General features: G+C 38.2%; 1 protein-coding gene across 1 annotated transcript; it reads right to left on the bottom strand.

Moving 5' to 3' along the window:
* Positions 1–12898: 12898 nt before the first annotated feature.
* On the bottom strand, positions 12899–70754 carry B4galt6 (beta-1,4-galactosyltransferase 6). The gene is made up of 9 exons (XM_027935702.2): positions 69840–70754; positions 54343–54459; positions 46630–46743; positions 34444–34568; positions 28631–28747; positions 19553–19740; positions 17350–17472; positions 16990–17091; positions 12899–16488 (listed from the first exon to the last, which is right to left on the bottom strand). The coding sequence occupies exons 1-9, from the start codon at positions 69952–69954 to the stop codon at positions 16341–16343; spliced, it is 1149 nt and encodes a 382-aa protein (XP_027791503.1). The 5' UTR covers positions 69955–70754; the 3' UTR covers positions 12899–16340.
* Between the last annotated feature and the right edge of the window lie 1335 nt (positions 70755–72089).

Below are 72089 nucleotides of genomic sequence, written 5' to 3'. Positions count from 1 at the left end.
TACTAAATTGAGGGGAAAACAGAAACAGACTGGATTTTGAAGGAGAATCTGATAGATTCAGCTTCATTAAAGTGAGTTTTTGGTTTTCTATCAATAGATGGGAATGAACAATAGATGGATAGTATGAGACAAGAGATAGGAACTATGAGCTGGGAATCTGGACTTGGGAGTTTCCTTGGTAGGGAGTCCATGAAGTTAATGCTTTGGAAGTACAAGAAATCACCTGCTGCATTTTGCTCTTTTAATTTAGTTAAAATTCAACGAGATCCTAAATCCAATCTTCAGTCCTGCTACTTACATTTCAAACACTTAAGAACCACATGTGGCCAGTGAACATTCCATCAGACAGCACAGATGTTGAATTTTCATCATCAGAGAACATTCTACTGGACACTGTTAGAAAGTGAGTATTGAACAACAGAGGCAGCGGGAAGAATGGAAGAACTTCCTTGGTGGCAATTATGTACACCAGAGATAAACTATTCCCACCACTTTGGAGGAAATTCTAGCCATAGTTTTCCAGGAAAACTCAGGAGAAATGAAAAAAAAAAAAACAAAAAAAAACCCCAAAACCAAGATAGGAAGGAGAAAGCAGGTGCTCAGATGCACAGGGACATTTAACTTCTTCAGTTTTGAGCTGAGAGAAACTTCAAGTTATTGGATGCCTCCCAGGTGCTACATACCAAAATAGGTGTTTCCCATGTTGCCCTTAATTCCACCAATCTCTGAAAAACACAGAGTCTGGAAGCCAGTATCACATTCATACCAAACTCAGATAAAGACATATCAAGGAAAGAAAACTATAAACCAACATCCTTGATGAACGTACGTGCAAAAAAATACTTAATAAAAATATTAGCAAATTGTGTTAAACAACATATTGAGAAAACTGTATACCCCAACCAACTTGGTTTTATTCCAGAGATGCAAAAATGGTTTACCATAAGCAAAACAACAAATGTCTAATTCATCACATAAATAGAATTAAAAACCACTTCATCATCTCAACAGATTCAGAGAAGTGACAAAAGTGAACACCCATCCATCATAAAAACACTGAAGAAATTAGAGACAGAAGGAACCAACCTCAACATCATAAAAACTATATGTGAAAAACCCAAAGCCAACATCATAGTAAATGGGGAAAAACAGAAGCGTTTCTTTTAAAATCTTGGACAAGAATGTCCATTCTCACCACTCCTACATAATATGGTGCTAGAAATTCTAGCCATAGCAATTAAGCAAGAGAAGAAAATAAAAGGGATGAAAATAGAAAAGGAGGGGGATCCAAGATGGCAGACCAGAGGGGGGCAGCATTCTGTGTTGTTCCATGACCTGGATTCAAGTAGCAGGAATATTGCTTCTCTGAGAGATAAAGGACTCCCCCACATCTGCTCCCATGCAGGAATCACAGGCTGCCATGCCTGTGAAGGATCCAGGCCTCAGTATCAGAGCAGCACCCTGACTACCCTGACTGCTCACACAGGACTCCTGAGTGCCCAAGTGGGACCACTGGCATCAGCACCTGTGCAGGACTCCTGGCCATCCACCTGAGCAGGAATCCCAGACATGGATCCCATACAGGACACCCAGCCACTACCCATGCTCAGGAACTCTGGTTGCCACTCCCGTGTAGACCCCCATCTCCCAATGTGTCCCCTATCCCATTCACCACCATCTTGGGACCCTGCAGCCACTGCCATAGTCCCCTATGCATGGTAGCCTGCCTGTACCTGGGGCCATCGCACAGGCTCTGAAGACAGCTTACAGCCACAATACTGCACGCCACAGAGCTGCATCTCTGAATACATTGCCCAGTGCCATAGTCCGGTCCCCCTACCCCACCCTACACCCCATCGATGAAATCAGCCGCCTCCATCTTAGGTCAACTTCGTCAACATCTTTAGGTAGGGCATCTCCCAGTTTGGAACACCAGCTGGCAGGTACCATAGTTGCCAACTCCTCCCCACCTCCCCACCCCTGCAGTCACTAACCCAGCACAGTGACTGCCCAATACAAACAGCTCTCCAAGTTAGGTGTGAAGTCCCCAGAGTACAACCCACAAGACCTTGGAAGAGAAAGGTTCCTAATTAGGAGGTAGAAAGGGAGAGGGTGAGTGAGATACAGTCTAGAGACTAATTTAGAAACCAGGAACTGTGAGGTCTACAGGCAATATAATCTGTGCCCACATCAAACAAGTGGGCCCCAAAGGAGATCCTTGGGGTACAGTCTCCCATTGGGGACCAGCGGGCATCATACCCCACTTCCAGGTGCCCTCCACCCAATACCAATCCTCCAACCCTGGTAATAATCACCATCCTGAGAGAGGAGATACAGTTAACAACAGACAACCCCACACACTGGATAAGAAGGAAAGCAGGAAAGATACTGATCTCCAACCCAAACAATCCTTGTTTCTTCCTTCAAGATTTTTTTTTTTCTTTTCTCTCTCTCTATGCTTGCTCCCTTATATCCCCAACATATGTGAAACCAAGTACTTTGCACGAATTAGGATACTGAGGACTGGGATGTCTGAATAGTATATTACAGTTGTATATTCTTTTTTCCCTATTTTTACATTTTTAAATTTTTCTTAATATTTATGTGTGTTTGTTTTAAGTATTCTACTGTCTTCCCACTTACTTGTCTACCCCAAATCATTTCCTCTCTTTTCCTGCTACTCACCATCATGTTTAGATTCCTCTTTCACACTTCCTAAGATATAATAACTCTATATCCTCCCCTCTTACCCCCTCAGCATCTCATCCTACACCTCACCCCTGGTTCTTTGTCCATCATCAGAAAAGGTAAACCCTTTTGCAAACCTACTGTTTAGATTGTAGATAATAATTGAACTCATCATTTCTATATATCGTGACCAAACTGTAAACATCTTAATAGCAACTATTTGGTTTAAGGTTGTATATTGTTTGCATTGGGATCTGTTAACATAGTTCTTCCCCCAAAGAAGAGGTATTGGAACCCTGCAGGGGCACTATAAGCCTATAGGGTAAAAACAGTAATGCAGTGCTAGAAGGGAAGACACACGAACAACATGAAAAAACAAGGGAAGAAAGTGCCCCAAACAAAGCAAGATACTACATTATTAGAATACTGACCAGCACAACAGAAGAAATGACAGAGGAATTCAGGATATACATAATTAAAGTGTTCTGTGAACTAAAGAATAATATAAGAGAGAAAATACAGGGCTGGGGTTGTGCCTAGCATGTGTGAGGCACTGGGTTTGATTCTCAGCACCGCGTAAAAATAAAATAAGGATATTGTGTCCACCCACAACTAAAAAATAAATGTTTTTTTAAAAAGCAAATACAAGCAACAAAAGAATACTTTGATAGGGAAATAGTGGTTTTGAAAACATACCAAACAGAAATCTTTGAAATGGAAGAAACAATAAACCAAATTAATAAACGACAGAAAGCATCACCAACAGATGAGACCATTTGGAAGACAGGACCTCAGAAAATGAAGACAAAATATACAATCTTGAAAAGAATGTAGACCACACAGTGAAGATGGTAAGAAACCATGAACAGAACATTCAAGAAATACGGGATACCATAAAAAGACCAAATTTAACGGTTATTGGGATAGAGGAAGGCATAGAGTTCTAAACCAAAGGAATGAACAATCTATTCAATGAAATAATATTAGAAAAATTTCCAAACATGAAGAATAAATTTGAAAACCAAATACAAGAGGCTTACAGGATGCCAAATGTACAAAATCACAACAGATCCACACCAAGACACATTATAATGAAAATGCCTAGCATACAGAATAAGGAAAGAATTTTAAAAGCCACAAGAGAAGGAATGGGATTACATATAGGGAGAAACCAATTAGGATCTCTGCAGATTTTTCCCATACCCTGAAAGCCAGAAGATCCTGGAACAACATATATGAAGCTCTGAAAGAAAATGGATGTCAACCAAGAATCTTATATCCAGCAGAATTAAGCTTTAGATTTAGAATATTTCATCCATCAATGAGCAAATACACTTTCTTCTCAGTAGCACATGGATCCTTCACTAAGATAGACCATATATTATAAAAAAAAACTTTTTTGATAAACAAAAGTTAAAAGAATTTACAACTAGAAAACCTATACTACAAAATATCCTTGGCAAAATATTCCATGAGGAGGAATGAAAAACAACAATGAAAATCAGCAGAGGGAGGGATTATACTAAAGAAAAAAGGAATCAAAGGAGAAACAAAGTTAAGTTAAATAACAAAAATGGCTAAGAACACAAATCATGTCTCAATAACAACCCTGAATATTAATGGCCTAAACTCACCATTCAAAAGACATAGACAGATTGGATTTAAAAAACAGACCCAAGAATATGCTGCCTCTAAGAGACTCATCTCATAGAAAAGACATCCACAGACAAGGTGAAAGGTTGGGAAAAATCATACCACTCACCTGGACTGAAGAAACAAGCAGGGGTTTCCATACTCATACTCATATCAAATAAAGTAGACTTCAAGCTAAAGTTAATCAAAAGGGATAAAGGACATTTCATACTGCCTAAGGGAATCATACACCAACAAGACATAATGATTATAAATATATATGCCCAAACAATGGAGCATCTACATTCATCAAACAAACTCTTCTCAAGTTCAAGAGTCAAACAGACCACAACACAATGATTCTGGTGACTTTTACACATCTCTTTCACCACTGGATAGAGCTTCCAAACAAAAACTGAACAAAGAAAACTATATAATTTGATAATACAATCTATAACTTGGACTTAACTGACATATAGAATTTTTCACCCATCAATGTGCAAACACACTTTCTTCTCAGCAGCACATGGATCCTTCTCTAAGACAGACCACATATTATGCCATAAAGAAACTCTTAGCAAATACAAAAAAGTACAGATACTACCCTGCATTCTATCAGATCATAATGGAATGAAATTAGAAATCAATGATAAAATGAAAAATAAAAGCTACTCCAACATCTGCAGACTAAATAATATGCTATTGAATGAACAATGGGTTGCAAAAGACATCAAAGAGGAGGTTAAAAATTCTTAGAGGTAAATGAGAACACTGATACAACACATCTAAATCTCTGGGACATGATGAAGGCAGTACTAAACGGAAAATTCACTGCATGGAGTTCATTCCTTGAAAGAAGAAAAAGTCAACAAATAAATGACCTAACACTACATCTCAAAGCCCTAGGCAAAGAAGAACAAATCAACACCAAAAGCAGTAGAAGAGAGGAAATAATTAAAATCAGAGCTGATATCAATGAAATTGAAACAAAAGAAACAATTGAAAAAAGTGACAAAACAAAAAGTTGGTTCTTTGGAAAAAAAAAAATTGACAAAACTTTAGCCAAGCTAATGAAAAGAAGGAGAGAGAAATTCAAATCATTAACATCTGTGATGGAAAAGGAAATATCATGACAGAAATAAGAAGATAATTAGAAATTATTTTGAAAATTTATACTTCAATAAAATAGAAAATATCGAAGGCATTGACAAATTTCTAGAGTCTTATGATTTGTCCAAATTGAATCGAGATGATATACACAATTTAAACATATCAATTTCAAGCAATGAAATTGAAGATGCTATCAGAAGCCTACCAACCAAGAAAAGCCCAGGACCTGATGGATACACAGCCAAGTTCTATAAGACCTATAAAGAACTAATACCAATTCTCTTCTAATTACTTTGTGAAATAGAAAAAATGGGAGCACTTCCAAACTCATTCTATGAGGCCAATATCACCCTGATTCCAAAACCAGGTAAAGACACATCAAAGAAAGAAAACTTCAGACCAAAAAAAATATATATATCTCTAATGAACATAGATACAAAAATTCTCAATAAAATTCTGGCAAGTCAAATACAAAAACATATCAAAGAGATAGTGCACCCCAATCAAGTGGAGTTTATCCCAGGGATGCAAGGTTGATGTAATTCATCACATCAATAGACTTAAAGATAAGAATCATATGATCATCTCAATAGATATAGAAAAAGCATTCAACACAATATAGCACCCCCTTCATGTTCAAAACACTAGAAAACTAGGGATAACAGATACTTATCTCAACATTGTAAAAGTTATCTATGCTAAGCCTCAGGCCAACATCATTCTGAATGGAATCAAATTGAAAGCATTCCCTCTAAACACTGGAACAAGACAGGAATGCCTTCTTTCACCACTTCTATTTAACAAAGTTCTTGAAACACTGGCTAGAGCAATTAGACAGATGAAATAATTTAAAGAGATACAGATAGGAAAAGAAGAACTCAAATTAGCACTATTTACTGATGATATGATTCTATACAGAGAAGACACAAAAAAAATTTCACCAGAAAACTTCTAGAACTAATAAATGAATTCAGCAAAGTAATAGGACATAAAATCAACACCCATAAATCAAAAGCACTTCTGTATATCAGTGACAAATCCTCTGAAAGGGAAATAAGGAAAACTACCCCATTTATAATAGCCTCAAAAAAAATATTTGGGAATCAACTTAACAAAATAGGTGAAAGACTTCTACAATGAAAACTATAGAATGCTAAAGATAGAAATTAAAGAAGACCTTAGAAGATGGGAAAGATCTCCCTTGTTCTTGGATAGGCAGAATTAATATTGTCAAAATGACCACACTACCAAAAGCACTACACAGATTTAATGCAATTCCAATCAAAATCCCAATGACATTCCTCATAGAAATAGAAAAAGCAGTCATGAAATTCATCTGGAAAAATAAGAGACTCAGAATAGCTAAAGCAATCCTTAGCAAGAGTGAAACAGGTGGCATCACTATACCGGGCCTTAAACTATACTACAGAGCAACAGTAACAAAAACGGCATGATATTGGCACCAAAACAGACTTGTAGACCAATTGTACAGAATAGAGGACACAGAGACAAACCCACATAATTACAGTTATATTAGACAAAGGCGCCAAAAACATACATTGGAGAAAGGATAGCCTCTTCAACAAATGGTGCTGGGAAAACTGGAAATCCATATGCAACAAAATGAAATTAAACCCCTATCTCACACCATGCACAAAACTCAACCCAAAGTGGATCAAGGACCTAGAAATTAAACCGGAGACCCTGAGCCTAATAGAAGGAAAAAAGGCTCAAATCTCCATCGTGTCATATTAGGCCCCAAATTGCTTAAAAAGACTCCTAAGAATTAAAATCAAGAATCAATAAATGGGATAGATTCAAACTCAAAAGATTCTTCTCAGCAAAAGAAACCATCAGTAAAGTGAATAGAGAGCCTACACAATGGGAGCAAATTTTTACCACACATACATCAGGTAGAGCACTAATCTCTAGGATATATAAAGAACTCAAAAATCTTAACATCAAAAAACCAAATAACCCAATCAATAAATGGGTCAATAAACTGAACAGATACTTCTCAGAAGATGATATACAATCAATCAACAAATATATGAAAAAATGTTCAACATCTCTAGTGACCCGAGAATTGGAAGTAAGATTTCATCTCACTCCAGTCAGAATGGCAGCTATTAAGAATACAAACAACAGTAAGTGTTGGGGAGAAAGTCACACTCACATATTGCTGGTGGAACTGCAAATCGGTGCAACCAATATGGAAAGCAGCATGAAGATTCCTTAGAAAACCTGGAATGGAACCCAGCTATCCCACTCCTCGGTTTATACCCAAAGGACTTAAAAACAGCATACTACAGTGATTCAGCCACATCAATGTTTATAGGAGCACAATTCACAATAGCTAACTTGTGAATCCAACGTAGATGCTCTTCAGTAGATGAACAGATAAAGAAAATGTAGTATATATACACAATGGAATATTACTCAGCATTAAAAGAGAGTAAAAATCACGGCATTTGCAGGTAAAGAGATGGAGATGGATAATATTATGCTAAGTGAAGTAAGTCAATCCCCCCCCAAAAAACAAATTCCCAATTTTCTCTGATGTAAGGATGTTGATTCATAATGGGAATGGGGCTGGGGGAGCATGGGTGGAATACACGAACTCTAGATAAGGCAAAGAGAAGGAAAGGTAAGGGAGGGGGCATGGGGGTAGGAAAGACAGTGGAATGAGATGAACATCATTACCCTAAGTACACGTATGAAGACAAGAATGGTGTGACTCTACATTATGTACAACCAGAGATATGAAAAATTGTGCTCTATATGTGTAATATGAATTGAAATGCATTCTGCTGTCATATATAACAAATTAGAATAAAAAAATAGGAAAGGAAGAAGTAAAATCATAACTATTTGTAGATGATATGATCCTATACCTAGAAGATCCAAAAAAACTCCATTAAAAGGCTGTCAGAGCTAATAAACAAATTTGGCAAAGCAGAAGGTTACAAAATCAACATACAAAAATCAATAGCTTTCCTATATACCAACAATGAATCTGCCAAGGAAGAAATGAGGAAAACAATTGCATTCACAATAGCCTTTAAAAAAAATTACCTAAGAATAAATCTAACCAAGGAGGTGAAAGACCCCTACAATGAAAACTATAGACACTGAAGAAAGAAATTGAAGGAGACCTCAGAATACAGAAAGACTTCCTGTGGATAGGCAGAATTATATTGTTAAAATAGCTAAACTACTAATAGTAATATACAGACTCAATGCCATCCCCATCAAAATACCAATGACATTCTCACAGTCCTAAAATTCATTTGGAAAAATAAAAGGCCCAGAGTAGCCAAGTCAATTCTAATTAAAAAAAAGAAAAAAAAGAAGCAGCAGCAGCAGCAGCAGCAGCAATGCTGACTTCAAACTATACTACAGAGCTATAGAAACAAAATCTTCATGGTATTGGCGTAAAAACTGACATGTAGATCAATGGCACAGAATAGAAGACACAGAGATAAACCCACCAAGAGTCATCTATGTGAAAAGGTGCCAAAAACATACACTGGAGAAATAACAACCTTTTAAACAAATGGTGCTAGGAAAACTGGTTATTCTTATGTAAAAGAATGAGATTAGACTCTTATCTCTTACCCTGCACAAGAATCAACTCTAAATGGATCAAAGATCTAGAAATTACACCAGAAACTATGCAATTCCTAGAAGAAAATGTAGAGGGAACAGTCTAGCATAGAGGCACAAACAATGACTTTCTCAACAGAATCCCTAAAGCTTAGGAAATAATGCCAAAGAGTTATTATTCAATGGAATGGCATAAAATTAAAAAGCTTCTTGGGCTGGGGATGTGGCTCAAGTGGTAGCGCGCTCGCCTGGCATGCGTGCAGCCTGGGTTTGATCCTCAGCACCACATACAAAGATGTTGTGTCCACCGAAAACTAAAAAATAAATATTAAAAGATTCTCTCTCTCTCTCTCTCTCTTTAAAAAAAAAAAAAAAAGTTTCTGCACAACAAGAGATACAATTAGGAATGCGAAGAAAGAACCCACAGAATGGGGAAAAATCTTTGCTAGGTACTCTTCTGACACAGGATTAATATATAAAGAAGTCAAAACACCAAACCACCAAGTTAATAAATGAACAAATGAACTAAGCAGACACTTCTCAACAAATGGACAACAAATGCATGAAAAATGTTCAATATCATTGGAAATTAGAGAAATACAAATCAAAACTATAGTGAAATTTCATCTTACACCAGCCAGAAGAGCAGTCATCAAGAATACAAACAATAAAAGCTGAAGAGGATGTGGAGAAAAAGGAACCCTTTCACAAAGTTGGTGAGATTGTAAATTTGTAAAACCACTAAAGAAATCAGTACAGAGGCTCCTCAAAAGAGTAGGCATGGAACCACCATATGACACCCCCACCCCAATACCACTCCTGGGTACTTATCCTAAAGAGTTAGTTATGCATATTCATACTTACAGCAATACGATTCACAATAGCAAAACTATGGAACCAACCCAGATACCTATCAACAAATGAATGGATAAAGAAAATGTGGTATATATGCACAATAGAGTTTTACTCAGCCATTTATTTATGTAAAAATGGATGGAACTTGAGAGTATTATGTTAACCAAAATAAGTCTAACTCAGAGGGTCAAGGGTCATCGTTTTCTCTCATACACAAAAGCTAGAGAATAAAGAGAAAAAGAAAAATGTGTATATGGAGGGGTCCTCATGAAAATCAAGGGAAGATCAGTAGAGGAAAGAGACCAGAGGTGGGAGGTTTAGAAGGAGGGGGAAGTTCTGGGCTGGGGAAGTGCTCAAGCGGTAGCGTGCTCGCCTGGCATGCGTGCGGCCCGGGTTCGATCCTCAGCACCACATACAAACAAAGATGTTGTGTCCGCCAAAAAAAAAAACTAAATAAATATTTTTTTAAAAAATTCTCTCTCTAAAAAAAAAAAAAAAAAGTTGCTTTAAAAAAAAAAAGGAGGGGGAAGTTCTGGGGAGTGATATTGGCCAAATTATATTGTTATCTTGTGTGCATATACAAATGTACAACAACAAATCTTCTTATGTACAACTATAACACACCAATAAAACAATGTGGGCAATAATGTCAACTTTGGGATTACAAATGTATCTGCAAGTCACACAATAAAACTTAACAGGTGAAAATATAAAGAGGGCTGGGGTTGTAGCTCGGTGGTAGAGCACTTGCCCGGCATGTGTGAGACACTGGGTTCAATTCTCAGCACCACATATAAATAAATAAATATATATAAAAATGTATTACATCAGGGGCTGGGGTGGTGGCTCAGTGGTACAGCACTTGCCTAACATATGTGAGGCACTGGGTTCAATTCTCAGCAAAGCATATAAATAAATAAAAATAAAGGTCCATTGACAACTAAAAAATATTAAGAATATATGTGTGTGTGTATGTGTGTGTGTTTATATACATAAAATTAAAGTATCACTGTAGTGACACTTGTATATTCATACTTACAGCAATACAATTCACAATAGCCAAATTATGGAACCAATCCAGATGTCTATCAACAAATGAATGGATAAAGAAAATGTGGTATATATGCACAACAGAGTTTTATTCAGCCATAAAGAAAACCAAAATTATGTTATTTATATAAAAATGGATGGAACTTGAGAGCATATGTATATATGCATATACATATATGTATGATATATATATATATACACACACATATATACATATATATATATATCATTAAAAAAGAAACAAAAGACTCTGATTAATATTTGCCACATTTTTTCTCATTACTGACAAATTTTAACTGTGTACCTTTGCCAGATTTATTAATTGTTTACATAATTTCATATCATCATCACTGACTCAATTTCCTAGAATTCGAGAATGCAGTGTCATTCTTTAAATATTATCCAGAACAATTTTCACAAAAGAAAAGGTGGAAACTAAAGGTGGAAACTGACTTAATATGAACCATGTTTTTGTTCAATGTGAGGCACTGTGCTAAGTGTTCGATTAGGGTTACCTTGTTGAATAATTTCAATGATCTTCCAGTTGTTCCTATCAACCTAGACTGAGAGAGCAGGAAACAGAACTATAAAGCTTTCAATTTTTACTAATTTCTCACAGATAATGACAGGGGAATCCCCGAATTCAATTCAGATCAGTCCAACTCCTAAGTCTTAACTTACTATTCCAACCTCACCTTCCACGGTCCTCCTCAAAGTTTACTGCGAGTTGTTAAGGCCCATTGCCAAAGAACATTTCAACTACTTTTCTGAAACATATACCCTTCAGCTATACAGTTATAGCTGAGAAATATTACATGCCTGGAGAAAAGCTGTTCAATAAACACTGCATTAGTGAAATACAAAACCTATGTTTTATATGGGACACAAACCAGCACCTCATTAGATGGCATGCAGTTTCCACTCCATAGGTTCTGAACAAACAAAGTGGTAAATACCTGTAGATAGGAGTGTTTGATACTGCTTAAGGTCCTCCAAAGCACAGAATCTCATTGATGAAACTGGGAAGATTAAATTAGCAATGGATTTCAAGTCTATCAAAATGTTACAGGAATCTGTTAAGAAAGATTCAAGTTTTATTTTTCAAACCATATATCTTTCTTTTAATTGCATAACAGATGAGTGATCACTTTTTTTTCTGACGTCACTTACATCAAGAAGAATAGCTATGGTCCTTAAGAGCCTTCTCCAAAACACATTTTTGTCTAGAATATGCTCACAAACTTTAATACATGTGTTTAAAGAATATATGTAAGTATGTGTGTGTGTGTATACATGGTTATTATATTGAGTTAGCCTGTTCCATCAGAGGACATATTAGTACCATATACAGGAATCTAGGGCAGACTAACCTAATTGAATTTTATGATTTTAAATGATTAAGTGACTGAACTATTATAATTTAACAACTGGCTTTATGTGTGATATATGTGGTCATATCCTTATAGATCATGCTATGCAAAAAAAAATTAATAGTACTTAGAAATAGTAAGTTGATAAAAGTCATGATCTCACAATCTAGCCCAAGTACTCGTCTCTTAAATCTAGTCTCTTAAGTATTTTCAAGATTTGCCTTAAAGATCTTCTTGACTACTGATAGCTGAAAAATGAACTGTCCATAGTTAATGTCAGCTTAGTTTTCTGAAATTTTGCAGGGAGAAGAAAATTTATGTTTAAAGTGAAGTCTTAAATATTTGCCTTGATATAACAGATTACCAAATGTACTAATGAAAATATTAGTCTTTTTTGAAGTACAAGCTATGATGTGATCGCTAAGTGTATTTAACTATGGCTGCTTTATACTCATGTTGCAACCCTAAAGTCAACCAAGACTGTCATCAATAACTCACTGGATATTCAGGAAAACAAACAAAAATCACCAGCTAAGCCGGGGGAAGGGGGAGTTCCTGAGAGAAAATAATTACATCATCACACAAAGTCTGTAGAACATTATATTTCATAAAAGACAATAATAAAAAAGTACAAACATTTCCATGAGAAGCAAAAAAAAGAGTACAAGAAATTAATAGCATTTATTTCAGTGCATTTATGTAGAAGCCTTTTATATCTTAATAAATAAAATAATTTTAAGTACACTTCCTCTTTCTGATAAATACCACGGTCACTTGTTCTCTTAGTTGGCATACTTGCAAATCCAAGGCAATAATTCTCTAGAATACTATTTATTTGAAAAGTACATACAGGAATATAACAGAGACAAGCAAAGGCCAAATAATATGACATTAAATCTGCTTTCACTTGTAGGGATCCTCCAAAAGGAGTATATTGCATTGGATACTTTTCCATTTTGTTTTAAAGTGGATATCAATATTTTGGCTTGGACACAAGTATAAGTTTTTAACACACAAATTTTGTACTTATATAATATTGTTAGTAAGGTTTTCTGAGAGAACATCTTTCACAAAATACAAACAAAAATTTAAATTTAGACTTTAAAAAATACTTATCATACCCTAGTTTGGGCAAAGAATTAAATAACTATCTTCACTGTGAATTAGACATAACATCACCACTGTGTACACTTTTCCCTTTTCTCTTCTACTGACAAGCCCATTAATTATGATTCCTCCTCTAGTAAAAGACACTATATAGTTATACAGTAGTGCCATGGGAACTCTTAATATGTCTATGTCCACAGATAAAGGAAATATAACAGATAAGTTATCAGATGATGTCTTCATAATTTCAGAAATGTTTCAATTTGCTTGACTTGATTTGTTTAGAAATGACATAATACTTTCAAACAGACATACCTAGCATTGCACCCAATACAGAATAGGCAATCAATACATATTCATTAATAAGTCTGCCAAACATACCATATAGAAGAGAGTTTGCATTCACAATTATTTGTTAATCTTTAGGAAATAAATTCATTGTCATACAATGAAGACAACTGGGCAAATCTCTTTCATTCTTTTCATTTATATGGAAAACATATAAGGTCACTGTTTATAGCCAAAAATAATTTTAGGTCTGTACTTAATATTTACATCCCACTCCTAAACCAATATTAATGTTACAAGAAAATAAGGCAGATAGTATAGAACTGAGTTCTCTAAAAACTGTAAAATAGGCATCAAAATGAAAAGATGTTTTTGGACAGTCACATTAAAATGAGAAAAATGTTTCCCTAATAAGACTCAGAAATTATCTTGATTTTTGCCAACCTTTAAAATATTTGAGTATTACTGGGTTATTTATGCTCCTATATCCCTACTATCTTGTTAGTGGTCAGCAAACATTTGTTATCATTACCATTCTGCTTTCATTTCATCCAATTTAAAAAATTATGTTGGCTTGTGGGAAGCAAAATGACCAGATACACAAATTAAATACAAATATCTTAATTTGCAGAACGTTTGATTTTCACTATTTTGAGTACCACAAAAAACTAAAAGATAAATATCTTGAAAATATTTCTAAGAAAGCAATATGGGAAATCTGTTTGGTATCATACTAGGCTATCAGTTTTCTCAAAGTATAACAATTCTTATTATTTTATGATTTGGCTTGTGATCATTTGTATTACCAAAACTGCCACAGAAAATGACATTTGAAAATTAACTTGCAACCCAAGATAAACAATCATATTTCTGTTTTAGGTGAACAACCCACAAAACTAATATGACCCAAACATTTCTCAAGTGTAGAATTCTATCATTCTTCATTGTTATTGAAGATTCACTTTATAATAGGTACACAACTTTTTGTCTTAAATTTGTGAAAATACGCAGGCCTGGTGGCACGTGTCTCTAATCCGGGGAACTCTGGAGACAGAAGGAACCAAAGTTTGAGGCCAGCCTCAGCAATTTAGTGAGACCCTCAGCAACTTAGTGAGATCCTGTCTCAAAAATCAAAAAATAAAAAGGACAGGGGATACAGTCCAATGGTAAAGTTTGACTGGGTTTAATCCAGTAACCCCCCAAATATTGTAGGATATTTTAAAGAATCTACATAACTGATAAGTTTCAAAGTAAAAATATTGTTTGTTTTTTGCCATGGAAAACTCTGCCCAATTTTAAGATAAATATACTTGGTATCAGGTAGTTGGAGCTGTCTTCAGAAGTGTCATATTACAAATAACTGATAATGCATTTTAAGATAACTCTATTAACTTTTACTTTTAACAAGAAAATTTTAGTAATTAACACTCAATTTTTTGAAAATGAAAAAAACAGTTTGAATGAAACCAGCTGACATTAAAAGGGTCCTTTTCAAAAGTGAAATTCTACAAGTCTGAGAATTAAAATTTGTTTTTTATCTAGTAAGCATTTATCTTCATAAAAATAGAACATTTAATTTCTTATCTAATAGTATAACTCATTTATATAAGTACTACTGGGTTTTCCGTAGCTCATTCTTGAAAAAGAAAACTAATTTTTTAAAAATGAAGATACTGGGGTTTTTTTGGCTCTTCTGAACTAGAAATAATAAAACTGCTATTCATTATGAATTAAAAAAAAATGCAGTGTATAAACAACCTTGGAAACATTTTTTGAGGCACAAAATCCCTGACACACCAGAGGTACATGAAAGACATTTAACAAAGAGGTCCTTTATATCATGTCACATCACAACTTTTAAGATTTTCTTGGTAATACTCATGCAATATGCATAAACAATATGGTTGTGATTTAGCAAAATCTGATGAGATTGCAAGCAAGGAAAAAAACAGGTAATCCTGGCAGGAAGAAAAGCTGTTTAAGTCCTTTCTTCTTTCCCTTTAAAGCCCTACAAAAGCTGTGACTTCTTCCATATGAGAGGCTGGAGATCTAAAGCTGAAAACTAGTATAATAGTTTACTGTATTAATTTACTGTCAATTATTGACAGTTCCTTCATTTCACACAGGGGTTAACCTTTGTTTAGTGACATCAATTTACAGTGTTTTATTTTTTTTTCCATGCAAATAAAAAATGTCTATAAAAGTCCAAGGAAAGCATAACCAATTACATGCAAAACTGTAACACATCTTATTTCTCAACAATTTGAACACATTAATTTACATCACATATGTACAAAGTATGTTTAAACGGAAATAAAAGCATTCTCTTGAATTAAATTATAGATTTCAGTATAAAAAAAAAAAAAACTTTCTCTTTGTGGGGAGCTCTCTCAACTTCCAATCTCAAGCAACGGCTCTGGTTTCTGCAGTGCTCGCCATGGGGTGTGTCTTGAAGTAGAGAGGAGGGGTGTAAGAAGGATGAATGTATGTAATCCCACACTGTAAACATTGAGGACTGCTGGCTCTTCTCAGAGATCAGGGCACTGAGACATCCAATTGCTGACCTCCAATAAGAGTGCACTCCAAGTTTATGATCCAGTACTGTGGTCTACCCTGCCATGACAGCTACTTCTTTTAATAGTCTTCGATTGGAGCTAACTCTGGCATGAGGTTCACAGATATATTTGTATACAACCTATCAACCAGTATTTTTGGCATGTATAATAAATTGTTCAACCCATCGATGTATTGACGCTCCTTAGAATACCTTAGTAATTTATACCTACAGTGTGAAAGGAGAAAAAGAAATAACAGAAATATGTTCAAAAATGGAAAGCTGATGTAAAATATAATTCTAGATTAACTTACAATTAAAGCTCTTTATAATTTCAAGTTTTCATGAATAATTAAAAATCTCTAAAACATTATTCTAAATTAGTATTTTTACTGGACAAAAAAAAAAAAAAAAAGCCACCTAAAAAAATTATTTTGCACTCTTACAACTTAGACATCCCTGAAATAAAATGTGTTGTTTTATGAAATGGAAACATTTTAAAAACAAATAGTTAACTTAATTCCTAAATATAACATATATCTGGGTTCTTTAATATAATGTAAAAATATGTGTGTGTGTGTAATTTCTTTTCAAAACAAGCACAAAAAGTGCTTTCCTTCCATAGAGAATATTCTCTTTGGCAAATTTTTAACCTGCCAAATGTTAATGTTAACTTCATACATTAAATACCTTTAAAATGTTGATATCCAAAGATGACAGTTAACTTACCGTCCTAAAAACTGGACTTCCCCTCGATGGTGATGAGGAATAGACTTGTATTTTCCTAGGTCTCCCTCTGGTCTGGTTACATTATATCCAGCATAATGAACTCTATAGTACAATATAAAAATGCATAAAAATACATTTTGTGAGTTCAATTTCAAAATAAAAAATATGCTATAATGTGTACACTACCATAATTTCAGAAGGTACTCTTAATGGAATAAGGGAAGAAATGCAAAATATGATTTAAGAACTTCAAAATTTTTCCATCCCCAAAAATTCTTTCTTGAAGCAAACAAATATGACTTACCTAATAAAAATGAAATTTAGAAATTCTATTATCAAGGAATTTGTACCTCAACATACCTGTTCCAAAGGTCATCATCTTCTCCTCCCCATCCCCAGAAGGCATTAGGAAAACCATTGATCTTTCTAAACTGTTCCACTGTCAGTCCACTTACACCACCAAAAAACTCTTTATATGGCAGACTAAAAAAGAAAACAGGACACAGCATTCTATAAATGAAATCATAAGAGTTTACCACATGAGATCAAATTTTCAGTCTTTCATGTGTTTCACAAAATGTACCTGTATCTTCCAAATAAACAAATAGGCAGATGAAATTGTATTCTGGAAAATGTAAAATAATGAAATAAGAACATGTGTTATGTTAAACACCAAATAAAACATTTGTGACAACTGAAATTCAACATTTAGTATCATTACTTTATATGATTCAAAACTGTGTTCAAAAAATGTATGATATTTTCACAAAAGCAAACTTGATTAAATACATTCATAACTGTCAAGGCAATGTTACATCTTTCTAAACTAGTAACACTTTAAAAGTTAGCTGAATTTATTAAAAATACATTATAAGTAAATAATTTATCATATAGAACAGCATAAATATAAATTTAAAAAACCTCTTCCAGAGATACCCCAAGACAGTAAGAACAACACTAACCCTAAAGACACCACCTCAGAAGACCCTACAAGACCCACACAAGAGTTCAGGGTGTCTTGAAATAATGCTGGTGGGAGTTCCACAGAGCCAATGTCCAAGCAGTGCTGTCTTCTCCATACCACTTGGACTGTTCTTGCCCAGCTAGTGGTTTGGAGAAAGCCAAAATCATTGAATCTAATATGTGTATGCTTACTGACATGTATAAATCAACAAGCGTATTAATTCTATTAGCTGTTCTGCTGGAGTGGAAATACGCAATTGCATTACATACACAATGGGTAAAGATTCGAGAAAATGAGGGTAAAACAGAAAAACTAAAGGCAGAAAATGGAGCGGAATTTTTGTAGTATTTATCTTAAACTATCCAAAGTAGGAGAGGTTCTAAATATGGAGGACCTAAGTTTTCAGTTCAGTAGGACCAGAGTGTGATCAGCACTGTGGGCAGGGATGCTGCCTCAGGCTTCTCTACAATGACTGCAGTCTATACATGTCCAGCCCAGGCCTGGACCTGCCACCACCTTCCCTAAGCTATTTTCCAAGGGATAGGAATATTTTGTTTATCAGCAATTGATATTTTCAAGTATTAAAAAATAATTTTGAATTTTTAGCTTATATGACCTTTATGGTATTTTATAGTGAAAACAGTTATCCTGGAACCCATCTGAGTCTAGCAGGCTAAGCAAAGTCAAGTTTCCAGAAGAGCCAAGAACCAGATCATCAACTCTGATGGCCTCTCCCAAGGTTACCCAGAACCTGAATTTCAGATATAGCACTAAAAAGGAAAAGGTGTTTCTAATGACAGTGGGAGGGAGAGAGGGAAATATTTCTGTTCTGATGCCAATCCATGGGCTTGTGTCATTGAGACTTTGTGCCTCTCTTTATTCTGTAGGTTGGACACCAGCCAAAGCTACGATGCAGGCAATATCTTCCCTGCTCCAGGCAACAGACTTCTATTTTCTCCATTTTCATTAGCCAGTGAATATTATGATCTCTTTCCCAGATTAGACCTGGTTTCTTTGATGTCAATTTAAGTTACTCTCACAGCTCTAAAAAAATAACTTCACATTTTAAGGTATCTCCAATCAGAAAATGAAAAGATTTGTTTCTTATAATTAAAAAACAAGTCAAGAATCCATGATTTAGGAAGAAGATACACTGCAGAAGAAAGGTCTTTGTGTCTCTGCACTGTCACAAGAGGGAGGCGAAGCAGAGGCCAGCATTCCAAACCTAAATGTGGCAGGCTCTGGGCATGTGTGATTCCACAGAACAGCCCTACAGACACTGTTCTAATGAAAGGGAAACCAATCTTCAGAGGTCCAGGTAACTAACCAAGTCCTGCAAGTGTGAGAACCTAAATTTAAATCTACACGTGCCTGACTTCCAGGCTCTCCTTTCCCTCACACAGCATTCAAACTTCTACATAAGGGAGGTGCCCAGATAGATGACAAACTACTCTACATCCTGGTTCCCTAAAAGGACAGGCTGGAGTTAAAGATGTTATTCTCAAGCTCTCTGATTTAGGTGCCTGATGCTGCTACCATTTCAATGCAACGACTGACCAAGGACACTGTATGATATGAGGAAGAATGCACACTACTTACATATACATGTATTTATCCAGCTTTGCTGCAAAGTGACGAGGCATTTCACCACATCCATAATAGTTTCGGTCATTTTCAGGTAGATGATCCACATCATGGAAGATCACGCAGTCCCAGACGTTATCTTTCATGGCCTCCTTGAAGCCCACGTTGAAAAGCATTGCACGATTAAAAGGTTGTGTGCCAGTCTTGAAAGAGCAGAGAGAAAAGCAGAAATGTACTAAGGCTTTGTCATCTTTTTCCTATAATTTTCTAATTTGTTGACTCGTAGGCAAATAACAATAGTAATCACGCCCCAATCAAATAGATAAGTCACGACCATACGTCAGGATTTTTAAACAAAGCCAAGAGTCATGTTACAATGGAGATACATTCTGAGAAATGTATCATTAGATGATTTCATTGTTGTATGAATATTGCAGTGTACACACAGGAACCAAGCCAGCTATGATGTTACCAGGCATGTAACCTTAGGGACCATCCCTGTGACCTGCTGCTGACTGAAACAGCACTACATAGTATATGACTTACAATATTATACTTTGGTAACAATACTTAAATAGCTGTTATTATCTAGCCTACTGGTTCGATGTCATATTTATAATATAATTTACATTTCTGCTTTATACCAAATATACTGGGCCACAGATTATGACCAAAAAAATTATGTTTTATTTTTTAGTGACACTTTCCATATGCCATCAACACTAAGGCAGGAAAGTGAAAGCAACTCAAAAGGCAGTAACCTTTCTCTTCTCCCTATATCAAAAGCCAGTAAGGTCAAACTCTGCATTACTAATGCTTACAATAGAACCAAGATCATTTTAGAGACAAAAACATCATAATGTACTACATAAACCCAGCTTCCTTTATTACAAACATTTTCCTTTATTAGAAAAAATAATAAAGTACATAGGCAAGAGTTTATTTTTTATTATTCTTATATAAAAAAACAAGAGCATTTTAATGGATAAAATATAGAGATTTATTACACAAAACCCAACTTCGTATATTATGACCATTTTCCTTCACTTAGTAGTGAAAATATATTGAAATGTACTGGCAATAAAAAAGATGCTATCAGCATCTAAAGAAAACTAGGGTGCATTTATTAATGTCTTAACATTTCTCAATTTTCCAAAATATAAAGAGAGGGTTACGACAGAAGTGAATGAGACATGAAAACAGAAAGGAGATCAGCAGAGTAAGTGAAGGAAACTGGGTGGAGAGAGGAAGGAAGGTTGTAAAGGGGAGGTGCTGACGAACAGACACTGATCAAATTAAACTGTTAAATTGTGTGCATGTGCAAATATGTAACAAATTCCGCTGTTATATGTAATTATAATGTACCAAATAAAAAGGAAAATAAAGAAAGAATTGATCTTAATGACACACACTATTGCACTGACTTGAGACTGGGAAATTACTCATTTTTAGACCTGGTTCTTGCACCAACTTGAGGTCACAGAAATCACTGTATTGGGCCCTAGGTGCAATGGTGCATACCTATAATCCTGGCTTTGGAGTCTGAGACAGAAGGATCAACAGTTCAAAGGCAGCCTCAGCAACTAAGCAAGGCCCTAAGCAACTCAGTGAGATGCTGTCTCTAAATAAGATATAAAAATGGGCTAGGATATGGCTCAGTGGTTAAGCACCCCTGGGTTCAATCCTTGGTACCAAAAAAAAAAAAAGAAAAGAAAAAGAAATCACTTTACTTTCTGAAGCCTTTTTTTCATCAGTGAAATGGAGAAAATAAAAGGGAGGCAAATATAACATTACTGGTACTGGTACCTCAAAATTGGCTTTGATACACTATTTTCCTTTAAGATTTAAAATTTTGTTTTTATTAAATGTTGGCATAATACTTTAAAAAGCTTATAATAAAAATAAGTTCCATGTTTAACCTATCTTCATCAGCCAAGAGTAATACATTTCAGTTCTTGTAGCTGTTTATTCTGGTATTCATCTCCATATTCTGAGGTAATGAGAAATGTGGCTATTTCTTGCTTTCTTACCATAGAGGTAGAGGAGGTAAACACCACAACTGCCGTCCCTCCCTCCAGTGTCCCACTACAGTTATAGCACAATTTTTTGTTAAATCAAGAGTTTACTACTAATTAAAACAAATTTTAAAAATTGTAAGATAAAAAAAAAGAGTTTACTTTATTAGAACTATGTAAATATTTCTTTGGTAATGAGTATGTTGTTTTCTTTGTTAAGCTAAGATTAACTATTATTTTCTGTATAAAAGGCCCCATAGATATGCCCTACACCTATTAATAAGTGATGCAATCACAGAAACACATCAGATTATCTCTCAGCTCCTCTCCCTCTCCCAAGCTCAACTCTATTACCATCATTTCTTGCTGGAAGTTGGACTAGGACCATGTGTGACTATCATCTGGGGCTTCTCCTTCATGCCCTAGATCATATACATCTTTTACACAGTTTGCTTAATTTGCTGAGGCACAATGTATAGTAGATTCCTAAGTAAGAGAGCTTGGGCAGGGGGTAAAAATGTGTGTGTGTGTGTATGTGTGTGTGTGTCTAGCCAAAGAGTGATTGAAAATGACACTGTCTACCCTCACACCTGAGTTGGCATTTTGGGTAAAAACTTCTAGGTTGACAGCATGTGCAAGGTCCTGGGCTTAACCCCCAATATCACCACCCGCCCCCCCCCAAAAAAAAAGAAAAAGAAAGAAAGAAATTAGGTCAAAAATTACTTTGCCCTAGAATTTAAAAAGCATAGCTCCATATCTTTTAGCTGTCAGCACTGCTAATTGTGGATCAGTGGCAGTCTGTTCACCTAGCATGCATGAGGTACTGGGTTCAATCCTAAGCACCACATAAAAAAATAAAATAAAGATATTGTGTCCACCTATAACTAAAAATGAATTAAAAAAAAAAAAGAAAATTCCTATGTTTCTGATTGATTTGTCATTTTTCCTATAGAACCTTTTAAATATCTTCCTTTTCATTTTTATTCTAAAATTTCAAAATAACATGTTTCATAATAGATCTACACTTCATTCATAAGTACGTGTGGGGTCTCTAAAATCTAGCTTTCACGTCAGGAAAAATTTCTTATATTTTTTTCTTTGGTCACTTCCTTCTACTACCAAAAATTTTCTTTCTGCTATAGTTTTTCCAGAATTCTTATTAGTGAGTGCATAATTATCTTGATATATTACAAATCACAGCAAAACTTAGGGGCTTAAAAATGCCAGAGGCTGTGGCTAGAGCTAAGTGGTAGAATGCTTGCCTAACATGCATGAGGCCCTGGGTCCATCCCTCCAGCACAAGGTCAGGAGCCACAGTCATTTATTATGCTGACTGCTTCTCTAGAGAGAGAATTCTGGGAACAGAGAAGAGAGCTGCATCTCTACTCCCAAGTGCTCAGGGATTCAGTGGGAAAACTTGACTCAGGCAAGAGGATCCACTTCTGAGGCGGCTCACTCACATGGCTGGCACAAGGTTGCAAGCAGGTCATTTCTTCCTCAGATTATCTGAGCACCCTCATGACATAACAGCTGGCTTCTCCAAGAGCAAGTGATCCAAGACAGCAAGACAGAAGCAGTGCTGTCTTTTATGACCTCCTCCCAAAACCCACTTCCACAGAATTTGGTTCCTCAAGCAATTCACTCTTACTCCCAGACCCTCTTAGAGGATGGTTATCCCCAAAATATACCAGTACTCTTAGATCCTCCTCTTTTCTTACTTATCTTAAGCATTATTTTATCTTCCAGCTGTTCTGTTCAAATTTTTTTAATCACATCTTTATCTTCAAAAATATTCTTACTCTGATTGTTCTTTATGATGTCCTGTTTTTGATTCAGAGATTATTTTTCATTATCTTTCCTTTGGTCTCTGTAGATTCTAACTATGAGTTCTGTTGACCATACCACCACCTTAAGGTTCTCTGATTATCTCTATTTTTCATGCTCCCTTTTATTGGTTGGTTTTGTCTCTATAGTGGAAGACTTCTTCAAAAACTGGGACCCTTAGCTGCCTAATCATGTTGGAAACGAAGGCACTGCAAAGCTAACAGAATCTCCACTTATGTACCCAAGAATTGTTTGAAACCCCACTTGACCCACACCACATCACCCTTAAACCAAACTAAAACAATTAATCTCCACTGCCCTTCCTCCAGCATCCTTCATGTCTGCTGCTCAGCAAACAGCAATGTCCTTCCCTGGGCAAGATAAAACCTTGGCATCATGTCTGACTGTCCATCACTCATACTTCATGTCTAACTTATCAGCAAATAATAACACTTTTAAACCAACACAGCCCAAACCTGACTGCTGCTCACCACTACCACAATAGCCCAAGTCATCATCATCTCTCCTACTTGGATGACTACCCAAGTTTTCTAACTCCTCTCCTTGTTTCTGCCCTGACCCATTTGTAGCTTATTCTCTACACAACACCTAGTGTCATTATTTAAAAACACTAGTTCAATCATGTCATTTCTTCACTCATAGGCCACGGGCATCTTTTACCTCACACATAATAATTAAAGTCCTCACCCTGACCTGATAATTAAGCCCTTCCATAAGAGCTTTTCACCCACTTTTCTGACTTCGAGCATTCTTCATTGGATGCTATGGTGACAATGACCTCCCAGAGCAATCCACATGCCAAGCTTCCTCCAGCCCTTACCTGTTCCTTTACGTTGTTATTATTCAGGATGCTCTGAGCTCACCTCCTCAAAGCGGCTTTCCTCAAAACTCTCTAGATAAGGACACACTTCTCCCTACTCTCCTGTGCCCTCCATCCATCTGACACAAAATTATCTACTCTTTCCTCACCAACAGAATGGGACCTTATCTGTTGTGAGCACTGCAGTACCCTCTTTATTGAATGAAGGAGAATGGGCTGCTGTTCCTTTGGAGACCTCCAAATATTAGATCTGGAATCTTCTTCCTGGGCCTAATCTATTTCTCTGATGAAGTCACCACCACTCATGGCCTGCCCCAGTTGAAGGGTAGAGGAATTCCTACCCGACAGCTGGCCTCAAAGAGTTAAGACAGGGGAAAGACCTGAGGGTCCCTGGCATCAGCCTGCAGACTAACTTACCACTGTGTTTAGGCCCCACAACACAGCTGTGTCAACAGTCAGGAGCTGCTCATAGTTTCTCCAGAGGATAAACTCCTCGTTTTGTATAGAATACAAGAGAGTAAACACCTAGCACTGAAAGCAAAGCCAAGAAACTGGGGATTCTCACTGTTTTGTAATCAGACTTCTAAACCATCTCCTCGCCACAGCCCAGGACTTCCAGACTATTTCTCAACAGCAGAAGTTTGACTCCATTCTGGTCACAATCGCCCTCTATAAGAACCTGGTTCTCAACATTCCCTGCTTCTGGGGAAGCGGTCAGTTCTATCACTTATTCCCATCTCTCTGCCCCTGTGGTTTAAAAGATTTTTTTTCTTTCACTTCCATTTTTGGAGTCTGGAAAGGAGAAGAGGTAAACCCATTCACAATCCTCCTTATTTAACTCAAGTTTCTGAGCTGCTCTTCAATTTCTTAGCACCTCTCCTGGCCACCCATTCATCATAAAAAAAAAAAAAAAAAAAACCCAAACACATTATTCTTCTACTTCATACGTAGATATGTAAAGATATTTCTAGTCAGAACCACACTTTATCAAATAAGTGGTCCTGAATTAATACTGATCAAGGCTGAGATTCAGGTTTAGCTTTGAAAGTGAAAGTATAGATCTTAGTTGTTTTGCAAAGATGTTTTCCTTGCATACACAAAACACATCAAATAATTATGATACTGAGCTCTCAGGAGAATATGCCTTCAAAAACACAAAGACATCTATGTTCTGTCCCAGTACATGATGGGGAATACAGTTTAAAAAAAGAAAAAGGAAAAGGAAACTAGCATTGGTAATACTGATCTAGAAATCCACCCACAACTAAGGCTGACAAAAAAGTAGCAGAAAATTATGACTTTTTAATCAAGAAAGTAAATTTTTTTTGCCCTTTTCAATGCTTTACTCATTCAAATCATTCAATACAATTTCACTCTATAGGTTCTTTTTTTTTCAGATCTTCATACATATATTTTGTATAATGATGACCATCACATTCCCCAATTCTTGCTAATCCCCTCCCCCCTCTTCCCTATCTAGAAATAATCTTCCTCCCATGCTCTCCTTCCCCACCCCACTTTGAGTCATCCCACTTATATCAGAGAAAACATTCGGCATTTGGGTTTTTTTTGTTTGTTTGTTTGTTTTTTGAGGACTGGCTAACTTCACTTAGCATAATAAGAAGGTAAATTTTCATAGATGGGTTGTTACATTAAAAAGTACCCAGGGGGCTAGGGCTGTAGCTCAGTGATAGAGTGCTTGCCTAGCATGTGAGAGTCACTGGCTTCATTTCTCAGCACCACATATAAATAAATAAAAACTAAACAAATAAAGTTCTACCAATAACTAAAAAAATATGTTTAAAAATAAAGAAAGCCAGACACGATATACAACATTATACACAAACGGAAGAAAACTTAAAGGATGATTTCCATACGCAAAAGCATGTTACACTAAATACCAACTACTCCAGGGAAGAAAAAGAAGAGGAAAAAAGCTGGGGAAGTCAGGGGAAGCAGGTCTAGAATCAACCAATAAAACACAAAGGAGGAAAAACTAACTTAGGAGTAAAAATTTGAGTATCTGCTACCAAAAAGAAAAAAAATAGCAATATCTCTAAAATACTTTGTCTATTATTCTATTATTTACCTATAGAAAAACAGGAAAATAAATCCTAGCAGGTCCCTCTGACAAGCAGATTCAACAGAACAGAACAGAGAAATCAGAAAATAGATCTCACAGATGATACAAGTATGTTAACTCATTTTCAACAATGGTGCCAATGAGAAAAAGCTAATTTTTTTCTCATAAACAGTGATAAAATAACTAAATAGCCATAGATTTAAAAAAAATGGGGGCTGGGGATGTGGCTCAAGTGGTAGCGCGCTCGTCTAGCATGCATGAGGCATTGGGTTTGATTCTCAGCACCACATAAAATAAAAATAAAGATATTGTTTCCACCTAAAACTGAAAAATAAATAATAAAAAATGTATTACCATATATACCATATATAAAGATTAACTCAAAATGGAGTAGTCTAATTCGAACAGCTACAACTATAAACTTCAGGAAGAAGACACAGAAAATCTTAGAGCACAATTTCACAAATATAAAACAAAAAGCGTAAGTTATAAAAAAAAAAAATGAACTGGACTTCATCAACATTAAAACCTTTTACTTTTCACAAGACACTGTCAAGAAAATAAAAGGCCAAGCCACAGACTAAAGATAAATAATTGTAAAACTTATGTCTTACAAAAGACTTATAGTTGAAAACACAAGGAGTTCTTATAAACTCAATCAGAGGACAATCCAATTTTAAAATAAGCAAAGATTTAAAAAGAAACTTTCCAAGTAATATACCCAGATAACAAATAAGTACATGAAAAGGTGATCGGCATCATGAGTCATGGGGGAAACACTAATTAAAACTTTAATAAGTTACTACTACAGGTACTCTAAAGTGCCAAGTGCTGGCAATGACATAGAGCAATTCAAAAGGTCAGTGTACATGAATATAAATTCTGATGCATCACACACAGACAAGGTAACAATGATAAAAGTGGTATAAGCTGGCAAAGAGACCTGGTCTTCAAGTGTTATCACACCTTTTTTTAGGTTTTTGAAACATGATTTTATGCACATTTAAGAAGAACACAGATTAACTAAATTCTTTCATTATGCTTATAATTCACAGCCTTTAAACAAAGACACAGACTATAAAATTAGGTCAGGGTCATTTCAATTCCATGTAAACCATGTTAAGGGAATATTATTTACTTAGCTTTAACAATATCTATTCAAAACATTTGGAATAAACTTTTTTGGTTTTGCCATTATTTGCTAAATCCACTCTCTTCTGGTTATTTCTATTTCTAAAAGAATCATGGAATCTCTGAATTGGAAGTAATCCTGGGCATCACATGGTTTGGACCTCTATGCAATGTGTGGCTTTTTGACCTGTCAGTTCACTGGATGCCTATTTACTTGTCAGCTATTGAGATGTGTCTATCCACTGGAAAGGCTAGTGCTCCGCTGCTAACGCCAGGCTAAGCAAGGTTAGCAAATTAAATATGTATGGCTCCAACAGAGACAGACCAAATTCCTCTACCAGGAAAGATATCTTTCGAACACTACAAAAACAGGACAGCAAATGTTCAATGTATACCACTTTTTTTTTTTAAGGATTAGTACCTGACTCTCATTGAGGTGTCCTTGATTACCTAATAAAATTGATTCATTATTAAATTTCAGGGCTAGCCAACAACTACCCCACAGTATGAAGACACCCTCATCAAGAATTACCTATGTTTTGCTATTAAAAATCACAATAAAAAACCTTATTCTTCATTTTCTGTATTTAAATTCAGAAAACTGAAATGCTCTTTCAAAATTAAATACTATGAATGCATCTCAGGGGATCCTAGAGAGCCTCAGTACAATGTGGAACAGGACTTTGAGTTACACTACAGTGTGCACCCACTGAGTCCAGAAGGCAATACACAAGTTAAGCACTCATGAACAGTCTGAATTAAAAAATAAGCCATTTCTCAATTATGTGAAACTCCACAAAGTTTTCAGGAATAAACAAAAATCATAAACCTAATGAACACATAAAACTGGACAATAGTACGAGTCAAAGGAATATTAATCCTACAAAAATCAGCTATACAGTTATTTGAAAATCATGGTTTGACAATCCAGTATTAAGAATGTCATTAAAATACACCATAGCTATCATACTAAAGTCAAACATAACTGCTTGTCAATTCATCTGATCATGTTAAAATTATTACAAGAAAACTATAATAATTACAAGGGAAAAAATCCAAAATATAATTTTATTCAACTATAAGACCAAATATTTGCATTACCTCATTAATCATAGCTAAACATTTTTAATCAAGCCATATCTAAGAGTTTAAGTTTTGAAAAATATTAACATTTTGGCTATTTTGAAAAATATTCTCACCTGTTCAATGACATAAAAGGCAAATTCCAGGCGCTGTTTCTGAAGCATTGGAATCAGGTGTAAGAAAAAAATTGGAAGATGTTCATGTCGATTACGGAAAGGAATGAGAACTGCCACCTTTAAAACAAAAGAGTCACATTTGTAAATAAATACAGCAGCAAATCCTGGAGGTAAAGATAAAACAGATCCTTAAAATTTTCTGATGGCTGGGCTGGGGTTGTGGCTCAATGGTAGAGCACTCACCTAGCACATGCGAGGCCCTAGGTTCGATCCTCAGCCCCACAAAAAAAATAAAATAAAATAAAGGTATTGTGTCTGACTACAACTAAAAACTAAATACTTAAAAAAAATATTCTGATGGCTTCAGACTCATAGCCTCGTGAATGTTCTCACCAGACAGAAGAGTGAGCACACACACTCACCTCATGCTACTTATGGTTTTAGGAAGCTGGGAGGTACAGATGGGCTCTAAAGCCATGTAAGAATTGTGGTCTCTGTCCTACAACACCACAGAAAATTACTGAAAGATTTTAAGAGAGTGAAAAATTCAATTTTGTCGTCACCAAGACTCCTGCAGTGGCAGTATAAGGAGCAGACTGGAGAAAACCAAAGCTGGACCCAGGGAGCCGGATAAGAAATGAATGCAAAAGTTGAGGCAAGAGGGAATGGCAGCTTGAACTAAGGTGAGGGAGGAGGAGAGGAGAGGTACGTGAGTTCTCAAAACATTTAAGAGATAAATTAAGAGGATTCAGTTATGTTGCACATGAGGAGTGAAGGAACCGGGATGTGGCAAGAATGACTTTGAGGTTTTCAAGTTCACAAACAAAAAAATCTTGTGAAGGAGATTATGTGAAGTGAAAAATGCCAGGCACAGAAGAAAAATATCTCATGCTCTCATATGTGGAGCCTGAAAATGTTGATCTCAAATAAGAAAGAACAGTGGTTACTAAAAGTTAGGAAGTGCTTGGGGGGAGGGATAGAGAGAGGTTAGAAAATGGGTACCAAGTACACTTAGATAAGAGGAAGGAGATTTAGTGTTCTAGAGCGCAGCAGACTATAGTTTGAAACAATCAATCATGTATTTTATGATGAGCTGGGAAAAAGGAGTTTCTAGTCTGTAAATACTTAGAAACCACAAACGTATAAGGATATAGAAATGCTAATTATCCGGATTTGATCTTATGTATTGCATACATATTGAATCTTCACACCTGACCCCATAAATATGTACAGTGTACGACAGAACTCAACCATATCTAATAGGACCACAAAATAAAATAAAGGTAAGTTTGACAATTACCTTTTTGTCAAAGGTAAGTTTGACAAAATTGAGTTTGACAATTACTATTTTTCACTTAATCAAAAGGCACAAATTAAGCTTTTGATATATTTGTAAGTTTATTTTAGTGGTAGCATAAACAGTTTAAAATGCAATTGGCAACAAAATTATGTTAAAATGTTAAGCTTGACAAAAAGGATCAGACACCGTGTACAAAAAAGAAAGAAGTCTGTCCTGTATAAACCAAAGAAATTTGTGCTCACCCAAAAAGTAGAAGAAAAAAAATGCATATGAAAACACAAATGGTTTCTAAGTACATCAATCTTTCCTTTAATATGAAAAAAAAAAAAATGAGCTGGAGATTTAGCTTAGTGGTTGAATGGCTGCATATCATGAGCAAGGCTCGGGGCTGGAGCCCCAGGACTGCCAAAAAAAAAATTAAAAATAAAGTAAATTACTTGGAATCCATAAAAAATGTCACCTACATAAAAGGTGTTAACTACTACATGAGAGTAAGTTAAAAATTATCAAACATCACTTACTCAAATCCTCTCTCTTGGACCCAAGCTTTGTCATACAAGTTAATAAGTTTTTTTACAATTCAGATTGCCCCTTGAAAAAAAGCTAAAATGTTTTCTAAGTTACTTTCCTTAGCAATTTCTGAGCTAGGTTGGTTTTATGATAATCTGTGAATTTTCTAATAAAATTTGGAATTAAAACAAATTTTCTACAGATTATAAATTCTGAAACTATTAGCTTTTCAAAGAACCCAACAGTAAATTATATGTAACTAAGATACCACAGTATCACTCTATATTCTGGATTTTTTAATACAATCTAAACTGATTATACCGGAAAATTATATAAGAACATTAACTCTAGAATTGATTAAAATTTTCCCATAACTAATTAAATTTTACTAATGAATGAACACATGAAAATAATTGAGAATTCCTAAGTTTACTGAACCCTACTTATAAAATCAGGGCAACATTAGATATCATCAACCAAAAATAGAAACATTGAGGCTGGAAGTATATAGCTCAAGGTAGAGAGAGTACATTCTTAGCATGTACTACAAGGCTCAGGGTTCAATCCCCAGCACCAAAAAGGAAAAAAGAAAAACAGTGATATTTACCCATCATTCTGTATTACCAGAATCATAAATGGGACAAAATTCTAAAAAAAAAAAAAAAGGGGATCAGGGCTGCTTGGACACTAATGTTCTCTTGTTTATATGATTTTTTATTGGGTAGGTGGTAGGAACTAAAAAGATTCTAATATATGTCCCTACCAGCACTATTGTGGTTCCCACTCCTATTATTTATCCTATTATGTATATCTTAGCTCAGGAGCCTATGGACCTTGAGAGACTGCCATAGCAATACTGACCCAATATCCAAGACACACGCTCTGTCCCCTCCGTATGGCTGCCTGGACTTGCTAATGTGCTTAAGTGTAGTTGGACTATTCAAGGGATTCCTAAATCACATATGGCTATTAAATCAGTTCAGAGGCCACTCTTAATACAGGAAATGATTAGTGAAATACGGGAAGAGCTTGCCCTTCCTGATTTTGTTCTTGGCCACAAGTTGGCTGCCTATGGCATAAAGTGGAACGGGCTATAAAAGTGCTTAAGGCAAATTATAACTATTGAAAGGAAGCTACCAAATGGCCACAGTCTACATTAATTAAATACAATTAGGCTAACTGGTAAGTTGAACATAAGGATCAACAAAGGAAAAGTTGTAATCCTTAATACAGTAAATTCCTCAATGAAGCACTTAAAGTACCAAAAACTTTTTTTTTTTTAAATCTTAGAAGTTTACTGAGATAGAGAAAGAAATTACAAATGTCTTGGCAAATTCAAATAAGCTAAATTGATATTTAATAGCAAATAAATGTCCAAATTGTAATGAGATGCCAAAGATTATAAACAATATACCTAAAGCTAAGATTTTTTGTTATTAAAATAAAGCCAGATAGTATCTTAAAAATTCATTTGGCATGCCCCTTGTAGCTGTGCAATGACATTCTCAATAGTTTACAAATTCATTATCTAGAAAAAGACCTCAGTGTTCTGGGATCATTTATTTTAAGGTTTAATAGCCTTCCTTTCAGGACATTCATCCTTCTCTGTGCCCTAATTTGCTGTGTGAGCCATTCTGTTGATACAACCCCAGCGGAGGTAGAGAACATCTGGTCACTGTCTTTTGTAAGAACATCATTTCATCTTCCCAAATCTTTCCTCACCACCTCTTGTTCAAGCATTCAGTTTGTTCCCACCTTCAAACCACTAATCTTACTGAATTTATGCACTGATTTTATCCTTTCTTATTTTCTCCCAAACATGCTATGAAGAGGTAAGAAAGGTATCTACCACATAAATTTCTTCCACCAAGTTTTTGTCCCACTTTCAAAACTTAAAGAACATGACCAGCTATGTGCCCTTAAACGACGTGGTTTTAGATGAGGTTAGTTTAGGGCACATCTAGCTATTCGCCACTGAGTTAGACTAGAGAAAGGGCTACCCTCATTCCCCTGTGGTATTTTCAGTTCTGCCTGCCTCTTCCTCCTTGTTTCTAATACCTACAGGAACAGTTCCCAAACTGGTGGCACTTGATTTTAAAATGCAGGTTCTTGCCACTACTAGAGTCAGAGTATCTCAGGACTAAGTTCAAGAACCTGCATTTTTACTAATGCCTTAGGGAGTTCTGAAATAGATGGCTTGGAACCATCCTTAAGGGACCTTGGACTAAAAGTTATATTCCTGGTCTCTGTATAGGTAGCAGCACCATACAGTTATCTGGTTCTTTATGCCTATAAGTGTTATAAAATTTAAAATCTATCTGGTATGGACCACAGGCAAAAGGACAATAAATCTCAAGTTTTCCAATCCCAAATTATCCCACTAATATGATATACAGTGCCCACCAGAAGGGTACATTATAAATCTTATTCACGTCTCAGCATCAACCCTCATGCCATTCCGTGTCCTTGATAATTGGGTGTTTTTTATTCCATTAGCATTCAATATATACACTCATGACTCAAAGTAATAAAAACATTTTTTTTTTTTGCCTAGAACATTTTAAAAAAGTGGAATGTATGTAAATTAGGCCATATTTCATACAGTCAATGAATCTGATCTTGGAAAATGGCATAAGGCAATAATAAAAATAGAATACTTTGCAAAAAAATTGTACTGAAATCCATTTAAGCAGATTCACAACTTGTTTGAGGCAATGAGAAAGGTGAGCATTTATTTAATCACTTGTAGCAAAGCCAGAGAGGCATTTATTAGTCTCATGAAGTCAATGCAATAAAATTGTTTCTCTTCTACCTTGTACAAAACAATATGGTCTGCATTAGGGATGCAGATATAAATTTTATGCATTCCTAGACACAAAGAGTTCAAGGTCAATGAAGTCAGAAGATCTTTTTCATGAGTCTAACAACAAATAATTCTATCAATACCAGTGACATTTTTGGGGCAGGGGTGGGGAGTAGGGACTAACATTCAAATGTTAGAATTCTAATATACAACCAGATATATGAAAAATTGTGCTGTATATGTGTAATAAGAATTGTAATGCAAAAAAAAAAAGAATACGAATAACAATAAATGTTGTCAAGGATGTTGGGGGGGGGGATAAATAAATCAAACCTGCTTTCTGAAAAAAAAAATTAGAATTCTATTAATATTTTAAAAGAGAAGCTGAAAACTATTCCCAGACTAAGGTTATAGCACATTCTTTTAGGATAAATTTGATTTAATCGCCTGTAGTTCTCATATGAATTACACAAATGCCATTTCCTACTGAAACATGACAACAATTTCACGCTATTCAGAGAAACTCTAAATCAGGGTTTTCAAAAGTTTTAAGAGCAGAAGAGGCTGACCTATCCCCTTACAGATTTTCAAACAAAACATTAAATAGAATTCTGACATATCAAAAAACCAAATGCTTGTTCTCTATCTTCTGAAACAAGTGAAGAGCCCAAAGTCCTCCCTTTCAAGTACTGCAGTGACCTATGAGTGGCCTCTTTGGGATTAATGACTCCGAGAAACAGCTTGACAATGCTGGACACAACTGAAAATCAGGATATTAATATCCTCTCAGTGAGTTCTCATAGATCCAGGAATTGGTGGGGCTATGCCTGCAGGTCTGTAGTTATTAGGGGCACCTGCAGGAGGCAGAGAACTCAGCCTCCCTTCCAAACAGAAAGAAAAAAAAGAACCAACCAAAAAGGAGGAAAAAAATCTGTCTTCCAAGTCAAATCCAAGTGATGTGTTTTTTTTACTGTGGACTCCCAGGGACTGAACACACAAGCGTATGTTTTATGTGTGCACAGGAACATTTACAGTCTTCACGAGTAACACTGGTATATCACAGTGGAACCGTAAATGCCTATGCATTAAACACTGAATTTATCAACAATTAATGATATTCTACTATATATTTTGAACCAAGTGCAAATTTTTTCAAATACACAGTAATAATCACATTATTAAAAAAAAAAAAAAACTCACCTTCCATCTGGGTTTACAGTCCTTTGGCCTCCAGTGACCTCCTGGCTCAATATCCAAATCCTTAGAGAACAACTGGTGAACTTCATCAAAACTGACTTCACTTACATTGACACTGAGGAATCCCCCTAGAAGTCAAAAACATGAAAAATGATTTTAATTTTTTGTTTTTTGCCTCTAAGATGCACAAAGGAAAAACAATGATCAGTAGGGTGATGGCATAATCTAGTTAACAGCATAGTAAGGTCTACTACTGTTTTCACCACATAATTATTAGTAGCACCTTTCACTTTCAGCTGACAATTCATATGGCCACCCCAAAGAAAGTCAAGTTCTTTATCTAACCTTTTGCTTTTAAGTAATATACTGGATATTTAATATATTTTTTAAAAATGTTTTCATGTTGTTATAGCATATTGTTGCAATTTAATAACCATTCAAGTGTTTTAGAATTATTTTTAGGTTTAGCCTTTTCAGCATAGGGGACACAAATGAAACAGTACTTGAGAGTTAAATAAGCAGTCAGATTGGGAGCTGAATCCCAGTTTCTACTGGGACAATAACTTAATGTTTCTGCCTGGGCTTCTTCCTCTGTCAGGGAGTGCAGGGATGCCTATCTCCCATTGTGGTTATATCCACTACGTTAAATACAGCTGGCCCTCTGTATCAGCCAGGTTCCACAGCCACAGATTCAACAATCTTAAATTTTTAAACATTCTAGGGGAAAAAAAAGAATTGCATCTGCACTGATCATGCACAGACTTTTTTTCCTTGTCATTATTCCCTAAACAATACAGCATGACAACCATTTACAGAGCATTTCCATTATTTTTGGTATTATACGTAATCTTGTTTTGGTATATGTAAAGAGGATGGGTGTACGTTACAAGCAAATACTACACCATTCTATAGAAGGATTTTCATATTGTGGGTAGGGATGGTCCTGAAACCACTCCCCTTAGATACTGAGGGAGGACTGTGATCTGTGAGATCAAGTACAGTGCCAGGTAAAAATCAATAAATGTTAGCAACTGTCACCATTATCTACTGACATTTCTTTTATTTTTTATTTTTTTGGTGCTGGGGATTTAATTCAGGGACTCTTGCATGCTAAACATATGCTCTACTACTGAGGTATACCCCTGCTACTGACATTTCTTAAGAGAGGATATTTGCAAATACAATTCAACCCACTTATTTTGAGTATCAGTCCTCTTGGTCCACAAAACTGAAAAACCAGAGACTTCTAGATGTTCCTGGTCTAACTAGTGCTCACTCACCAAATTAACAAGTATATATTACTGGAGATGCTCTTCACTAATAGTGTTCTAATGTACCCCTTTAAAACAGGAATGAATCTTGATGATGGAAAAATTTTTTCTTTCAACTCAGTCAAAAACTGATACAGGAAGCTCTGTATCTTTGCCTGAGCATTAAAACAGCTGCATGATCACTATGCCCCTTCAAAGCAATACTGTCCATGGTGTTTCCAATGAAGGCTAGTAGGATAAAACCACAGTAGTCTTTTTACAGCCAGACTCTTAATGCCCACATAGGTACAAATTGCCCTAGAATTCCCTCTGGGCCAAATTCTTCCGTCCAAGTTCCTCATCTCATAAAATACAAACCAACCAATGTTGAGGTTTCCCACGTCAAGTCTTCTGAGCCTCTTGTGGCCATGATTTCACATAAAAAACACTCAGTTCCTCTCCAGAGAGCCCCTTCCCTCCTGCTACCGTACATTCTACAATGTTTTTATAATGGCCTCTCTTCCCGTTCCATTTCCTTCTGATTAGGCAGGACCATCAGTAGCACGGAGGCATGCCAGAGAGAAGTGATTTTAGTTGCAAATGCCTATGATTCCAAGAGTAAGCTCGGAAAAAAAATAACTGCAATCTGCTAATGTTTGCCTGTTCTGCTGACAAATTTACAATCCTATATGAAATACCACCCTTGAGTGTAACAAGATATATACAAACTAGCTAATCTTGGAAAGGTCGAATTTACGTAATGGAATGAGACCTATGAACTTGGAAAGAAAGGGAAAGTTAAATATAAGAGTGATCAGTCAACACAAATACAGACTACCATGACTCAGCTGACAAAAACAGAATCTAGCACTGTAATCAAATAAAATTCACGCAAATAAATCTGATGCATTTAATAGTATGCATGATTGCTAAAATGATAGTGATTAGGCTAAATAATAAGCAGTTCATGTAAGTAACTGAAGCTGGCAATCTTTATGCACTGTTAATCCAAATTTTTTTTCCTTTTTTCCAGCTTTATTGCTTCAACAGCTGTAATCATCATTGTCAGCAGTTTTCTCCAGCATCATCTGCAGTTTAATTACCATCTTCAATGCACAGGCACTGCCAAATTGAGGGGCCTTTTATCTTTCTCCTCGACGGAGAGGGCTTCCTGTGTCCCTCAAGATTCCTGATGCCTGAGGTGCGTAAGTTCACCTTCCTTGTGACTGCCTCCCCATCCATACCCCTCAGAGTCTGACAGCAGTGTCTATGGGCTTGTTGCTCCTTGCTCTGAGTCCTCACATCCTGCTGGGTGAACACCAACAATGACCCAGCGGCACTGGGGTGGTCCTTCCAGTGGTAACAGCAACATCACTACGCTGGGGAGGAAGTGGGGGAAGAAAACAGTCTTCCCAGGACAAGCACAGCCACCACTAGGTATTTAACTCAAGGGTTAAATAAGCAGTCAGATTGTCTGGAAGCTGAATCCCAACTTCTACTGGGACAATTACTTAATCTTTCTCTGTCTTGGCTTCCTCCACTGTCCGAGAGCTGTGATGCCCGTCTCCCATGGTGGTTATATCCATACATGAAATACAGTTGGCCTTCGGTATCAGCAGCAACAACTCAAAGAGGAGATCCTGTGCATGGCCAGGGAAGGGAAGAGGGTATGCTAAAGAGGGGGCCAAGAAGCAGCACTCAGCAGATAAGCTAGTGGTTATGTGCTATCCCCAAACTGCCTTCAGTAGAAAAAAAATCCTCCTGGGAAGTCTGTGAGGCTCGGGGGGACTTAGGTCCCCCACCAAGGCCACTTTCGCCTCTCTTACAGATTGGATATACCCTCGGGTTTAAGTGTGTCAGTGCTTGAAGAAAGCATTTGAAAGCAACTGCTGTGAATGAAGCAGGAGAACATACATCCTTCTTCAAGGTACTTGGAAAGAAAGCCACTTGCCTAGCCAGCCCCCTGATTTTACTAGCTGAGGTTTCAAGGGCAACTAAAGAGGGAGGATCCGATGGGCTCCATAAGACTCCCTTCTCTCCCATCTTCACAGTCCACCTGTGCTAAATCTGACAGCTTCAACCAGGAAGAAGTGCTTTCTTCCTTCCTTTGGAGATTTAAAGTTCAAAAATAAATAAATATATTGACTGAAAGCTGTTTTACCTGGTAGTGTGACCAATCTGTAAATAATATAATTTACTGGAATAAATTTCACTCTTTGGAAGGTGGTGCTGGGGTCAGAAAGGAAATAGCACGAGAACTGAGAGTCTGGAGAGTTGGGGAGCTGCAGCCTATCTGGAGGGTAAAGGTGAAGAACAGGGATTCCCACACAAGGTTAGGCAACCTGTTAGTCAGGTAGCCAAGCCAACCTGCTTTACTGCTGTTCCATGAGCAAATAATGTGCTATGCTACTGGTTATGTGGGAACATTTATTATTATAACTTCCTAATGCTGAATTTGCAAGACATGGAATGAAAATGGCCCTGGGCCTGTTGGGTATACATGGGCCCAAGTGGCAGGCTTACTGAGGTGTGGATTAAAATGTGTCACATGACATGATTCAGGATTTTTCTATTAAAATGCAATTCTTAAAATAACAAATACTCAATACACACAAATTGCCTATACTTTGTACCATTTCAAGTAAAATTTAAGGCACATAACATGTAGGCAAAGAGTTCTTTTTTCTATAAATCAGCAGTTTTAAATGGCTTCTTCACTCAATCTAAGGCCTGTATTTTTTGTTATCAAAAGCCTAATTCCTTGGCCTCTGTCACTGTTTTGCCCTCAGGGTTTTAAATGTGCACAGCCCAAAGCTCTGGTGACAGCGTGAAAGACCTGAATATCCCCCAGAAATGTCCCTTCAGATGAATTCCTCTCCAAAGTCAGAGCTGAATTTTTATGATAAGATGTCATGTTCCCTCCCCCATCTCTACGCTACCTCCTGGGTAGAGCTCTGAGGCTGAATAGTTATGAGTCATCCTGCCATTGGTCACCTACTGTACCCTTTGAAGCCAACATTAGCAACTATCTATTTCAAATGCTTTACTTACGCTTCCCCATTTCTAGAATTTTAAACTTCTGCTTAACAAATGATTTCTTACTCAACTATTCTTTAAATGACCAACCTCCAAGCATTCTAAACATGAGACAGTGACGGCTTTAGTAACACAGGCTGTGCCAAGTACAGGCCTGGGCACAGGGTAAGTGGAAACAGCAAAGCTGGCCATGTCTATTCCTTTCCAAACTCTACCCTCCTCCCTACATTTCTATTCCTTGTATCAGTTGCTAAAATATGTCTTTTAAGGCACTTGTGCAAAAGGTGTTCTATGTGTAGGTGACCCAAAATAACAGCCCCAAACTGCCCAGGCTCTTGTCTCCTAACCTGATGACAGCCCACAGTTCCTAACACCTGTTTTCCTCCCTTGCTTGTGGTTCTCCTTGATTTACTCTGAATGACTAACTGTTCCTTGGAGTCAACGGTCTTTGCTCTCTGTCCGCCTCACAATCTAACCAATGAGCCCTTGGTCCACTCCTAGAGGCCTCAAACCCTTCATTAAACTTATTCAAATTGTTTTCCTACTCTCTATAATAAAACTGACAATCTCCTTCAAAGACACAATCCAGACTTCTACCCTCTCTGATTTCCGAGACACATCCGTTCATGTTTTAGCATGCTAACACAGGGACATACCCTGTAATGTGTGCATGAAATGTACTGCTTCGTTCTTGTTCCCAAATAGCTATTATAAAATTAATAACATGTCTTTCAAGAAAATACAGTTTATCATCGACTCCTACTGCCTTTCCAAATGTGTTTTTGAACCATTTAATTGCCAAGAAATTTCCATATGTTGCCCCTCAACGTTCCTTCTAGAATGCCCTCTCAAGTTCTTCATCTTAAGGATACCATATTCTTCCCTTTTAATGTGTGCTAAGTGAAAGGTGCTCCCATTCCCAGGTCTATAATTTTGAAGGCTGCCACAAAAGAATGTATACACAGACTCATACCTGCACTTTACAAATCATCATTTATTTCCTTCCTCCATAAATTCACCCTCTTTTAAAGTTTGTGCTTGTAGTCACACCACCTTTCCCATACAGGCGTTTCCTGACAGGTAACCTTCTAGGCCTTTGCACCACCCCTGAGCAGCATCTCTGCTTCTACATAGTAACAATCACCGTTGCCTGGCACCAACTGCCTGTCAACTCTGCCACCACTACACCCTCTCATAAACCTTTCACTTGCCCACCACTTGCCTCCCATGAGATTCCTTCTGCAGCCTTATGGAGATAGAGGCCTCTCTGCTTTATCTCCATCTTTTTCTCTCTACCTATTCTCCAAATAAAGTGGTTTGCTTATTTGGGAGTGGGGGGGTATGCTTGTTTAAAATGTAGATCCCCAGCCTCATCAGCACCTGTGTCAGTAGATGCCCAGGGTCATGTTTGTGGCCATCAGTTTGATCTGGGTACATTTCAGCTACTTGAACTGCTGATGCAAGTCCTGCCTGCCAGACGAAGACGCCATAACCCATTCTCTAAGCCCCTCTGGCAGGAACTCATGAGGCCATGCATACCCAATGGGACTATGGAGCAGGAAATAGCATGAGGAAAGGGGCAGTTTACAACCCTATCTTTCAGGAGAAGTAGAGGCAGAAGCATGTGCCTTTAGGGGCACCAGATGGTGGTACTTCTCTCTCCAGACCTGAACATTGCTGGTGGGAGCCATGAGTTCTGCCAAGGGACAGAAGAGACACTTCACAAGGTGGCCTCGGCCTTGTTTCAGCTGCTCAAATTCTGAGCCTAACTCTCCAGACAGTTTTTCAATAGATTCCTTATATTCATAAATCACACCTTCCATGGTGTGCAACCAAGAACTAAGACTTTTGCCATAGGTGTAGGGTTTGGCTGTTAGAAGCCTGCTTTTTGTTGTTGTTGGGGGCGGGGGGCGGGGGTAGGGGAAGAGAGGCAGGTAGCGGGATTGAACTCAGGGGCACGAGCACTGAGACACATCTCCAGCCCTATTTTGTATTTTAGAGACAGGGTCTCCCACTGAGTTGCTTAGCACCTCACTTTTGCTGAGGCTGGCTTTGAACTTGCCATCCTCCTGCCTTAGCCTCCCAAGCCGCTGGGATTACAGGCATGCACTACTGTGCCCAGTTTAGAAGCCAGAATTTTTAACAAGCATCCCAGCTGATCTGGGTACAGGTCATCCCTGAACCACCCTCCAAGAAACAAATGGCCTTCACCCTATCATAGCACCCTCACACTCACCATCACCCTAAACCCCCTCTCTTCCAGACCTGCCACACAGGGGCTGCAATCCTACCCTGGAGCATTTACTTTCCATTCTCATATTCTCTACCTAAAAAACAGCACTGAGGAAAACCACATAAGCACAATTTTAATCCCACCATTAGAGTGAGAATACTTCATATATGGCCACACACATAGCAAATGTTCAACAAAAACAAGTGTCACACGATGTGTGCCTTTGGTCCTCCATGGGGGCTTTCTGACTCCCCTTTTCTTTTCTATCAAAACTTTCTCAATATTTGTTCCTCCTTCCTGAGCTGCACAGTGCAAAAATCCTTGGCTGCTTCTGCATATGCGCAGTGGGCCCGCTTCCTTAGACAGGGAAGCAACACCTCCTCCACTGCACTGTCATGTGGCCTGGGGGGGGGGGGGGGGCTCCCACCTCCTCCCATAGTGAAAGCTTCACCCTCAGGGAGCTTCTGTTTTCCTTTCACATTCTCTAGGGACTCCCCATCTGCCATTCTCCCTTATCCTTCTCAACCCTCTTCTCCCAATCCTTTCTCTACATAAAGCCTACAACCCAAGCTCCTCTACCTCTTCCTGAAAGAGACCTTCCCTGAGCCCCACCTCCCAGGTTCCTTACCCTCATTCCCTTTCCTACCAAACTTTTTTTTCAACTAGTTGTTACATACATCTGATCATTTTTCAGGACTATATACTTGACTTTTTACCCCAGTGGACTAAACAAAATTGCTTGCATTAACTTCCTACTTGCCTTTCCACAGTTGCTCATTCTACCTGCTTCTTTGAAGAAGAAACAATCTCTCCTTGAAATGCTTTTCTCAGTGGCTCCTGGGACACTGTCCTCTGACTTCCCTCTGTCTTGATGGTTTCCTCTTCTGAACAGGTCTCGGCCCCAGGAGTGCTGTTCCTCCTAGGGCCCCGCTCTTTGCCTTCTTCCAGTTGCACTTCCTCTTGTCTGCAGTCCAGATCTCGCCCATGAAATTCAGACCCCAAGTTAATTTTCCTGAACTTCAAACAAAACATGCCCAACCAAACTCATTAACTTCCTCATTCTATTCCTGTGATGTTTACCCTGGGCTGCTTCTTTCAGTTAACCATCACCAAGTCAGGAAGCAGAAATCAACCCCAGTCCCCCAGTCAGTGTTGACATCTAGCCCTGGGCACCCTGAAGCTCCTTTCTTGTGCCTCTTCCTCTCCAACACCACAGCCTTAGCTCACGCCCTTGTCCTTTCCTCTCTAACCTCTGCAGGAAGTTCCTCACTGGTGTCCCTGATTCCAGAATTTCCCCACACTCATCCACTGTTCACCTCTCATCTGAATCATCTTTCTGAAGCACATTCCTAGTCCATCTTCATGTGCCTAAAGCCTTTGATGGTTTTCCATTCCCCTACAACAGTGTTTTTGCTTTGAGTTTTGTTCCACCCTTTTTGCCCCAGACCCTTTGAAAACTGTGTGCTCTCATCTGAGAGAAATGCTCACAGGCTCATAAATCAACCCTGCATACCAGCTCAGGGATCTGCTCCCCCTGAAGCCCAACTCACAGACACCGAGGGATGCCTTTACACAGTGCTTTGCACAGGGCATTGCACTTCCCTGAGCAGTGTGGCCTCCTGCACACCCCACTTACACGCCCCCCTCCAGCTGCAGCACACTCTGTGGCAGGAACACACATAGCCCCCTCAGGTGCTGATGGCCTTCACAGCTACCCACTGAGCTATCTTGAAGACCCACCTCCAGAGTCCCTCTCTTACTGCTGTCTTCCCTGAGCCTCATCTATTACCTTCCTAGTGGCAGCTGCCCTTCTCAGTGTGTTGCCTGTTTCTAGCCAGCACCCTGAGGATCCTACCCGGCTTTGTTTCTCCTCTGCCTGCCCCTGTGAATACCCAGAACGGCTGGGCAGCTGCTGTTCAGCCATCGTTTCTTTACTCTAAAATGGCTCACATCTGTCTTTTTACAATAAGCATACGCATGATGGCTTGTCATATGAAGCAGTAGTTGAATTTTCTGAAGTTTGCCCATTTTTCCCCTCTTTGATGATTTGCATTTGAATTATTTAAATTCACCTTAAAAAGCCCTTGTACCTTTTGTTATATACAGAAGCTAAGCAACTACAGGAACTATCAGGTTAAACCATAAAGGCAACTATTGCACAAACAGCAGGAACAGCATATATAAATGTCACTGCAAATGTAATTTGTTTGAATAAGAATTAGAAGATAGGAAAACGTAAGGTAAGTCTATATATTTTAATGCAGAGCATACAGCTTACACCATCTATTTCTACCTTACCCAGACAAATCAAACTCAAACTTCCTTGCAAAGCACTTAATGTTTTTTGCTCTAAATAGGATGAAATTTCTATTTTACTTGGTTGGAACAGTCTTACATACAGTCAATAAAGCTGAAAGTGGATTTTCCCTCTAGAGAATCTGCAAATGATAATAGTTAATGAAGTATTCACTCATACTCTTCATATAAGTAATACACATTAAAATAGATTTCACAGTGTAACTAATACTAAATATCAAACGGCTGAAATCCATGAAAAGCTTTTATTCTTAATTTCAATTTGAAAAACTCAAACTGAATGGAAAACCAGTGCTGGTAGTCCCAATGCTACACAGAAAAATCATGAAGGATTGACAGCTAGATCCTCAAGCACTTTAAGTTAACTTCCCTTTTGGTAATTATATGTAAATTAAATATCACTCATACTTGAATGGTTTTCATCCAACTGGATCTCATTCTTTACATAAATTCCCTCTCCTATTTGAGAAGGTATTACATTCAGTTATTGTGTGTGATACAACATTTTACATTAGGTCTTTTGTTATGTTTTCTATTATCAATGGGAAATATCCTGTTAATTAAGGAAAATACTAAGGATGCTCAGTTAACTGTAAAACAACTCCACACATTTCTCCTTGGTTTCCAATTCCTTTCATCGTAAAATCTAGGTCCATCATTCAAAGAAGAAGGAAAAGGGATTATTAAATGAATGTCACCCAAGCTTCAGGTACTGTGCTTCACTTTATCCAAACACTCTAAAGATGGCATTATAATCTCAGACTTTACAGATAGGTAAAAACAGAGGCTCCCCTTTGCACAGGTCACATGACCAGTGAAGGGGCTCTCTCTGCTAGGTGGCTTATGCAAAAAATTTTTGGCAGAATCCTCACTATGCTGGTTGTACCCATGGTCCCTTTTCTCAAGTGTTACCTATGTATCGGCTTATTTTCTACCAAATAACCCAGTCCCCTGGCCACTACTACCTGGACATGAGATTGATTGGTGTTGGACCCAAAGCTAGTAGCCTGAAAGAAAGCCTGCCTTGAAAAAGTGGCTGCCAAACCAGTGTGATCTTCCTTGTGAAAGAATGCAAGACGTTAAGGACGGCAGAAGAAAGCAGTTACAGCACCAAGTGGGCAGAAAGGCAGCCACAGCAGCCATGAAGCAATCCCTGGAGCTCCAGGGCAGAGGTACTTACAGTAAGCTGCAGGACTGGAAGAGTGGAATGCTAGCACCAGGGGGCTGGCAGGCAGACACTTTACAGATGTTTAATTAGTACTCATAAAGCACTAATTAAGAAAATGGTAACTAAACCAAAGACAGAAAGATTTCCTAAAACCATAAATCCCTGAATATGCATATTATGAAGAAGAAATTACTGTAATCAATATTTCAACAGAACATTACCCAGTGGTTTCAGTACTGCAGACAGAAACACTCATTTTTTTAGGAAAACAAGGCTGTAATAACAAAGTTATGAAAAACATATGGCCACAAAAATCTCTTGTCAGCAGAGACAGCAAGGTCAGAATCACTCAAGTATTTGTTCTTTTCAACAAGTGCCTAGGCCTCAGGTTAGATCAACAAAATCAGGAATTTACAGGTTGGGCCCACGAATAGTAAAAGCTCCCCAGGCAATTCTATCAGGTAGCCAGAAATGAGAGTCACTACCTTAGATGAGGTGGTGGCAGGGCAGTCAAAGTGTGGCTCAGGGATCATCAGCATTAAATATGTTAGAATGAAAATTCTCAGCACCACCTTGGACCTACTGAAACTGAAATTCAATCTGGCACTTTTACAAGATCATTAAGGTGATTCTGAGATAACCTCCAGTTGGAAAATCATGGTCTTAGATGACATAGAAAGGTAAATCTTTTTTTTTTTTTTTTAATCTTTTTTTTTTAGGCTGGCCTTGAACTTATGATCCTCCTGCTTTGGCCTCCTATGGCACTGGGATTGCAGGAGTGTGCCACCACATCCAATCACTTTCCTCTTAATTTTGAAAAAATATAAGTTTAAAGTATACAATATCTGGGTCACTACCACATATTATATGCAGAAGTTAACAACAAAATATTAAAATTATTAGGAGAGGATAAAGGTATTTGTATAGCCTTGGAATAAGAAAAAGCCAAAAACATTGCAGTGACTGACACACTTGAAAATCATAATTTTAAACATTTATAAAATAAAAGACTCCATTAACAAAAAGAAAAGACAAGTCCAGGTCTGAAAAAAAAAAGATACTTCAACACACAGAGAAGACAACAGATCACGGCAGGAATATAAAGAATCCTCCAAATCAATACAAATACCTAATAACCAACAAGGAACCAATAAAGCCCAAGCAAGTCACATGGGAGAAAAATTCAAAAACAAATATAAAAATTTACTTAAGCCTACTAGTAATAATGAAAGTAAAAACTAAGACATTTGTTAATCTATCAGGTTAGCAAAAATTAAAAAGTCCATCAATATCAAATTGGTACATTTATGGAAATATGGTATAGCTGCTTAGAACAATTTGAAAAAATATGGAAAAATCAAGCCAGCAGAGCCAGTAATTCCACCTCAAGCACGAATGCATATATATATACATGCACAGGAAAATCGGAACCACGCACAGATCTATATTTTATTCATTATTATTATACTATTTTGTAATACCAAAAACATGAAAACAACCTAAATGTGTATTAGCTGGTAAACAGGTAAATTAAATATGGTACATTCATACAAAAACATACTCTTCAACAGTTAAGCAATTAAGAGAAATACATTATATCTATATGTAACAACATGGATAGTTCTCAAAAAAAGTAACTAAAAAAAGCAAGTCAGAGTCAAATATAATTTATAAGACCATTTTTATAAATTATTAAAACTTTAGAAACTGAATATTTTTCATGTATCTAGCATCTACCTAAGTTTTAAAAATTTTTGAAGAGCCTACAGGAATACACACAAAAGAAGTGAGGTGCCTTCTGAGGGAGAAGATGGAAAAACATCAGAATGGTGATCCAAAAGGACTTTAGCTTAATCTGTAATGTTCTAATATATCCAATAGGAAACTGAGACTACACATTACTCTCACAAAAGCTTTTAGAAGTAAGCAAGCCAAATTATAGTTTTTAAATATGGATGGTAGGAATATGGGTATTCGTCATTTTCTCTTTTGTTATTTTTCTTCCATTTTTCAATCACTACCATCCAAAAAGTTGCTCTCCCTTGCAAAAAAAAAAAACAAACAAAATTACATGCTGCATAATATGAACATTATCACCCACAGTTGTAATGTGCTCAAATCATGTGGCTTTTTTCTTTTTGTAATAACACAAGTAAACAGATAAGTCAAAATTAGCTCACACTTACGCATGTAAGGCAGTTTTTCTGGGCAGGGAAGAAATGGTGAATATGTGAAGTTTTCCGGGAGATACGTTGTTGTTTGAACAAGATAGTCACTTGAATTATTGCCTTCAGGATAATCTTGGAGAGAGAGAAGAAAGTTATAACCAAAAAAAAATTGCCTTCTGCTTTGCTTCTAGTATAAAATGTCACTGTCAATGGGATGACTACAATAGGTAATCCACAGAAGTACTTTAAAGCAATTATCTAGAAAGAACTAGAGAAAAGCAAATTGCTGATGGAACAGACACTCGTCAAGATTTCCCAAGAGACGCCTAGAAAGCAGCTTGGCCCCATCCTTTCACACAAACAGCAGTACCATTTGCAACCCATTGGCTGGGCCAGATCTAAAGGGAGTACAGAGATGCACCAGGGAATTCTGTCCACTATCTCACAGCCACATTCAACCCAGCACACTGCTACTAGCATCCAAAGAACAGAGGGGTGGGACTAATGTTTTCTTAACACCTCACAGTAAGAAAGAAAGATTCACCCACTCAACTTACTTCTCTAACACAGCCTACTCTACACCTTTAAGTCATTCTCAGCCTTCCCGCATCAGCTCCTAGGGAGCCCTGAGGCTATTATTACAGTTTGGTCCATTCTCCTTAGAGTCAGCAAGTTATGCTGTACATAGGGCAGTGGTTCCGAGCACCAAGTTCAAATCCTTGTGTTCAAACTCTTGCTCTAACATGTACTAGCTTTCAGGGTAGGACACTATTCAGTTTCTCATCTCTGCCTGCCTGCTATTGTCATTTTCAGATTTCTGATAAACTACAGTACATAAAGAGCTCAGAATACTTCTGGGCCTATAAAAATACCCAATAGTTACTGCTATGAGTGACTGGTTTAGACAAGAGCACCTGACCCAGCGTGAGACAATCAGAACCTTAGGATTCTTAAATGTGGAACCAAAGAGATCACGTTTCAATCCCTCTTTGGAACAAAGTTCTGAAATGCAAATCTAAGAACCACAACTTGTCCGTTTCCTGCTATGAAGATTAAGAGAATACAGTGCATACGAGATAAAAGATGGAAGCCATTGACTAAACTACTGTCTGTTAGGGCTGGGGTTGTGGCTCAGTGGTAGAGTGCTCCCCTAGCATGTGAGAGGCACTGGGTTCGATGCTCAGCACCACATAAAAAATAAATAAAATAAAGGTATTGTGTCTAACTACAACTAAAAAAAAAAAAAAAAACTGTCTCCTGGATCCAACCAGATACCACAGAAAATGAAGCTCTAACAAACACTTTAGGAAAATGGGAAGATATTCTTTCAATCTTCAATGATCAGCTCCAATGAAAGAGGTAAAAGCCAGACCCTCGGACCCATGGGAAAATGGCAGAAGTATGCTTATGAGGTATGTGAATAGAGTCAGAGCAAACTAAATGTGTCCCCTGTATAAATATTCATTCATTATCAAAACTGAGTTGATGAGGCTACAGCTGAGAGCCAGAATAACATTTCAGGACAGAAATACACCCCATCTCCAGGTCCATCTATGAAACAGGGCCCTGCCAAGGTTGCCACATGGAGGTTGATGGACAAAGGCTCCAGACCTCTCTACCAAGGAAGAGACAGAAGCCAGAGGAGAAGGTCCAATTTCAAAAGCTGCATGGAAAGCTCCGTTATTAACTTGACAGGTCATCAATAAGGCATTAACTGTATTGCCAGAAAAAGCAAACACGATAGAGAACGATGCTGGTACAGTTGCTAAGGACAATTCCACCAGGGAGTAGGAAAACCCCAGTAAGAGAATTCCCCCAGCCCTCTCCAGAAGTCCTGGAAAGCATCTGACAAGGAAGATCCTGCAGGCTCTAGGGGCAGGAGAGATTCAATGGGCATGGTTTTGTGTGCCCAGGGACAAAGCGGGGTCATAGAAACTCCTCCTGGGGCCCACATTATGCATCCCACCAACATTTATCTATAAGACTTAGAGATACTGGACAAACATAAAACAAGTGTAAGGCAGTCTTACAAGGTTCTGATTCTTTCCTTAAGGTGCTTTTAAAAAATGTAGGTATATCAATTTCAAGTCCTATTTTTTTTATTTATATCTTACATACATGACAATAGTGGAGTGCATTACCTTCAAATTATCCATTCACAGGACAGTTTTTCGTATTTTAAAAATGGTTTCACCTCTACGGGGACTCTTATTTTTCTAGTGGTAAGCATAAGTTAGATTTCTGTCACCTCAACAAAAAATAGCTAAGATTATTACTGTTGAGTTTTGCAGTACCTTTTGGTCAAACTCCTTGATTCATACCTAAGAGTTATTTATATCTCCAATCAACAAATAGATTTTACTGCTTGTAACTTAAACTTTATTTTGCATTCCTATTTCAGGTACACAGGAAGAAAAAAATCACATACAAATAGCATTTCTCTCTTAAAAATTACAAGTTTGTCAAAATTTGAAAAATTAAATCAAAGGATTATAATAAAGTCAAAGTAATCCCCCAAAATCTAGAAAGAAAAAATAAATAAAAACCAAAAAATAAAAGATGATAAACTTAGATGATTCTTTCAGAAGCCACAAATCCAAATAGTTCCAAAAAGAAGGCAGGGTGGGGAAAAGGAAGGCAAATAATCAAAGAAATAATAGAGAATATTCTGTAGAATCAAAGGACGAGAGGTTCCATACTGATAGGCCCATCGTACCCAGAGAGAGAAGAAAAACAAAGCTCCAAGATGTTCCTTGTAAAATTTCATGATCAGGGAAAAAAAAAAAAAAAAAATCCTACAAGTCTGCAGAAAGGAAAAAACTCATCTACATCTAGTAACTGTGATCAGAGAAAACAATGACATGGGAATATGAAATCCTCTTAAGTGTGGTCAATTCATGTTCCTAAACTGCTCAGGAAAAAAAAAAAAAAACCCAGTAAGAGATGCATAGATAGCAAATGGGGGTGGAGGCAGGGGGACAAGTATCATTAGTAAAAATAAAAAGATCCACAAAAGCATGTCTACTACTTCACTTAAGAAAACAAACTACCTTTAATTACATACATATGTCTTACTTCCATAACAGAAACAGTCACAATTGATAATAAAGAAACAGCAAAATAAGGGTGGGAGTGTAGCCCAATGTAGAGGGTATGCATGTTTAACATGCTCAGAGCAGGGGGTTCAATCTAGGAGGGAGGGAGGAACAGCAGAACAGAAGGAAGATATGCACAGAGTAAGTTGTTAAAAATCAAAAGTCGCTCTCTTGGAGGATTAGGACTCAGGAAGAGTGTGACAGGAGACTGCTGTTTCTGTTTGATCCTGACTGGGTAATCTATAATCCCAGCAATTTGGTAGGCCGAAGCAGGAGCATCCCAAGTTCAAGCCAGCCTCAGCCAGTTAGTGAGACCCTGTCTCAAAATAAAAAATTAAAAAGGGCTGGGGATGTAGCTCAATGACAAACAGTACCAAAAAAAAAAAAAACATATGTGTGTGTACTACTTAAAATTTAAGTAATTTATATAATTTTCTTTTCAATATGAATACATGAATGGTTAAAACAATAACTACAGAACAGAAAGTTCCTCTGCACAAGTTACATAGCTCTCGCACTTACAAGCTCTCTTATACTCAGACACAAAGTTCATTTACAGATTTTATTTTTGTATATGCCACCAGAACAGATGGACTAGCTACATAAATATGATGCTTTTTCTTAATCTTTTCAGTCAATTTTTCTTAAGCACCTAGTATATAATACACATTTATAGCAGCTGGAAATGGAGGTTAAATAATGTTGTCCCTAGGGTCACTGCCTTTTTCTATTTCAAAAACTCATTTTCTTATAATGCTAAGGCAGAAAAATATTAACATTCTCCTGTATCCTCAAATGATTTATTAATGTTGTATACGAACTTTAAATCAGAATATTTACTCTGCATAATTTACTAATTTTTGTCATTAATACTGGGGCCCCTCTTCTTATCCACATACTGTAATTCCATAGGCCTACATCCAACTCACTGAAATTTCAAGCTCTCTAGACATTTCCACAAAACAAACTGTTAAAGTCACTCCCTCTGGGGAGTGTGGTGACAAGAAAACCAGAGAGAATTGTTTCACTTAGTTTATTCTAATGCTAGAATAACTGAATCTTCATAAAAGAATACATTCATAAATAATTTTTTTTTAAAAAAAGACATGCAACATTATCTTCATTTGCTTTCAATACAGTACTAGAGCTAAACATGTTATTTAGCCACATCATTATAAATGATCATAAGGGCTGTAACACTTACAGATATGTCTCCACAATCCTGAGCACTCTGTCCAGTGCTATTTACCTCATTCCAATGTATGATAATATATAACTCTATCCACTACCCGGGTCCTTTGTCTGTATACCTCTTTTAATTGAAATTCAATTGTCTTTGATTTCTATCATCCAATAAAGCTGTAGGGCACAACAGGAACATGCTGCAAATAAACCCTTTACAACTGATAATAAAGCCAATGATGATTTAAGCTCTTGGAGATTATACTGTAATAAACCCATAAAAATCATGATTCCTACACAAGTGGTTAGGTGAGCCATGTCCATCAAATATAACCACTGCTTTCAAAATAGGTGACAGTTTTAAAAGGTTATGCATGCCAGAAGCACTTGAGGTCCACCACAATGCTGTTAAGAGGCAGACATTATTTCATCTAATGAATGAATGAAAATGAAACGAGTTCTGGGCCCTTTCCTCTTTCTTCCCATCCAGAACCACACCCAAAGAAAAAGGAAACAAAATGAAAACCTCTGGACAGGTCCCCTACTCCACTCTCACTGGACCTTATCACTTAACGGAAAAGAAGAACGGGACCAAAGGACACCTCCTAAATGGCTTTATTTCTTCTACAAAGGCCGCCTTAAAAGGGTGGCAGAAACCCCTTGAGTTCTTTTCTGTTCATCACCAACTTACCCTATCAGGCAGGACATGCCCGAGGGTCTCCACGCATATATCCACTAAGAAAGCATACAAGGTTACCTCTAACCAACCCACCAACCCTGACACAGCATGACCCCATCACCTACTTCAGTAATTATTCAATGAGTAAATCTTGTTTTCTTAATTTGACTGGCTCTGCAGGCATCATTAAAGTATGATATGATTTCTGCACAAAAATACATACCTATTTACATCTGATGCCACATAAAGTCACGTAGGGTGTTTAAAACTTCTTTTTGAAATCGAATGTACTCATAAATGTAACAAGCTATGTACCCTTTATTATTAAAATTTAAATGAGCCACCATGTATTATTAGTCAATTCTCCTCTAGGGCTCAATTAAGCCCTTTGTACACCTTATCGGTCATTATCTCCTTTTTGCAAAATTTTATATATATTTGTCTGTGCAGAAATAATAACTGCATTGTAAATAACTATATTTTCATATCTCCAAGCCTAGAGAAAGCTGTGTGTAAAGGGAGAATGTTTTTCCTAATCTGTGTCTTCCACATCGAGTTGAGTATACAAACTATACTAACTGTTCGATAAATGCTAGCCAATGAACCTGGCAGAGCCTCAGGACTGACTACTTTAACTCCTCTCTCCTTAGGTAAAACCCTGATTTCATTCTAGCACCAGTGTTCCCAGCTCCATGACTTCATTTCCCAGTGTACTTATATGTGCCCATGCGATTAAGTTCTGGCCGGAGAAATGTATGAAGAAATACTGTGTGGGACTTCTGGGAAGGCTCCTTAAAAGGGGGTACCCAATTTGTTCTTCTTCCTTTCATTCCTCCTTCCTACTGAGTCAAGTACAAATACAAAGAACGGAGCCCCAGAAGCCACCGCAGGCTGGGAGTTCACTGCGATGCTATGTGGCAGAGCAGAAGACGAAAAGCATGTGATGACTTATGAAGAAATCTCCATAACAGCCACAGATGACCAACTTCCAGACTTTTACATGAGAACAAAAAGGCTTTGTAGCTAAGCCATCACCTCCAGGCATCTGTTAGAACCAAATCCATTCCTGTCTCCTAAGGACAGTTTTCCCATTAGTAAAAAAAAACCATATGAAAGGTTTTCAAAGGTTCATGAAACTAAGCAAACGTCAATCAAAGTATGCACTGGTTGCTTTGTCATTATTGAAACTGTAAGTGAGAGGAAGAATGGATTTCTTTTTTTTTTTTCTTTTTCGCGTACTGCTAAAGGAAAATTTGCCTTGCTCAGGTAATTATTTCTCCTAATTGAACTCAACGTCCACACATAACTTATTCATATCTCAGGAAAAAACTATAATATGCACACTTTTAATATTCATACAAATACAGTAACCTTAACTTAATATTTCTTTTCAGTTTAACAGACTTGTAGCAAACACTTTCACACTAGGTGCAGTGGCACATGCCTATAATCCCAGTGACTCAGGAAGCCGAGGCCCTAAACAACTTAATCAAACCCTATCTCAAAATAAAAAATAAAAAAAGGGCTGGGGATGTGGCTCAGTGGTTAAGTACCCTTGGGTTCAATTCCTGGTATCAAAATAAAAAACAACCATCTTTTAAACATCTCCTAAAATTGACCTACTATTCAGTAGGCCTACAGCATCAATGCAGAAAACCGTTAATGAGATTTTTACTGTACTGTACTATTAAAATGTCCACATGTTGAGAGTCTTGCTAAAAGAAATGAAGGCTAAAAAATTAAAGGAAAACAAGAGTGTTTTGATTAGTAGCGTCAAAAACAAATTAGGCAAATGACTAGAATGGGTTTTGTAAAAGTATGTGTGATGTTAAATTGCAAACTGGTATGCAATTGGTAGTCTTGCATTTTTTAGCAGGATCTAAAACTACTATATGCCTTAATGTACTTTTAAGAAACAACATTTATGGCTGGGAGGTAGACATTCTATTGAGAGGAGGAAACAGAGACAGTAGAACAGTAATTGTAGGTCTATAGTGACCCGCAACCATTGACGCACATTAATTAAATCTTTATTTTCAACCATTTAAAATGTTGTAGAGCATACAACAACTGACAATCAATCCCATGGATCCCTTTAAAGCAGAACCTACAATACTTGTGAGACACTGTGGGAAGACCTCTTCCACAGTAGAAAACCCATTCACACCACATTCATATTCACAGCACCAAATCATTATTAGTTTAGCCTATTAAATCTTAACTTTTTGTGACACTAATGCAGATTCTACTTCCAGATAACATTTTGAAAAGAGCAAGTACTGATTTCCAATTTTATAAAACTTCTCTTCTAGCCCCTGAAAAAGGTCATAAAATTAAGAATATCCTATAATGTAAAACAACTAAGTATGGGGCCAAAGTAGTTGGAAAAACATTTTAGAAATAAGAATAGGTATAAACAGTACCAAGGCTCATTGAGATGAATAAATTATTCTTTGTGGTTAATTTAAATACAATAGATGAACTGAAAAAGCAGAAGCTGTTCTGTATAGTTTATGTTTGCAGGAGTGAACTTTTAAGTATCTTTACACCAAATCTCATCACCCTTGAAACCACAGCTTTATATATCCTAAAATATGGAACAGACCTCATTTGCACAATAAATTAACCTACCAGTGCACTTAGTAGGAGAAGTCTTCATCTCTAACAGGGAGTCACTGGGAGGCAAAATTAGAGTTTCAAAGATCTGGTCAAATGCTCTATGCCTATAAGGGTAAGAAGCAGAAGCCAAGCAAAGCTGAGAGGAAGTTGTCTTACCTGTGCCATTGAGGGTAGCGTTTTTATTTGTGTACAGCCTGATCATATGTCCTATTGTTTTCACATTTTCTCTCAACATTATACCTCGAGCTTGTACCATAAAGAGGTATGTGTTGGCTACAAAAAAAAAAAAAAGGAGGGGGGATGTCATTAATATGATAAGCTTATTTAATAATATTCAGAATTAGCCAATAAACAAAGATTGACTCCATTATCATGCCCAAAGGGAAAAAGAAATGTAAAATGACTGTTGTCTACTTTTTAAAGGTACAAAAACAGATTTATTAAAAATGAAAAAATTAAAACGGCAATATCCATCTACCAAATAGACTAAATGAACAAACTGAAATACCACAACAAACTCTTTATCAAAATTATTTTCTACTATTAAATGTACAGTTATTTCAAAATGTTACCTTGTTTTAAATTCCCAAACCAAGTCATAAAACTTTCTTTTTCTAATTCTACATTAATTCCCTCAAACCAAAAATTCAACAAATATAAGGATTCTTTACTTAATGATGAATATACCACAAATCATAACATTCAGTATACATGAAGATCTTGCAATGGATCCTGTATATTTTTCATGCGTTTGGGAGAGAAGGCTATTCTAGACTCAATATCTATTTTGGTAATTTCTGTCCAAGAGTTAATTACTTCCCTTTCCATCACAAATATACCTACCACGATCGTGAAAATGATGAGATTAAAAAAATTAATGTACATTTTTTATGATTTGTAACCTTAGTTCTTTGTAAAAAGTGCTTTAAAAACAGGCCCTTAGTTTCCTCCTGGGGAGAAATGGGTAACTATAAACCCAGGGAACAATAAACCCAGATCCTCTGCTGGTCCACATTCTGCTACTTTAGTACCTGCCTGGGACACTCACTGGAGCCCAGTTTCCTCACTTTACAGAGGCAGCCCTGCACCAGGTGCCCTCCAAAGCCTCTTCCACTCTCAATTCTGGAGTCACAAAGCCAGGGAGTCAGAACTCCACTCAAGACAAGAGGCAGAAGCTCATCTCTGGGCAAAATCAAGACTTAACAAGGGTCACTTAGCGATTCTTCCAATGTTAAGAGAAGTTGTCACTGAGCACAGTAATGACACTCTTCAGAAAATGAATGCTGAATGAAAAAGCTAAGAAGCTCAACTAACTTTCTGGGCTCTACTCTACTCTCTCCAGGTGGCAGGGAGATGAGAAAAACATGACATTTACTACCTCTCTTCCCATTTTTATGTAAATGTGAACTTGTCCAACTACAAACAACACAGCAACACAGCGTGAAATAAAATGAGCAGAGAAGCAGAGTGATTTTTTTCTTTCACCTACAACCCATAAAGGATAAATAGAAACATCCAGGTTTTACATAAGCTTTACCGCAATCATTTTTTAAGAGTACATCTACCCACTTACTAGAAAGCAGTCCTATAATCAGATTTCACTTGTTTAGAGTTGATTTTATTATACTAGGCTATAAATATCACAAAATTTTACGATATTTTTCCACTTGAATGGACATCAAAAAAAAAAAGAGAAAGAGAAATAAGAAAACTAAAATAACAACCATTCAAAAATGTACGAAAACTTTCGATTAAAAAAAAAATCAAACTAACATTAATAATTCTACCTAAACCAGGATCTAAAAGTTCAACTGAACGAGGTGGGGAAGGGGATCAAACAGATCATGAACAACAATTGGTTGACAGCACCTGGACTTTTTTTTTTTTTTGTATGTGTGTGGTGCTAGGGATTGAACCCAAGGCCTTGTGCACATGAGGCATCCCCAACCCTGAATTTTTTTTTTTTTACTCAAAACTGCATATGACATTTGTTACCAGTGATATAAATACCTTATATCTGTCCTACATCAAACCATACAAAGGCCACCACAGAGTAGCAGAACTGAGCCAAGGATGAAAAAACAAACTTCCAGAAACGATACTGGCCTAAGCAAGGAATGCTAGTGAGAACATCTGTGCATTACTGTGTGTCTTGTAAACATAATTTTACAACATTATACAGCTGGAGAGGTGCAGGGAGGTCAGGCCACAGCTATGCGGACAACCAAGGCACAGCAGAATGGAGTAAAGGTAGAAGATTCCCTGTTGGTCCAACAGGGGGGGCAGTGGGGGGTACAAAAGCAGAAACACCCTGAATGGAGGACAAACTGCGGACATGTAGCGCGGATGCAGGACAACGGAAGGCATAGGATTCTAAAGAGAAGGAAATGAATTCGCATTTACTGAGTACCAACTTTGGTCAGGACTTGAGCTAAAGACTGTAACTAAATATATGTAAATATACACATAATTATATTTCATTTAGTTCTTGTAACTGCCTGTAGCAGGGTGAATGGGAGTCTCCAAAAGGATAGTCCACATCCTAATTCCCAGAACCTGCGAATGTTACCACATTTGGATAAAAGTCCTAGCAGATGTATTCCAGTTAAGGATTTTGAGATGAAGAGATCATTCTGGATTATCTGGGTGAGCCCTAAATCCGAGGCAATTGCTCTTACAAGAGAAAGGGAGAAGAGGATTTTTCACACACAAAGAAAGGCACATGCACATGAAAGCAAAGTTAAGACAGAGTAGAACACTGCGATGTGGCCACACCCATGCAAGCAGACCAGCATGTGACCCTAGAAAAGGCAAGACAGTTCACTCCAAGAGCTGCCTGAGTAAACGTCCTACCAGCCTTCATTTCAGACTTCCAGCCTCCACAACTGTGAGAAAGTAAACTTGGACTGTTTTAAGCCACTCTCCGTGTGGCAAGGAGCTTAGCAGTCCTGGGAAACTGATATACCATCCTTTGATAGATATGATGAAAAGAAAAAACTCAAAAATAAGTTACACAAGTAGAATCAGAAACTCAGGATTTAAGCACAGATCTGAATGGGGGGAGGGGAGGGAGTGAGCTAGAAGAAGCAAAGGTTCAAAGTCACAAAGGACATGGAAAGACAAGGAGAAAGAGAAACCTGTAATGTAAAAAGTCATGAGGGAAGTGAAAATATGAGGAATAAATCAGACTTCAATTAACATGAGCAGGAGAAAGCCAGAAGAGACATTTAAAAGTTATAGGCGAGGGCAGGGGATGTGGCTCAGTGGTAGAGTGCATGTCTAGCATGCATGAGGCACTGGGTTCGATCCTCAGCACCACATAAAAATAAAAAATAAAGTTATTGTGTTCACCTAAAACTAAATAAATATTTTTTTTTAAAAGTTATAGGAGAGAAACAGAGTTGCCAGTTTAACTACTGAACATATAAATAAGTAACATTTAAAAAAGCAAAATACCTTGTGTCTTTACCCCTTACTATTTCCTACAGACATCAGCAATCTTCTTCATATGGTTCATATGCTGAAAAGTTATCTTCTTTCTACATTCAGGGGCATGTTCAATAAATCCCCAGACATTACTCATCCATGTTGGTAAAGGAAAAGATATTACCTCTACTGATAGTGGTATAAGCCCCAGGATTAGACCAGACTAAATATGAAATGCTGTTTATACTTTGCCTAGGACTAAGGTATTGCTTAGATTAAAAAAAAAAAAAAACAAAAAAAACTTTGACATTGTTCCAGGCTATTAAACAATCAACTCCTTTTATGTCAAAGTACTATTTAAACAGAGACTATCTGACCATTGTCATTCCAATACAAGTCAGGTTTTGACTCAAGATCATCTGTTGTACAATTACCAGCCTATACTGTCCTCCTCTCCACCTTGCAAAGAAGTCATGAGCTGTGTTCAGAGTTCTATTATATCAGGCAGATAATAATGATGATCACAAACAGTACAGATCTATTTCAAATCTTAGCCAACAGCTCAAACTTTGCTGCTGTAGACACTAAAACTTAGACAACAGGTCTCTATCCCTTCATTTTGCAGTTGACAGTCTTAAATTGTCTGAAGATTATCTGCGCTTAAATACTGATCATGGTTAAACATTCTCATATAAAAATGGATTGTTCCAATGGCCTTACATTACAGATGCTGAGGCTGGAGAGGTGTTTACCCAACAGATAGTTATTGAATGTCTACTATTTACCAAGAAGAGCTAGGAAGTAAGGGGTCCTGTGGATTCCTGCCGAAATAGCCAAGATCCTAAGAGGCACATACTGCCTAAAACATCAGAAGTTCCTTTGCAACAGAACATGAGTTCGGCCTACTCTGTACATAGTTGATAATTCAAAAAGTAGACCCAGAATCCAGTGGTTTGAAAACACTCAAGATACCTATGAGTCCTTCTGTTGATTCACTGTGGTACTCATATAAAATAATGCGCGGCTTCTTTAAAGTTTTATGGGAGCCCAAGAGAGTTAATGAACCACATTGGGAAAAAAAAAAACACAATCAGGAGGAAATGAGGGAATCAGAGAAGGAAACGTGTAGGCAATTAAACAGATTTTAAAGATCTAATCAGGAAACCCAACCACATTACAGACCGAAAAAAACAAACCATAAGTAAACATGCCTAGGAAACATTATAAAATTGTTCAAAATCAGTAGTTTCAGAGTATAGAAGATGAATGTGAAACAAATCTCCCTACCCACTTGGGAATTCTATTGATATAAGAAAATAGAAAAAAAATAAAGTGAGAACTATTTCAATTATGTTTTACAACTATCCCCAATCTCCTGGTGTTTTCATGATTATAAAACGCCTTTTAGAATTTCACCCTACTTAAGTCACGAAAGAAAAACAAGAAGCAGAGAAGGGGATGCTGGACAGGAAATTAACTTCAAAGATTTCCAAATCCAGAGCCCATTTTTGAGTCAGTAAACAAGGCGCCTTGTAAGTCTCTACCTCAGTCTCCAGATTCAAAAGAAAAGTCCAATTTCTCTTCTGTGACTCAAACTTGAAACTGCATTCTAATTAGAAATTGTAATTTTCTTTTTTCTTTTTTTTCCTTTCTTGAGACCCAGTCTCACTATGCTGTCCCGAGTGGCCTGGACTGAAGAGATCCTCCTGGTTCAGCCTCCCAAGCAGCTGGGACTATAAGTATGCCCCACCACCAGACTGACTTAATAATTATCAAAATACCATATATGTAACATGATTTCAGTAAACTCACACTAACATTAGCAAACCTCAAATACATAAAAAGGTTTAAAAACAAGACAGACTACTTTAATCATGATATGTTATAGTAACAAAATTGATACAGTTATATAGCAAAAACTCTCATAAAGATACTATAAAAAGAATTTTCTAGCCAAATACTGGGAAATGTTATGTCGAAATTACTTCCACTGGGTAACCTGTAATGCTGTACACTTTGAGAACTTTATTAATCGTTTCAAATGAATTACAACCTATCTTTCTAATAATTATAAACACTAGATAACACATTTAGGATCAACCTATAACAAACCCCTACTCACTGTAGTCTCATAAAGGAGTACAAGATTCTAGCTATCTTAAGCAATTTATCTGTCCATTTCTCTTCTGGAAGAAAAAAATCCTCACCATGATTTATAGCTACTCCTATCTTAGAACAACTTAACCTGGTTTTCAAAATGTAAGATTCACTCTATAAAAGACCAAAGGGCATTATGATGATCAATTGAGAAAAGTAAACCTAGCTAGCACTTAATTTCCCCACCACCACCACCATTTGGGGTGTTTTTCAGAAACATAGTTCCAAGACTGAAGAATTACCTGAGACACATTCAAAAGTAAATCAGAATTGCACTCAGAATCTCTGGTGGAATTCCTGGGAAATAAGGTTATTAAAGCAGACCACCCTAACTATGGCTTAAGCACATTAATATTTGAAAAACCACTGTTCATATTAATTCTCTAAACATGATTAATAACATCTGTAATAAGCCAAACAGGAATTTTTCCTTCCATATTAGTTAAACTTATGCATCCTCCTTTGCACAGCTTTCTGAGGCATGCACAATTCATTCAGACCCTGGAGAGTCCATCTGCATTCTTAATCAACATACAACAACAAGGATTTGTTGAAGACAAAAACTTTTACTAACTCAACTAATTAACCTACAAAACAAAGATCCCAGCAAAAGGTCCTATTTGTTACACTCCCAGAGAAGGGGGGAAAAAGGTGAATTAATAAATTTAAGATTTAACATTACTAAGTTTACCTTCCTAAATATTTTACTGGGCCACAAAGCCAAAAAACATGACTACTGACAAGCGAACTCCCATTTCAACTAACCAGGGTTTTGTTGTAGCTTACACCAAACTCTGACAACTTTTTTCTATGACCAAAAGCATGTATGCCCACGGGAATGTGACCATGAAATATAACACACTGAGTGGTCCCAAAAGTACAATTTATATCTAGAAAAGAGTAAAACTGGGATGCTCCCTTTCACTCCCTAGTGAGACAAGAAATTAGGTAAAAATACCCAGTTACAAGTAGAGGAAATGCTTAGTTTTCGAAAGGCATGTTAATAGCATTGTAAGTACCTTCAGAAACGTCTGCTTTCAACCTTCAATTGACCTGATCTCCAATTTAAATCACATTTATTACTTGAAAAATTATTCTCTTTATTATCCTGACAAAAGTCAGAAATGGAAGGAAAGGATCTTTTAAATATTAAATCACAGCACTGTCCACAAATTAAAAATAACAGGAGGGGGCAAGCAGAGAAAGGAAAAGAGAGGAAGGAATCCACAGGACAGACTGCTCTGCTCGAATGGGCCAACTGCCAGCTCAGGCACTGGTGACAAAAGCCAGGCTGGTCCAAGGCGCCAGGACAAAACTGTAAACACTCAGAGCCTGAGGAACACCCAGATGCAACCTAGGAGCCAAGGAGTCTCCTAGGACTCTGCCCTTGGACTTCCCACCCACCTCCACAGTTTTGGCCCAACACAAACAGGAAATGCAGGCTTGAAAGGAAAGAGGAGTCCAAGAAGGCCCGTGTGGGTGGAAAAAGGACAGGTGGCTGGGAGGCCACGGGTGCATGGAGTGAAGGGCACACGGTCAACACAGCACAGAGATGAAGCCATGTTGGTGATCTGTCCTGTCTCAAGCAAAGCATCCTCGCCAACCCTAACGGGTGGTCACTTACCCTCACTTGAAAACATGCAGGGACAGGTGGACTCACAAGGCCTGTTATCACACTGATTTCAGGTCCGTTAGTAATTAGTGTGCATGTCTGTGTTTCTTAACAATAATCCTAAAAGCAGTCATACTCCTGAGGCCATGTAAGGAAAGTTTCATCTGTATGGTTATCCCTTCAAATGGGGTTCATATTTTCTCCAAATGTTCAAGTTTCCAGAGCAGAATATGTCAGTTCTTTCAACTCAGGAACAGGGGAATCCAGAATACTAAAGTGTACATTTCAGCTCTTCCACCAAGCTGGGTGAGACTTTGGGCAAGTACCCAGAGAGTCTGTTTTTTCTTCTTTCTTCACACAAAGGCTAGCCCTACTGGCTATGGCACTTTCCATACAAAGCGCCAGCTACCTTTGGGGTTTTGCTCCTGGGGCTTCTCTATCTACAACTCTGGCACCAGAAACACCAATGCCTCTGTGTCCAGGATTCTCATGGCCTTGGACCTTGCAGAGAGAAGCAAAAACAGGGATTGTGATGAGGAACGTAGTCGTCACAGCTGGAACCACCAGAGCATGAAGCCTAAAAGTACTAGTGCCCCGAGAAACCTTGTAGCACATCCTATGATAAACAGGCTTCTGCCAGGATGATTATGTTAAAAATAAATCAGAACCAAGATTTCTGGGACCTGGGAAAGATGCTCATTAAAGCATACCACCTCAAATAAGGCTTGGATGGGTAGGAAATTAACCACCATATATAACACTGCCTCAAAAGGAAAATAAATGCATTTTCTTCCCAACCAAATTCCAAACGGCGTTTGGAATCCTGTTATGTTGTAAAGATGAGGTGTCCCCTCCAAAGTTCCTGCACTGATACAGGAATGTTCAGAGGTGAAATGATTGTACTGTGAGAGCTGTAACCTAATCAGTCCATCCTATTTTGAATGAATTGGGTGAATGAACTGCAGGCTGCCGGGGCACTGCTGGAGCTGGTGGGTCACTTGGGGCATACCCGGGGAAGGGTTCATCTTCCCTGTGGTCCCTTCCCGGCTTTCCTCTCTGCTTCCTGGTCAGCCATGAACGCAGCAGCACTTCTTCACCATGGCTTTTGGCCATAACATCCTGCCTCATCTTGGGCTAAAATGCAATGAACTCAGCTATCCACAGACTAAACTTCTGGAATCATAACCAAAATAAGGTTTCCCTCCTCGGGTATTTTGGTCCCAGTAACAAAAAGTTGACTAACACGAATACTTATCATATACAAAGACTACAAAGCTAGGTTAGGAGTTTCCCTTTTAAAGGTATCCACAGATGTGGCTATTCTTCTCTTTGGCAAACAAGAAAAGGGAGAAATGATAGACGCTGCTGCAGATAAACATATTACTACTTCTTTCTGCCACAATGCTTACTAGATCTCATATTATTCATAAAAGACTAAGGTGCTAAACGGTATTTAGCAGTGCCAGATTTCAATGAGTCAATAAATTTTCCTAATTTCCCCCAAGACCATAGGATTTGGATTAATTTACACTGACACTACAGAGCTGGGTTACAAGCGTTACTCAAGAACAGTAATCTGAATGTGGAAGGCCATCTCTAAAAGGGCCTCCAGTCCCCTTGAGTGTGGACTGGATCCTTTGTTTTTGTGGTGCTGGGGAATCAAACCCAGGGCTTTGCACATGCTAGGTAAGGGCTCTAACACTGAGTTACCTCCCCAGCCCCGACTCCTTTCTCACAAGACAGGAGAATAAAAAAAGGTAGCAGCATCTCCTGGGATACCTCCATACTACACTTAGGCCTTCTCCATATTCTGATTTAGCGCCTATGATTCCATGTTGAAGAGTAAGTAACTTAGTGAGTCACTTCCACTTGCAGGAGTGAGTTTATTACTCAGGTGTGTTGGGGGAGAAACAGATAAATGTCACCCACCCATGGACTAAAGACACTCCAATCTCTCTTCTGGGCTCCACGCCCATACTTCCATCTGCCCACCTACTGACACAATCCTTCCTGGATGTCCCACAGGCACCCCAACTCAATCTCTCTAAAATCAAAACAGCCCCATCAAAACATGTCTTTCTACACTCCCGCATACTAGTTACCTGGTTGTCTAAGTTAGAATCTGAGCATTATCTTGAAGACACTTCCTTTTCTTCAACTGCACTATTCACATACTTAGTTCCTCCTGGTGCAACTATCAAGTCTGATCCAGATCAAACCTTCTATTGCTTGACCAACTGCAATAACTTCTCATCTGCTGTTCCTGTTCCTGGTTCTGTCCTCTATACCCCATCTTTCACTAGAAATATTACTCTGAAATAGAGATTGCATTATTTCCCTTTTTAAAACCAGCATGGGATGTGAGGCCAGTAGGGAGGCCCAGAGAATAAATAAGACCAACACCATGGCCTAAAGCAGAAGAACTCATGAAAGAGCCACGCAGGTCAGAGCATCTGGTGAGGAAAAACCCAAAGAGCTTTTGCAATGCAACACAGACTAAAATAGCTCAAATTAATCTCCAGGATATACTAAGAACTAAAAAAAACTTAACACCAAAAAACAACAACAACAACAACAAAAAAGACAACTAACTCAATCAATAAATAGGCAAAGGAACTGAACAGGCACTCACAGAAGAAACATAAATAGTCCACAAATATATTTTTTAAAAAAAATGTTCAACAACTCTAGCAATTAGAGAAATGAAAATTAAAACTACACTGAGATTCCATCTCACTCCAGTCAGAATGACAATTATCAAGAATACAAGTAGCAGCCAGGCGAGGTGGCACACGCATGTAATTGGGAGGCTGAGGCAGAAGGATCAAGAGTCCAAAGCCAGCCTCAGCAATTTAGCAAGTCAGTGAGACCCTCTCTCTAAATAAAATACAAAATAGGGCTGGGGATGTGGTTCAGTGGTCAAGTACCCCTGATTCAATCCCCAGTACCCCCCCCAAAAAATACAAGTTAACAATAAATGTTTCCCCACATAAATGAGGGGGTAAATGTTCACTCATATACTGCTAGTAGAGCTGCAAATTGGTGCAAACACTCTAGAAAGCAGTATGAAGATTCCTCAGAAAACTTGGAATGGAACCACCATTTGACCCCCAGTATAAATCCAAAGGACTTAAAATAAGCATACTACAGTGACACGGCCACATTATCGTTTATAGCAGCTCAATTCACAATAGCTAAGCAATAAAACCAACCTAGGTGCCCTCAACAGATGAACGGATAAAGAAAATATACACAATGGAATATTATTCACCCTATAAAGAAGAATGAAATTATGGCATTTGCTGATAAATGGATGGAACTGAAAACTATCATGTTAAATGAAATAAGCCAATTCCGAAAAACCAAAGGCTGAGTATTCTCTCTGATATGTGGATACTAACACATAATAAGGGGAGGAGCGTTGGGAAGAATAGAAGTTCACTGGATTACACAAGGAGAATGAAAGGGAAGGGAGGAGGAAGGGAACAGGAAAGACAGTAGAACAAACCGGACATAACTTTCCTCATATATGCTCATAGATGAATACACAACCAGTGAAACTCCACATCACGTACAACCACAAGAATGAGATCCTAAGTTATACTCCATGGATGTATAATATGTCAAAATATACCCTACTGTCTTATACAAAACAAAACAAATAAAAATAATAAAACAGGTTAAGAACAGAGAGAGCCAGGCTAGTTTAGCCAGAGCCAGGAGGCTAAAGGGATATGATAAGAAACATGCAGGGCAAATAGCAACTTTCTGAGAAGCCCAAAGAAAAGCTCAATCAAAATGACAGGTGAGGGTTGAAGGTGTAGTTTTTTGACATATAACACCTGTCCAGCAATGCAAGAGGCCCTGGATTTGATCCCCAGCACTGAAAGGGGAAAAGAAAAAGAAAAAGGTCAAGGGGGCTTTGAGCAAGGACCTGACTAAGCCACCTCTCCCAGAATACATATGCCTGCACCCTACCACCCAAGACCACCAACTCCACCACTCCCAGTAGGATACAAACCCCATGGTGGCCCAAATAACCCAACACTTGGTCAGGTAATTCCTCAAAATGGCCCACAGGAATTCAGACCAAAGTGGCCCAATTAGATTCCACCACTACCCAAAATACCAAACAGCCTCTCACTAGTCTAGGAAAGGTCTGGGATGCTAGTGAGTCAAATGGACTATGAAATTCCCACTCCCAGGGAGATTATTCAGTCTCCCCCTTGATACTGCCTCACTGATTACAGGCCCACTGATTTCTTTCTTAATAATAGACAGCTTAGATAAAGCTGTGTGAGCCCAGAAACCTTTCCCAATCTGACCCATCTACCACCCCACACCCTGAGTTGTAGCCAGATGGAACTATATAGTACTCCCACTTTCTGGAAGCTTACTCATGCTGTTCATTCTGACCAGAAACCCTTTGCTCAGTCTGGAAAAATCCTAGTGATGGCCCACTCCAACCACTAGCTGAAATACTTAACCAGTGCTCACTCTCCACCACATGCTTTCCAAGGACTTGCTGCAGCTCCTTCCCCAGGCTCATCCTCATTGATGACTGCTTCTGCCATCTATCTTTGGTACCTCAATGTCTAGCTTCTCTCCCGTGCTCCATTTGTATTTGTTGAATGAATTTTTTAAGCTAGTTCATCTTCTCCTCTGATATGACAGCAGGGAAATAACTGGATTATGTTGGAAGTTATACTAGAAATGGCTTCCTATTAAGTGAAATTCTAGTCTCAATCCCACCAAGTAAAAACCTTGGAGGGAAACTGTACTCATCTCTTTGCAATCAGGCACAAAGGCCAACATAGGATGAAAAACAATTCATGGCTCCTACCTCTCCTGGGTAGTCTAGGGCAGTGTGTCCGTGGATTTCCTATGGGGTGGCCAGGGGGAGGGTGCTTGTATCTCCCTTAAGTTACCCTTAACACTAGAGTTAAAGACTATCCCTGTGTTTCCTGAATGAATCAGAAATGTCAGGGGAAAAAAACAATGAGCTTCAAGTTCTACAGAACTCATTGTACATTAAGACCCAAATAGCCCAGAAAATGCTAAGCAACATCGACAATCACTGGAAACTAAACAGAGTATGCCGTCTGCAACCAGCACACTACAATCAGGTAGTGTATCAGCTCACAATGGAGAGAAGAGAGGAGACAGGAACACAGGCAAAGGAGATCAAAGAAGAGTAACTAAAATGAAAAGTCCTGTCTGAGAAGGGCACCTGGCAAACACAGATGTTGACATAATGTAACTGACACCTACCAAGCAGGTTGATGTGGTAGGATTAACAAGGACGGCTTAACAGAAAAGATTTGAAACATTTATTTAAAACCAATAAAGAGTCCTTCAACATATATCTCAGTCTTAAGAAAATTTAGCCCCCAAGAGGCAATTCAAGCTAAAATATGATGCATTTCATGAAGAAATTTCTATAGGTCTAATGAAAACGCTAAGAAATCCAGGACAGAATGGGAAGCACAGGTAAAGCACTTCTGCTGCCTAACAAAGTACTATGGCTGTCTCAACCCAAAGCATGTCTGCAGAGAATGGATTGTCGCACTGTGAACTCAACTAGCCACATTTTTCATGGGACATCATGTTTACTTGTGGGAACAACAGACACACCATGGTTAGACTTGTGTGTCTGACCTATATTTCCTCAAATATGAAGAAACGGATCCTGACACTTATAAAAAAGACAACATTTGTTGCCAATGATAAGAGGTTGAACATTCAAGCAAAATATCTGAATTTTGCAAAACTGTTTCCCAATACTTAAAAGACATACAGATAAGTAGGAAGGTTTTGTGGGTTTTGGTGGGGGAAGGGGGTTGCTTTGCTTTTTTGTTTTTGTTTGTTGCTAGATGGCACAGGATTTTGAACCAGAGTCAATTTACAAATTTATGGTATTTTATAAGCTTGGTTAAGTTACTTTTCTTACTAGCTTTAATGGGTTTTTGTTGTTTTTTAAATAAAATTCAAGACAGTATTTAAATTATGTCAACCTAATTGCTTGCAAGAAAACTGCCCAAATTTTTATGATGTTAATATGATTGTTCTATGGAAACATTAAGCACTCATATATAAAAGATATATTAGTATTTCACATCAATTGAATTTTAAGAATCTGCAGATAATATATTAACACACCAACCAAAAAACTAAAAACAAAAGGATGACATCAAATGAAAGTTGGAATTCTGATTTCCTTTGGTTAACTTTTCTTCCCCCACTCGCCACCCCCTCTGATGAACTGAACCCAAGGGTGCTTTACCACTGAGCCACATCTCAAGTCCTTTTTATTTTGAGACAGAGTCTTGCTAAGTTGCTCAGTCTCATCAAATTGCTGAGGCTGGCCTCGAACTTGAAATCCTCCTGCCTCATCCTCCTGGGGATCACAGGCATGGGCCACCACACCTAGTTCTTTAGTTAACTTTTTGAGTAATATGACTTTAACAAGTTGAATACAAAGTAACAAGTTAAATACAAAGTAAGAACATTGTTATCTAAGAGCAAACCAAAAGGGGAAAAAAAAAAAAAAAAACCCTTCTCCAAAATCAAAGTTAAATGTCTAGTAAAATAACATCCCACTGGGATGTCCAAATTCTAAGAAGTTACATGAGAAAGTAAAAGAAAAAAAAAAAAAAGCCATAGAATTAGGAATTAACGTATAGACTTCCAAAATGGCAAAAATAAATAAATAACAAACCTTAAGGAAAGTCTTTACTGAACATGTTGGATAACATCAAGCCAACTGAGTGATACGAAAGATTGACATCTACCAAACTAGCCAATATGGTAAGATGAATAGGGGCTTCTTAATAGAAGAGATTTGAAACTTAATATTTGGGACCAATAAAGGGTATTCCTACACACACATATTTCAGCCATAAGAGAGTTTGGCTCCAAGATGTAATTCAGGCTAAATTATGAACTACTGTCAGTATTATAGGCTTCAAGGGGGTGTTGTTTGCTGTTGCTATTGTACAAAGAAACTGCATCTATGGAAAATAATATTAAAATATCCATGCTTCTACAAACTCTACCCTAAAACTTCTATTTTGAGATACATCAAGGTGTCAGCAATTTATCTTCTCAAGCATCATCATCTGAGTGTATTTTTTTTTTTTTTATTTTTTTTTTTGGTACTAGGGATTAACCCAGAGGTGCTTTACCACTAAGCTCTATCCCCAGTGTTTTTTGTTTTTTTTATGTTGAGACGGGTCTCAGTAAATTGCTTAAGGCCTCGCTAAGTTGCTGAGGCTGGTCTGGAACTTGTGATCCCCTAGCCTGGGCCTCCCATGTCACTGGGATTACAGGCCTGCACCACCTCATCTGGTTCTGAGTGTATATTTCTTACTTCAATCTAAAACCTTAATAAAGAAAAAGTCACATAGTGATTTTTCTTTAAGAAGTCAAACAGTCTGGATGAGGCTTGCTTCTTCCTTCTCCCAAACAATTCATAACAATATCTATTACACCCATCTCAAAATTCTGCAGGTGTTTTCACTCTATAATAGTATCACATTTTTAACCAACTTAGTGTCTAATGAAAAATGGTAGGAGATGCACACTGTTACTAACAGTTTAACATTAAAAACACAATAACCAAGGAAAATTCAGAAAAGTTTTGAAAATAACGATGTATTTTCATATCCATGTGAAATTCTTATTATTCATTCATTAGAATAATTCCAAGTTGGTGGTTTACCAACAAAAGTGGGGATGAGGAATTAGGAAATTTAAGAAAGAAGCCAATTCTGTATTTCAGACCAAAGGCCTAAAGTGCTAAACAGAAGTTTAAAATTTTAAACTACAAATTGCCTTACATAATTATTTTAATCACTATTTTATCTTCGAAGTCATCCTAACAGGTAGCTGAGGCAACCTGCCCTTGAAAAGCAAATCCACGCATACCAAATAATGGAGCACTGTTTTTTACAAGACAAGTCAGACCCTAAAAATTCCTGAAGTATAACACAAATGTTCATTGACCCCATTCTAAAAAAGTGACCTAGAACACTAGAATAGGTACACTCTTGACCTCGATCACATTCCCTGCTGCCGGTTTCTCCATTATAATTTTACAACCAGTTATTATATCTGAGGATGTTTGAATAAAACTACCATCCAGCTTAGGATTTGATATTAAATGGATAAAGCGGGTTATGAATACTTCAGAACGCGTCCAGAGCATCCTGGGCCATCACACCTACACCTACTATGTCCATTTAATGCAATGCTTTAAGTTATTTAAACGTACATTAACAAAATTCACGTAGCAAAGCCATGCCTGCAGGCAGTTTGACACGTCTGAAATAACAGTGCAAATAAAATGCTTTCTGAGGGCCCCGTTTACACAGCCTCCAAATCCCACAAGTAACATCCTTAACGTTCGGCATTTTCTCGGTTGTGACCGTGGGAGGTGAGGGTGTGTCTCGGTACTTACCGATGCCCGGAGCCACATAGATGAAGTAAAGACAAGACGAGGACAGGGAGAAGAAGAAGATGAAGGCGAGGAGGGAGCGATTGGAGACCCGCATCATTCGCCTGAGCACAGACATCTTCCTCTTCCCAGCCTGCAGCTCGGGCTGCGCTCTCAGGCCGGATTCGGGGCCACCGTCCAGGCCCTAAACTTCCATGAATGTGCTATGAACCCCGAGAATACCGACGGTTCCGTGCAGAGAGGCTCTGGGAATAGGGCCCGAGCCGGAAGGAGAAAAGGGGATGAAGCGCACGGAATGAATGGGAGGCCGAGGAGCCGGGGAGGAGAGGCGCGGGAGGACTAAGAGGAAAGGTGGAGGAAGAAGAGAGTCCGGGTGGGGGTCCCGAGACCAGAGAACCTGGAGAGGCGGAGGAAGGGCGAGGACGCGCGTTCCCTCCGCCAGGCAGCGGCGGGAGGAGGGGCTGCAGGTGGGGAGAGGCGCAGGCTGCGCGCCGCGGCGCCCTGCGGAGAGGGGCAGTTAACTGCAGCACACCGGGGTTGCCCGCGGCTCCAGGTATCCGCCCAGGACCGAGCCCAGAACTCAGGGTCCCGCCGCCCGCGATCGCTCGGCGGGCCTGCGCCTCCTTCTCCGGGCCGCGGCGTCTCGTGCCTGCGCCGGGCTAGCGTGGGCGCCGGGGCCGCAGCCTGCTCACGCGACGCGCTAGGGCCCGCGGGGGCCCTGGGGGCCGAAGAGCTGGGCGCTCGCCGGCGCGCAACCTCCACCTCATGCCGCGCCGGACCCCGGCACCCTGCGGCCGCCGCGGGAGCCAAGCGCAGGCCAGGGCGGCGTCCCGGCCAGCGGCGAGCACGCTCCGGCTCTGGTTCCAGCCGCTGCCAGCTGCCCGTCCGGCCGCAAGGGCGGCAAAGGCAGAGGCATTACCGCCGCCGGCAGGGGTGAGGCGCCCCCGCCGGCGCCGCCCCCGGGACACCAGGCAAAGATCGGCTCCGGCGAAGCGCGTGGCGAGCCGAGGTGGGGAGCGCGAAGAGAAGGAGGCCGCAAGCCGTCGGAGCCGCTTCTGGGCCGGAGAAGGGGGTGGACCTGGAAAGGCGGGGGCGCCTCAGAGGAAAATCCGGACTGGCAGGCGCGCCCGGAGACCCCCGCAGGCTCCGCCCGCTCGCTCCGAACTCGGCAGGCGGCGCTGCGCCGGGACCCGAGGAAACCTGGAGCCCCCGCCCTCCCCTCGCCAGAAACACCGCGCGTCCTCATTGGCCCGCGCCGCACAACGCCGTGCTACCCCCTCCGCGCCGCGGGACCCGGGCTCCCGTCGCCTCCTGCGTCACCGCCGCCCCCGCCGCCTGGGGACCCTGCGCTCCCCTCGCCGCACTGGGCTAAGGAACGCGTCGCCTCCTGGCATGCGTTCCACTTTAGGAATCGATCATGAAGGATGATATACCTGGCGAGGAAGGGCATCTCGAGAAGGGATGTCATTTCCTCCCCCAAATACTCGGAGAAAAAGATGTATTTTCTACCTGGATTAATAATTCCGCCCTCACCCCCATCCCGTCCTTCCTATAGAAACACTGTCGGAGTGCGGTATGTGCTTTATGTTAGGACTTGCCTTCACTTCTAAAGGTGGACACTGGGGTAGTCCCCCTGTAGCTTTGTGCACTCTGTAGGCCCCTGAGCGCAGCCGCCCATCCTGCTTCAATGGACAAGCTGTTCGGTGCTTTAATGGACCTTCTAGGCCATGGGCTACCGTTCTTCAAATGTTCTTTCCTGCTAGATAATTTAGTCCTTAGCTGTATCACTTTTTTTTTTCCAACAAATGTGTGCAGGCATAATTTACTTTCTCAGTAATAAAAATAGAACACCATTAATTATGACAACCTAATGTTTTAACCAGCTATTTAAGAGTATGGAGACTCGCTCTAGTGGACTAAAAATAATAAAAGAAATGTATTGTGTAACAAATTTAGAACAAAGCTTCTGCCATTATTTGCTCGGTATTCTCAGATTGAATTATCTCTCGATCGCCAGCAAGTTTGGTACCTTCTTACCAAGATTATCTTAGTCTCAGTGCTGTGCAAGTTGAAGCCTGAACCACCTGGGCTTATAAAGCCTGGCCTTTTATTAACTGTAAGCTTCTACCCTCCTTGAGACTCTCCTAGTCCTCAAACAGTGGGTGTAATACCCACTTTGTAAGGCTGTGCGATTAAGTGGGATAACTTAAAATACTAAGTATAGTATCTGGCACAGAAAAGATTCCCTTACAT

Source organism: Marmota flaviventris, chromosome 16, assembly GCF_047511675.1.
Source record: "Marmota flaviventris isolate mMarFla1 chromosome 16, mMarFla1.hap1, whole genome shotgun sequence".
Classification (NCBI taxonomy): domain Eukaryota; kingdom Metazoa; phylum Chordata; class Mammalia; order Rodentia; family Sciuridae; genus Marmota; species Marmota flaviventris.
This window is presented reverse-complemented; position numbering and strand designations above follow the sequence as displayed.

Excerpts from the sequence above, each read along its gene's own strand:
- B4galt6 (XM_027935702.2), bottom strand. The coding sequence starts at position 69,954 with ATGTCTGTGCTCAGGCGAATGATGCGGGTCTCCAATCGCTCCCTCCTC. Across the intron at positions 46,744-54,342 it reads CGCTACCCTCAATGGCACAG|ATTATCCTGAAGGCAATAAT; the intron begins GTAAGACAACTT and ends TCTCTCTCCAAG. Across the intron at positions 17,092-17,349 it reads GATGATGACCTTTGGAACAG|AGTTCATTATGCTGGATATA; the intron begins GTATGTTGAGGT and ends ATTGTACTATAG.